Here is a 72,089-nt window from a genome sequence, read left to right as displayed (position 1 = left end):
CCATGTGTAGTTCTGGCTTTCTTGCTATATAGACCAGGCTGGTCTTGAATTCACAGAGAACTTCCTGTATCTGCTTCCTGAGTGCCAATATTAAAGATCTGTGTCACCAGCCTTCAACTTGCAGTTAAGTCTTTTATAATTTCCATTTTACAGTAGGAAACACTTTTATTTGAGTAAAGTTATAAATATGAAGTAAAATGTTGTGGAATTCAGAGTTTGCTCTTGGCTAAGCACACTGGCTGCACTTGCAGAGGACCTGCCTGAGTCTGATTCCCAGCAACCACTGGTTATTCACAGAAGTCTGATTTTACAGTTCTTCAGACTCAATGCTTTCTTCTGGTCCTCATGGGCACCAGGCATTCACATGGTGCATGTATGTACAGAGGGCAACATTCATATGAACTAAATAAAAATAATAAATTTTCAAAAGAGTATTAGATATGAAAACTAGGTACGTTGAATTCAGTCTTTTACTGTTAGTAATCACATTATTAATGAACAGTCACAATGTGGTTCAAACCATACACAAGTCAGGGAAATACAGAAGGGCATCATTTCAACTTTTCTATGGTTAATACATAGAAAGGTGATTTGTTGGTGATGTTGATCACAAAGTCTGTAAAACTGAATAATCGTCACATTAAATTTACCAATCTGACCTCCAGTTGTAAAGTCATTAAATGTTTTAAATTCTTCTAAATGAATCATTGTTCTTTAAAGTAATTTGAAATATTAATTTTACCATCGTATAAAATATAAATATTTAGCATATTACTAGTAATAACTTATTTAGATATATCAACTCCTTACCCAGTGTCACAGTGTTTTCTAAGTGGAGTGTGTCAGAATGAATTCATATTATTTTCAGCAGAGGACACTACTCAATACTAAGCCTCAGAAATTGAGAGGTTTACACAGCAATGAGCAGATTGACTGTCATCCCTCACATTTTATACTTACATCTTCATTTGTCTACATTGATACCTGTAAGGCTGGCTCATTCAGTCCATGCACAAAGCAGGTCTTGTTAGCCTTTGGATGAATGCTATGCATTTACAGCTTTGAAGGTCATGTTGGTTTGTGGTCTTACCAATGGATATATAATTTAAAATCTATGAAAACTTATTTTTATGCCTTATCAATCTGAATAATTTACTAATAAAATACAAGGTGATTTTTTGAAAGTTTGTTTCCCCTGTCTTGCATGATTCCATCTGACTTGTTTCTCCACCATGTTTATAAATACAGTACATTTCAAAAAATAGAGTATCTCCATTTACCAACAAAGTCAAACTCTTACCTCTTGAAATAAGAACTCATTTCAAAGTAAGAAGTTCAATCTTACTACGATTTTATAGCTGCAAAGCTGTTTCTTACTGTCATTGTTTGTCACTGAGGATAAGTCCCTGCAGAGGCTCCAGATTCCAGTGTGAATTCAAATTATCAGCAATCATTACCAATATCCCAGTGAGTACTGAGCCGATCATTTAACACAAACACGATTAATTTTCAAAAACTCTGTTTATTTCAAGCAATTGCTTGTTTTCCTCTTTGTATGAGTACTGATACACTTTCATTAGGTAGTTATGGGATGTACATAATAACAAATTTTATTAGGTGAATATTTGTGCAAGTTGATACTTGTTTCAGGTTAGTTCAAGTTAGTAGATAGTGAACCAATCATTAAAATGGACTATTTTGTCTTCTTTCAATATGCATCAGTTTTCTTTCATTGTTTTAATGAAATGATTAATGTAACATGCTGTATTAGGTACTTTGTTGAGTATAGGCAAGGATGTGATGTGAAGTTGAATAACATTTATTTAAAGTGTTCACATTTTTATAGTCAAGAATTTAAAACATTATGGTTAAATGAAAAGTAGTGAGTAGAAAGAAGTATAGATAATTTCCAGGTAAAAGTAAACATTTCATAATTCATACCTCAAACTGACAGTTGGTGTCAGCTTATATGATATAGTGTAGAACAGAAAGCATAATTGACTTAAAGAGTCCCCTTAGTTCTCTTGCTAGCCTTAATTCCATTATGTTAAGAACAACAGTTGATAAATGGAACCTCATGAAACTGAAAAGCATCTGTAAGGCAAAGGACACTGACGATAGTTCAGAATGGCAACCCACAAATTGGGGAAAGATCTTCACTGCCTTTGGGAAGATCCTGAGTTCTAATCCCAGCAACCGCATGGTGGCTCACAACCATCTGTAATGAGATCTGACACCCTCTTCTGGAGTATTTGAAGAGAGCTACAGTGTACTTACATATAATAAATTAAAAAAATAAAAAATATATAAATAAATAAAGATTTATTTGTTAATATAAGTAAGTACACTATAGCTGTCTTCAGACACACCAGAAGAGGGTGTCAGAGCTCATTAGGGATGGTTGTGAGCCACCATGTGGTTGCTGGGATTTGAACTCAGGACCTTCATAAGAGCAGTCAGTGCTCTTAACTGCTGAGCCATCTCTCCTGTCTAAATAAATCTTAAAAACAGAAGAAGAAGAAGAAGAAGAAGAAGAAGAAGAAGAAGAAGAAGAAGAAGAAGAAGAAGAAGAAGAAGAAGAAGAAGAAGAAGAAGAAGAAGAAGAAGAAGAAGAAGAAGAAAAAGAAGAAAAAGAAGAAAAAGAAGAAAAAGAAAAGGAAAAAGAAAGAGAAAGAAAAAGTAAAGAAAAGGAAAAAAAAGATGTTCAATATTGATAGTCATCAGGAGAATGCAAATCAAGACAACCCTGATGTTCCACTTTTCACCCATCAGAATGACCAAAATCCAAAACTCAGATGACACACAGACTGAAGGAAAATCCATCCAATTATCTGCCCAACTTGGGATCCATCTCATAGGCAGACAACAAACTCTGACACTATTATTAATGTTATTTTATGCTTGAAGACAGGAGCCTAGCATGACTATCCTATGAGAGGACCTATCAGCAGCTGATACAGATGCAGTCAACCATTGCAATGAGATTGGGGACTCCTATGGAAGAGTTAGGGGAAGGATTGGATGAGCTGAAGGGAATGGTAGCACCATACGAAGACCAACAGTGTCAACTAACCTTGGCTTCTTGGGGCTCGCAGAGAGTAGGCCACCAACCAACAAGCATACATGTGTTGGTATGTGGCCCAGGTACATATGTAGCAGAGAACTGCCTTTTCTGGTCTCAGTGGGGGAAGATGTGCCTAATTCTGTATAGACTTGATGTCCCAGGAAAGGGGGCTACAGGGGTTGTGAGCTGGAAGTGGGTTTGTGGGTGTAGGGGGCAGGAGGTGTAGGGTGAGGAGCACCATCTCAGAGGCAAAAGGAAAGGAGGATAGAGTGAAGAACTCTTGGTGCGGGGATCAGGGAGAGTGGCAACATTTGGAATATAAATAAATGAAAGAGTAAAAAAGTGACATCATGAAATTTGCAGACAAATAAATGTATCTAGAAAAAGAGTTATGTGGGTGAAATAACTCAGACCTAGAAAGATAAAATAGTATGTATCCACTCATAAGTGTATATATACTGTTAAACAAATGATATCTAAGCTACAGTCTAGACCTAGAGATTAATAAAGAGGTATTCTTTAAGCTCACACATGAATCTCCCTGAAAAGAGAAACATAATAGGTGTTATGAATGGACTATGGTATTTGGTTTGAATGGGATCTGAAAGATCATATGGAGAGGGTAGAGGGACAATACAGTAGCAGGGGAGATTTCATTGAGACACAGCTGGAAGTGAAGGGCATTTGAGGGATGATATACAAACCTAGTGGAGTGGAAACTTCCTAAAATATATGAAGGTGATCCTAATGAAGTCTCCTAATAATGGAAGATACAGAATCTCAACCAGCCATCTCCTGTTCCCAAATAAAGCTTCCAAGTGTGTCTGGGTTGTATTTAATTGAGTTGTTGGCTAAGAAGTTTCCATGGAAATTCCCAAACAATGAAAAGTGTTGCTAAGACAAAGAGTTGTTCTCCACAAACAGACAGTAGGACACTATTGCCAATGACAGCATGCACACAACACATTGAAGATGAAGAAGTTAATCTGGAGCCTACATGGAGTCTTCATCCCTGTGTTCTAACTTATTCAGTGTAGGAAGGAACTTGCCAGGCAAAAACAAACAAACAAACAAACAAACAAACATAAACACTAACTCAGTCACCAAACCTTTGACTTACCATCTTTCCTGCCTAGAAAATATGCTAGGGCAATGATGGAACAGCCAACCAATCTCTGATTAGACATAAGACCCACTCCATGAAAAAAAAAAAAACTTATATCTGACAGTTCTTGGGTAACCATGAACTAACTAGAGGGTAGATATCTCAGAGACCTCTGGTAAAACCAAATAAACTTATCTACAAAAAATCAACAAAATAACTTCTAAAATATTCTGCTATATTCATAGATCAGTGCCATATTCAGTCCTCATCAGAGAATCTTTCTCTGGTAGCAGAAGGGAAGAGATGCAGAGAACCACAAGAACACTCACAGAGTGAGTAAATTAGAGGGCTCCCCCAAATCTCTTTACTCAGAGCTCAGAAAAACCATAGAAGAGGCAGAAAGACTGTAAGAGCCAGAGGGAATGGAAGGCACCAAGAGAACAAAACCCTCTGAATCAACTAAGCAAGGTAATATGAACTCAGGCATCTAAGACAGATCTAGCTCTCCCTCATCCAAAGAGACTGACTCAATATGCACAGAGACAATATAGGTCCACACCAGTTCCCCTGCATATATCACAGCTTTTAGCTTAGTATTTTTTGGGAATCCTGACTAGTAGAACAAGCAGAATTCTTGTGGCTGATCTTGGGACTCTTCCTTCTGTTGGTTTTCTGTGTCTAACTTTGATATGATCCTTTCAACTTTATCTTATTATATTTTATTTTGTCAAGTTGGGTGGTTATCTCTTAGAACATTGTTCTTTTCCAGTGAGTGGAAGAAAGAGTGTAACTGGAGGAGAGGGGAGGTAAGGAGAAACTGGGAAGTGTTATGCAAGGGTTAACTATTATAAGGTTAAACTATTATAATGTACTATAAATGATTTTATTTTTAATAGAAAGAAATAATTTTTTCAAAATAAAAACTAATACATACCAAAAGTAACTAATGGGTGTGTTTTACTTAGGGTTTTACTGCTGTGAGCAGACACCATGGCCAAGGCAACTCTTATAAGCACAACAATTAATTGGGGTTGACTTATAAGTTTAGTGGTTCAGTCCATTATCATCAAAGCAGGAGCATGACAACATCCAGGCAAGCATGACGTAGGAGGAGATGAGAGCTCTATATCTTTATCTGAAGGTCTCTAGGAGAATGCCGCAGACCCTCTTGTTCCCTTGTCTGAGTGGAACAGGTCTCTAGTCACAGGTGGGCAAGGAGTTGGCGGGAATTGACAGACAGACTCGACACGAGGGAGTATGTATCTGAATGTAATTTGTCAAATCAAGCATCAAACTTTTTATATAGAAGAAAATAGTTGGGTGACACACCGGCAAGGAACAAAGAGGTTACTGGATTCTTACACAAAACAGAGGAATGCAAACAAGGAAGGACTGGCAGGAACCAACTGGGGTAAAATTCAATGTTAACAACTGGGATCAAAAACAGCTCCACCTAAAGTCCACTTAATCTTAGAAGTCAGGGGCAAGGGCTTCGTGCCCTTGCCATAGTTCCTACTCTAGTCTATTGTATAGTCCACCTTTGTAAATACTTGTGTATGGGTGTAACTCAGCTATCTATAGTTCTAAGTAACTTCTCTGGTTCCTCTTTAGGTCACAAACTTCCTTCTTCCTAGATAATGGTAAATTTCTGTGTAGGGCAGTGACTTAGCTATCCATCCCCAGGGTCGGATCAAGGACTGCCTAGAATCTAACTTAGCTATAGGTCAAAATGTCAATCCTTCGGAGCACTTGTAATAAAGCAATATTAAGGAAAAGCACACAGATCCATTTGCCAACTAAAGCAAGGACATTGGAGCATTCTTTATAGAGGATGCCACGATTCCAGGAGACTAAGTTTCCATGAACTTTTTGCCTCAGGACAGCGCCCAGGCTTTTGAGGCCTGTCACGCTTGTCACTACTGGAGTGGATTTAGCAGGAGAAGACTGGCTCCCAGGCAGTTAGGAAGAGGGTCTTAAAGCTCATGCCCACAATGACACATTTCCTCCAACAAGGCCACACCTACTTCAATAATGGCACTTCCTAATACTGCCATTCCCTGGGCCAAGTATATTCAATACACCACAGGAAGCTAGTATGTATCATGGATTTACATATAATTTGTCTGTAATTTTCACCATCCTGATGGATTTTCAGTGAAATTTTAAAAACAAGATAGATACTCAAGATCTCATAATCTCATATCCTATAAGTCACGTTCTTATAAACATAGCCTTACTTTAAGTTGGCAATTTATTGCTATTTGTCCTTATTGTTGAGGCACAGATGATGGCAGATAATGGTTTTCCTTTTCTCTTGATATAGAAATTGTGTGATTTTATATTAGAATTGAGAGTTGACTGGTGTGTTAATAATTAAGTTAACATTCACTTGTTTTATGATGATGATGGTGGTATTATATAGATCATCTTATTCAAAAACAAGACACTAAGAGTTTTTAAAAGTAAAGTAATGGTGGTTTTCTGTCATATGTGTCAGTTGTCTAGAGTTCCATTGATTGTCAGTGACAAAGCAGCGTACTGATCTCAGACATGTGTTGGTCCATTTTCTTGGTAGGCCTGCCTAATACCTTGTATACATGGCATAATAAAGCTGATATTAGCTCTGATAATATACATTACACATATATTTTTAAAAATATTTTTGCTAACTCTGAGAGTTTCATCCAGTTCATTTTGATCATATTCACCACTGCTTCTGTCCATATTTCCTCCCAAATAACTTCATTAATAAAGAACATTTCTCTTTTCTGTGTAAAAACAAATAATGCGTTCAAAATCAGAGCTGTTATAATTTATGTTGATATTGGATTCATGTGTATTTATTGGTATTGTTTTTCATGTGTGACGTTTCAGTGTCTCCCTTGCAAATTAATAGGTGACAAATTTTAAACACACATAACATGAAGATAGAAGTGGCATCATTTTGAAAAAATGAAAGAAACTAGAAAAAGAGAACATAGGAGAGAGTTATAGAGAATATTGTAAATACCATATACACTTCAAAGAAATGTAATTATGAAATCACAGCTTGCCAGTATGAATTGCACTAACAAGTTGTTATTGTTGATGTCTTCAGAGTGACCTTATTGTTTATGGTACACATTTTGATCATGTTTCTTCTCCTCTATTTTCTCCCAGAATGTCTCAATTTCCATACCTAACCAATTTTCTTTCTCTTCTCCCCTTCTACCTCTGCCCTCTTCAGTCATCTCGTTGCATTTTACCTTTTTATTTATTTATTTATTTAACCAAAACTCTGGTCAAAACTTTCCTATTTGGACAATAGTGGCGTGATGGTTATGGGTGCAACGAATTACTTTCTTATTGAATTTCAGGCTCATTCTGCTGGTAGAAACTCACATCTTATACTGTAGCCCAAGAAAAACCCATAGGAGGGGATGCCACAGATCAAATTATGGAAACACATTGTATCGTCTGTTTAAATGGATGAGATATTACAAACTGTTATCTAAACATTTGTATTTACTGATAAATAGTACTACTTCAAAGTTCTTTTATTTTTTCCTGTTGACCAGTATAGTATGGAGAGACACATAACTGGTCAAGCTCCCAACAACAAGTAATTGTGCACTGCTGTGCTGCAGTGGATCATCCATCTATACCACTCCCTTCAAGACTCAGGGAACAATCTGTAAGGAACAGAAAGATAATGTAGAAACTGGTAGGAGGGTGGAATATTGTGTAACTATTTCCCCCTAACTGAAGTATACCATCTAGGAGAAACAAAGGCTCATAAGACTTCTGAAATAACAGAATGTACCAAATATTATGAAGTAAAAAAAAAACTTTTGAAAAATTATCTTTAATCTTTTTTGACAGTCTAGTCATTACCCCCCTGCAGTCTGCCCTCCTATAGTTCCTCATCCCATTCTTCTTCCTCCATGTCCAAGAATATGTCACTACCCCTCAAACCCACAAGGCCTGTCCATTCCCTGGGGCCTCAAGGTTCTGGAGGGTTAGGTGCATCTTCTTTCACTGAGTCCAGACCAGGCAGTCCTCTGCTGTATATGTGTCAGGGGCCTCTTACCAGCTAGTGTATGCTGCCTGGTTGGTGGCTCAGTGTCTGAGAGATCTTGGGAGTCTAGGTTAGTTGAGACTGCAGGTCTTCCTATGGGGTTACCCTCTTACACAACTTCTTCCAGCCTTTCTCTAACTCAACCATGGGTGTCCTCAGCTTCAGTCAATTGGTTGGATATAAGTATCTGCTCTGCATCTGTCTCAGTCAGCTGCTTGTTGAGCATCTCAGAGAACAATGATACTAGGCTCCTGTCTGTAAGCACACCATAGCATCAGTTATAGTGTCAGGCCTTGGAGCCTCCTCTTGAGATGGATTTTAATTTGGGCTAGTCATTGGACTTCCTTTCCCTCAGTCTTGTATCATTTCTGTCCCTGCAGTTCTTTTAGACAGGAACAATTCTGGGTTAGAATTTTTGATTGGAGGATGACAGCTCCATTTTTCCAATTGATGCCCTGTCTTTCTACTAGAAGTGGATTCTTCAAGTTCCCTCTACCCATTGTTGGGAATTTTATTTAAACTCCCTCCCTTTGTGTTCTGAGAGTGTCTCACCTCCAAATGTTTCTGGTGCATTCTAGGGGGTTCCCCTACTCCCTACCTCCTGAGGTTGCCTGGTTCCATTCATTCTGCTGGGCCTCAGGGCTTCACTCCTGTTCCCCCCAATACCTGATCATGTTCCTCTCTTCCCTTCCCTGTCCCCATTCCCATCCATGTCCTTCTCTCGGTCTGCTCCCCATGATTGCTTTCTTCTCCCTCCCAAGTGAGATTGGGGCATTCTTCCTACATCATTCCTACATCATGTGTCGATGAACCCCATTTTCTGTATCCATTCTTCTGTTGTGGAACATCTGAGTTGTTTCCAGCTTCTGGCTATACTGATAAGGCCACTATGAATATAGTGGAACATATGACCCTGTGGCATGGTGGAGCGTCTTTTGGGTATATGGCCAAGACTAGTATAGCTAGGCCTCCTGATAGATCTATTTCCAATTTTCTGAGGAAAATCTAGATTGATTTCCAGGATGGTTGTACCAGTTTGCAATCCCACCATCAATGAAGGAGCATTTTCCTTTCTTCACATTCTCACTAATCAGTGTTGTCATCTGAGTTTTTTACCTTAGCCATTCTGGTTGATGGAGGTGGAATCTCAGGGTAGTTATGATTTGTATTTCCAGAATGTCTAAGGACTTTGAACATTTCTCTCTCTTTCTTTCTTTCTTTCTTTCTTTCTTTCTTTCTTTCTTTCTTTCTTTCTTTCTTTCTTTCTTTCTTTCTTTCTTTTTGTTTTTTTTTTTTGTTGTTGTTGTTGTTGTTTTTTCGAGACAGAGTTTCTCTGTATAGCCCTGGCTGTCCTGGAACTCACTTTGTAGACCAGGCTGGCCTCAAACTCAGAAATCCATGTACCTCTGCCTCCTGAGTGCTGGGATTAAAGGTGTGCGCCACCACGCCCAGCTTGAACATTTCTTTAAGTGTTTCTCGGTCATTTGTGATTACTCTGTTGTGAATTCTCGGTTTAGTTATATACCCGCCCCCCCATTTTTTTTTTTTTTTTGATTGGGTTATTTGGTTTCTTGGTTGTTAGCTTTTTGAGTTTGAGGTTGTCATTTTTTTTCCTATTGACTATGTCCTTTGTCTTACAGAAGCTTTTCAGTTTCATGAGGCCCCATTTATCAATTCTTGATCTTAGAGCCTGAGCCACTGGGCTTCAGTTTGGGAAATTTCTCCCCATGCCAATGAATTCAAGGCTCTTTCCTACTTTCTAGATTCAATGTATCTTTGTTTTTTGTGGTTTTTGTTTATTTGTTTGTTTGTTTGAGACTCTTGATCCACTTGGATTTGAGCTTTGTACAAGGTAAAAAATATGGTTCTATTTTTTTTTTTTTTTTTTTTACATTCCAGTTAGACCAGCACCACTTATTGAATATACTTTCTTTTTTCCACTATATATTTTTGGCTTCTTTGTCAAAATCAAGTGTCCATAAGTGTATGGTTTTATTTCTGGGATTTCAATTCTATAACACTGGCAAAACTGTCTCTGTACCAATACCATGCAGTATTTAGTCACTATTGCTCTGTAGTACAGTTTGAGGTCAGGGATGACGATTCCCCCAGAAGCTCTTTTATTGTTAAGAATTCTTTTTGCTATCCTGATTTTTTTTGTTTCTCCATATGAAATTGAGAATAGCTCTTTCCACGTATTTGAAGAACTGTGTTGGAATTTTGAAGGGGATTACATTGATGTGTAGATTACTTCTGGTAGGATGGCTATTATTCTATCTTAATCCTACTAATCCATGAGCATGGGAGATCTCTCCATTTTCTTCTTTGATTTCTTACTTGAGAACCTTGAAGTTTTTGTCCTTCAGACATTTCACTTATTTGGTTAGAGTTACCCCAAGATATTTTATATTATTTGCACTATTGTAAAAAGCGTTAATTCTCTATTTTCTTTCTCAGCCTGTTTATTATTTATATAAAGGAAGACAATTGATTTTGAGTTAATATTATATTTAGCCACATTGCTGAAGTTGTTTATCAGCTGTAGAAGTTCTATGGTAGCATTTTTTGGTTGCTTATGTATACAATTATATCATCTGCAAACAGTGATACCCTGAGTTCTTCTTTGCTAATTTGTATTCCCTCGATCTCCTTTTGTTGTCTTATTGCTCTAGCTTGAACTTTGAGTACTATATTGAATAGATACAGGGAGCCTGGGCAGCCTTGTCTTGTCCTTGGTTGTAGTGGGCTTGATTCAAGTATCTATTTGATACTGGCTGTTGGTTTGCTACATACTCCTTCTATTATGTTTAGGTATGTGCCTTGAATTCCTGATCTCTGCAATACTTTTAACATGAAGGGGTATTGTATTTTGTCAAATGCCTTCTCAACATCTAATGAGATGATCATGTGATTTTTTTTGAGTTTATTTTTATATAGTGGAATATGTTAATGGATTTTTGTATATTGAAACAACATTGCATCCCTGGGATGAAGTCTAGTTGATCGTGGTGAATGATGGTTTGATGTGTACTTTAATCCAGTTTGCTACAGTTCTATTGAGTATTTTTGCATCGATATTCATAAGTGAAAATGGTAGAAGGTTCTCTTTCTTTGTTGGGTCTCTGTGTGGTTTAGGTATCCGAATAATTATTGCTTCATACACTGAATTAGGTAGTGTTCCTTCTTTTTCTATTTTATGAAATAGTCTAAGGAGTGTTGGTATTAGATTTGCTTTGAATGTCTGGTAAAATTCTGCACTAAAGCCATCTGACCCTGGTTGTTTTTTGGTTGGGAGGTTTTTAATGACTTTTTTTTTTCTCCTTGGGGGATAAGAGCATGTTCAGGTAGTTTACTTGCTCTTGATTTAATTTAGGTACATGTTATCTGTCTATAAAATCATCCATTTCATCAAAATTTTTCTAGTTTTGTTGAGTATAGGATTTTGTAATAGGATCTGATGATTTTTTTTTGTAATTTCTTCAGTTTCTGTTGTTATGTCTCTCTTTTCATTTCTGATTTTGTTAACTAGGATACTGCCTCTCGAAACTTTAGTTAGTTTGGCTAGGGATTTGTTTATCTTGTTGATTTTCTCAAAGAACCAGCTTTTGGCTTAGTTGTATTGTTTTCTTTGTATTTCTTTGTTTCTATTTCATAGATTTTGGCTCTGAATTTGACTGTTTCCTGCCATCTGTTCCTCTTGGGTGTGTTTGCTTCTTTTTGCTCTAGGGCTTTTGGGAGTGCTGTTAAGTTGCTAGTGTATGATCTCTCCAGTTTCTTTACCAAGGCACTTAGCGCAATGAATTTTCCTCTTAGCACTGCTTTCTTTGTGTCCCATAAGTTTGGGTATACAATGTCATCATTTTCATTGAATTCAAGGAAGCCTTTCTTTTTTTATTTCTTTCCTGACAAAATTATTTTTGAATAGATAGTTTTTTTTTAAAGTTTCTATGGGTATGTATATTTTTTGTTGTTTTTGTTGTAATTGAATATAGCCTTAGTCCATTGTGATCTGATAGGCTGCATGGGATTATTTATTTCAACCTTCTTTTATTTGTTGAGATTGTTTTGTGACCAATTATATGGTCAATTTTTGAGACGGTACCATGAGGTACTGAGTCGAAGGCATAGTCTTTTATTTTAGGATGAAATGTTCTGTGTATATCTGTTAAATCAACTTGGTTCATAACCTCTATTAGTTTCACTGTGTCTGTTTAGTTTCTGTTTCAGTGACCTGTCTATTGATGAGATTGGGATGTTGAGGTATCCCATAATTATTATGTGGGGTTCAGGGCATGTTTTGTGCTTTAGCAAAGTTTCTTTTATGAATGTGGGTGCCTTCACATTTGGGGAATAGATGGTCAGACTTAAGACTTTCCTTAGTGGATTTTTTCCTTTGATGAATATGAAGTCTAGCCTTGGATATTAGAATGGCAAGTTCAGCTTGTTTCTTGGGACCTTTGGCTTGGAAGACTTTTTTTCAGCCTTTAACTCTGAGGTAGTGTCTGTCTTTGTTATTGAAATGTGCTTCTTGTATGGAGGAAAATGCTTGGTCTCGTTTGTGTATCCAGTCTGTTATGTTATATCTTTTTATTAAGGAATTGAGTTTGTTGATGTTGAGAGATATTAAAGACAAATGATTGTTAGTTCCTGTTATATTTGTTTGTTGGTGTAGGTGGTATTATGTGTATGTTATTATCGCCTTTTGATTTTGTTGTGAGATGAGTAATATCTTGATTTTTTTTTCTTTTGGTGTTGGTACCCTCCTTGTAGTGGACTTTTCCTTCTAGAATCTTCTGTAGGGCTGGATTGGTAGATGGATATTGTTTACATTTGATTTTGTCCTGTAGTATTTTGGTTTCTCCATCAGTGATGAGTGAGAGTTTTGCCAGGTATAGAAGCCTGAGCTCAAATTTCTGTTCTCTTAAGGTCTGTACGAAATCTTTCTAGGCTCTTCTGGCTTTTGAACCTGAGTTGAGAATTTTGGTGTAATTTTAATAGGCCTGCCTTTATATGTTTCTTCTCCTTTCCTTACAGGTTTTGACAATCTTTCTTTGTTATGTGCATTTAGTGTTTTGATTATCATGTGACGAGGGGATTTGATTTTCTGATCCAATCTATAGGCCTCTTGTATATTTATGACCGTCTCTTTCTTTAGGTCTGGGAAATATTTTTCTTTGATTTTGTTTAAGACTTTTTGAGGTCCTTTTGAGCTGGGAATCTCAGCTCTTTTCTATTTCTATTATTCTTAGAATTGGTGTTTTCATTGTGCCCTAGATTTCCTGGATGTTCTGTGTTTGGAGGTTTTTAATGTTTCGAATTTTCTTTGACTACTGCATCTATATCTTCTTTTTAAATTATAAGATATTTTCTTTATTTACATTTTATCTACATCTTCTAAGATATCCACTATACCTGAGATTATTTCTTCTATCTCACATATTCTGTTCTTGATGCTTGCATCTGTAGTTTCTGACCTCTTTCTTAGGCTTTCCATTTCCAGTGTTACTTTCATTTGTGTTTTCTTTTTTTTCTACTTCCATATTTAGATCTTGGACCTCAATTCCTTCAGCTGTTTGGTTTTGTTTTCCTATATTTCTTTAAGGAGTTTATTTGTTTCTTTCTTAAGGGCTTTTACCCATTTACCTGTGTTTTCCTGTGTTTTTTCAGTGAATTATTTAAATCCTCCTTTAAGGATTCTATTATTTTCATTATATAGGATTTTAGATCAGCATCCTGGTTTTCAGGTGCGTTGGTGTATCCAAGGCTTACTGTGGCAGGCTTACTGGATTCTGATGATGCCATAGTATATTGACTTCTCTTGCTTAAGGTCTCATGCTTGCCTCTTGCCATCTGGTTATCCCTAGTGTTAGCTGGTCTGGGTGTCTCTGTCTGGAGCCAGCCTCCTATGTTCCTGGATTGCTGCAGGCATCCTGAGATGCTTATGACCCTGGCTGTAGCAGACCTTCTGGGGGGTCTTCAGACTGTGTGGTCTTCAGAGGAGCAGTCAAGCTGATGATCTGCCCCAGCAGAAGGCACAGGTCTGAAGGGGTGGTGAAGTTCGGGGAGGGGTGGGTAGTTTCAGAGTCCAGTTGTTCCTTGGGGTTCCCAGCTGCTGAGGCTGTTTGGGAGAGTCTCTTACCTGTTGCCCTGCATGTCTCTGGGAGGGCTTCAGACTATGGGGTCTTCAGAGGAGCAGACAAGCTGATGATCTGTCCTGACAGAAATTGTAAGTTGGAGTAAACAAAACTTTTAAGGCTCAGAAAGCTCAAGAAACAAGATCCATGAGGCCCTTATCCAAGGTTATACAGGCAGTAATATTTGCATGCAATGGGACAGTGGCTTGCCAAATGATGTGCAGGCTGTGTAGGGAGCAACAGGTGTTGAGTTTTCATGAGTCATTATGTATGGTGTGGTGAGATGTTGAGTGATACAGTTTTGGTTCATCCATTCTCTTGTAATCAACTTCTCACACATACTCATGTAAGTAAACACAATAAATTCACTGAGTGACACAGTGATAGAGCTGTTTCTTGGATCTTTGGTCAATACCACATTTAGAATGAATAGATATAAGATTCTCCAGAAAGCCATACGACACTTTTTCTGTGACTGCTATAATATTGCTATATTTCCCACTAATCAATAAGGACGAAGCTTTCCTTCATCAGTGAAGCTACTTTGGGCAAAATATGGAAACTATTACAAAATTATACAACTGGCCAAAATCAGAGAATAACTGACCATCCCTAATTAATATTCATTCCAATTTAATTCAAGTACAAATCAATAACTACAACTAATACTGAAGAAACATACAGAAGAAGGTATAATAAGAATGGAAAAGCCAGAAAATATCAGGATGTCCAGTCCTAGATACTGTCTTCTAGATCTGACTAAGGGAAATTGCCCTGGTGTAATCTCAACAATGTGAGCCTAAACAATAACTGAAAAATGACAACAGTTGACATGCTAGCATAAAAGGGGGAATTTTCAAAACTCCCTAGCCCTAGTTGAAGAACTCTAGGCAATAAATGGGATGTGGAAAAGGAAAATCAGTTCTCTCCAGAGATAAGCTTGTAATAGATCAGAGAGTGGACATGATTGAGCATATGTATACAACAGCAAAAATAAATGTAATCAGGCTACAGAGAAAGAAAGAGTGTGTAAAAATAATAATTAAGTTAGAAATTATAAATTTGAGAAAAAATTAGGAGGAAATGGGAGCTGGGATGATAGTGGGGTGGAACTAGCGCAAATAGTATACTTATGTATGAAGCTATCTAAATTAAATTAAAAATAGTATGTCTAGGGATGGAAAACTGTGAGAGTCTCACTTCCATATTTGCATGACTATTGGTGTGCTCACTGTTTAGGTCTTACCTAGACAGCCATATTTCTGATTTGATATTATGGTTCTAGTTTCCCTGTCATTCCTAGAAGCCATAGTCTCAGAGATGGTTTCTTAGTCCTTTGATTCTTACAGTATTTCAACCTTCTCTTTCAAGATGTTCACTGAGCCTTAGGTGTAGGACTTGTGCTATAGACTTATCTGCTGAGCTGGGCTCCCAAAGACCATTTGATTTCTGTATTATATACAATGTGGGGTTTTTGTAACCGTCTCCTGCTACTAAGAGAAATTTCTTGCAAGTTCAGTAAGAGCTTCACTCATCTGTCAGTGCAAAAATAAGCTTTAGAATGTTGTCATGAATTGTGTTTATCTAGTAGTTGCAGCAGGCTCTCATCTGAGATACAAAACCTCACTAGCCCTTTGAAGTTGGTTACATTTCTAGTATCTGGCATTATTTCCCTCCAATTGAGTAAGGTGCTTGTAGAAGGAAAATGTTCTCTCTCAAGGATTAGCCCCTAATTTGTCATTCAAAACAAAGTGGCCACAATTAAAATCATATACACAAAAGCAACACTAAGTGGACTCCACAGGTTATATTTGCATATTATGTATTTAAATATATCTATAACAAAAATCAAAGAGAAACAGGCTATCATTTTGAAAGAGAGTAAAATGGCATGGAAGAGGTTGGGGTGAGTAAAGAGATGGAAAGAAATGATCTGATTTTACATTAATTAAAATAAAAATATACTTTGAAAATGTGACATAAAACACAAAATTAAGGATAAGTGAGAGAAGTGAGTGCAACTTACACATTCACCTCAACAATAGCTCTCAGGAGAATATGAAACTTGACTTACTTCTCTTGTTAAAATGACCTCAAGTCAAAGGGACTGTGCTTAATGTGAATCGGCATATATAGCCTTGATTTCAATATCACATTGATACCCAGTACTGGTGCTGGAATAACATGGTATCTGGAGCTCCTGAATTAGGTGTTTATGTAATCTGGAGGATGCTTATTCAACACTACTTGCCATATTTTATGTTTGATATATTCATTTTTTTCTCTAGTAACCTCTCCACTGAAGTCTACATTTTCTAAGAGGTCCACTTCCTTTAACCCATATATAGTATTCACTCAGTTTTCTAATATTCAACAATATATTTTTGAGAGAAGTGGATGAATGAATAATTTTCTCATGAAGACTTATTAGTGGCAAATCATTCAAACTATACATCCTAGCATTCAATATAGCCTGAGTCACAATCTTAAATTAATTCTGACCTGACCCATGAATACATTTAGAAAAGTAATTTAAACTCAACCTTTTCTTACTCTCATCTTCAAAAAGAATAATTATGTGTGTGTGCATATATGCATGTGTGCATGTGTGCATTTGTGTCTATGCATGTGTGTCTGTGTGTGTGCATGTGTGTGTGTGTGTTTGTGTGTGTGTGTGTGTGACTATATCATGAAAATATGCTGAGATAATGACCTGTTGACATAGGCCAATTCTTGCATAGCATGCTTAAAGTTCTGTGCTAAGTCTCCAACACTACATAAACTGAGTACTTGATACTTGGAAATTAAATACTTTAGAGATAGAGACAGGAGAATCGAAGTTCAAGGTCTTGCTTAGCTGCTTGGCAAATTCAAAGTCAACCTGGATTACACAATACAATCTTAAAAACAGAAATAATTTACATCAACTATTATATACATAGCTTAGCAAAGGTAGCTTTTACAGCTTTTTATGTATATTTTGTGTGCTGTGTGTTTACTCATGATGTATGCATGTGTTCATGTGAGTACATGTGTGTGCCATGGTATGTACACATAGGTCAGAATACAATGTCACTGTCTTTCCTGATCTTCTACCATTTCCATTTTTGATACAGGGTATTTTTGTCACTCACTGGTCTGTCTTCCAGGTTAGGACCAAGGATCTTCCAGTGGTGATCCTGTCTTTGTTTCTCATCTGCCAGCATGGACCAGAAACACTTTGAATAAAAGTGTATTGATACCCAGTGGTCAACTGCTTTTACCTACGTGATACCAAAGATACAGTGAAGAACTTAATATAATTAAGATGAGAATGACTGTTGAGCTGAGTCTTCAGTTTGGGGATCACTGTGCTTTCTATCTTTCCTTATAAAACATGAGCTGAGACCAATTGTCGCATATTATGTGAAACATGAATTATGAAATATTGTTACCTAGAAATAATCAATACATTTTCTACTCACTATTTTAAAAGTAACAATGACATTTTAGACTCTTGCCTATATAATGGTGTCTATCTTTAGAAATTTTGCATCTTATCCATCTTTATATTCACCAAAGTCACCTAAAAGAGTATGTTAAATCAACAACTAAAATGCTAAAAGTAAATTGGTGTACACGAATAAAAGGAACAAAAAGATTCTGTTTTTTATAACTGTTTAATATTTTCCAACTTGAGCTAGCCTGAATCAAATATTAACTCAAACATTTACCTAAGAATGGAAGAATTTCAGTTGGTATCATGTATCTTGCATAATGATCAAGTGAAATCATACCAATCCCCCATAAAGAGGAAAAATTAATTGTGTTTGTATGAAGTGAACTGCTCAGTACTCACTGAGAATGAGTTAATGATCCCTAATGATTTGAATTCACACTGGAATCCAGAGGCTCTGCAGGGACTTATCCTCAGTGCCATAATGAAAGTGGAGACAGCTTTGTGGGTATAAAATCATAACAACCTTGAACATCTTACATTGAAATCAATTGTTATTTCAAGAGGTAAGATTTTGACTTTGTTGCTAAATAAATATACTTTATTCTTTGAACATATACTATATTTATAAACTATGGTAGAGAATTAAGTCAAGTGGAATCAAGTAATTGTGCCACAGAAGGGAATTAAACATTTATGGACTCAACTTATATTTCCATTGGCAAATTGTTCTGTATAATCAGACAAAAAACTAATCTGTCAAATATTCCTTATTTATCCATTGACTGGTAATACCACAAACCAACACAACTTTCAAAGGTGTACACACATAGTAGTCACCAACACACTAATAAGTGCAGTAGCTTTGAGATGCTTTGGTGGCTTGCTGCTAGGGAAGATCATGTGTAAAGACCTCATTTGCTTATGAACTGAGTGTTTCATGATCACAGTCACCACTGTGGACAAATGAGGATTTAAATATAAAATGTGAGATTGAGTCAGACTCAATCTGCTTCTGCTGAGGAACCTTCATAAACCTGTTAACTTGAGCAGTATCCTCTGTTGAAAATTGTGTGAGTTTTATTCTTATAATCCAGTGAGAAAACACCATAACACTAGGAAATGATCTGGTGTATTTTAATAAAAATAATAATGCACTAAATATTTTTCATAATTTACATTATGAATTTGATATATCAAATTATTTTAGAGAACAGTGGTGCTTTTAGAACCATTTAAAAATATTTAATAAGCTTACAACAGGAAATTCCATATGTAATTTTAGTGTGTACTACTTCTATTTCCTGGGTCTGACAAGAAGAATTACATTCTTTCAAAATTTTGATCAAAATAAAGTAAAATTATTTAATGTTTTCAAATCACATAGTTTATCAATGATTAAATAAAATCAACAAGAAGCCTAATATTCCATGAAAATAACAGTTGATAGCCATAAAATATTTTAAACCCTATATAAGTAACTTGGAATGGATTCAGCAAAGCTCAGCAATTACTAAACACTTCATTATATAGTTTTATAATTGTAAATTTTTGTATTATGATAACTGCTTATTTTTCATGAGTCTCACACTTTGGAAATATACTTTTGAATTCATAGGTATACTTTATTATATACAGAAATGTAGATTAAAGAATATTATTTGAAGAAAATATCCAGCATTTTATTTTGAAATTTATTAAAGAATACATACATATAAATATGCAAACACTGAGAGTCCAATGTAACTCAATTATACATTTCGAATGACATATTTGTTTGTGATAACTTCTATCTATATGTTAATGGAAAGGCAGCCTCATATTCATAAATTCCATTCCTGTACTGTCTTCATCACAGCCTTGATCTGGCAGCAACTACACTGTCCCATGGCTTTCCTGCACAATGGGAACCACACTGCAGTGACAGAGTTCATTTTATTGGGATTAACAGATGACCCAGTCTTTAGAGTCATCCTCTTCACCATCATCCTGTGCATCTACCTGGTGACTGTGTCTGGGAACCTCAGCACCATCCTTCTCATCAGAGTCTCTTCCCAGCTCCATCACCCAATGTACTTTTTTCTTAGCCACTTGGCTTCTGTTGACATAGGCTACTCATCTTCTGTCACACCCAATATGCTTGCCAACTTCCTGGTGGAGAAAAATACCATTTCCTATCTTGGGTGTACCATCCAGCTCAGCTTAGCTGCTTTTTGTGGTACAGTTGAATGCTTCCTTCTGGCTACCATGGCTTATGATCGGTTTATGGCAATCTGTAGCCCACTGCTTTATTCAACTAAAATGTCCACACAAGTCTGTATCCAGTTGATTGTAGGATCTTATATAGGGGGTTTTCTTAATGCCTCCTCCTTCACCTTATTCTTTCTTTCTTTTCTCTTCTGTGGACCAAATAGAATCAATCACTTTTACTGTGATTTTGCTCCTTTGGTGGCGCTCTCCTGTTCTGATGTCAGTGTCTCTGAAGTGGTAACGTCATTTTTTTCTGGCTCAGTTACTATGATCACAATGTTGGTCATAGCCATTTCCTACACCTACATCCTCATCACCATCCTGAAGATGCGCTCCACTGAGGGCCGCCACAAGGCCTTCTCCACCTGCACCTCCCACCTCACTGCAGTCACTCTGTTCTATGGGACCATCACATTCATTTATGTGATGCCCAAGTCGAGCTTCTCCACTGACCAGAACAAGGTGGTGTCTGTGTTCTACATGGTTGTGATCCCCATGTTGAACCCACTCATCTACAGCCTCAGAAATAATGAGATTAAGGATGCTCTGAAGAGACATCTTGGTAAGAAAATATTTTCTTAAGATGTCTGCCAATCCATTACTTTGTCACACATTGTATAGCAGTGGTATACAATATGAATAGTATTGAAAGGCAACTGAAAATTTTTGGTTGAAATACATGTCTTGACATATATTTTAAAAAATACAAGTTTGGTAGCATGAGTATTAGTACAATGTGAAGTAAGTCATATGTCCATAGTAAATTACATTTAATAAATATTGAGTATAACCAAAAATTTTCTACACAAAATTATATGATAAAATCATTTTTAGTTGTATCCATATTTTAAAGTAGTGTATGGTGTGTAGAAACTATTGACTATATGGTCTTTAAAGCCTCAGACTATTTTCAATAACAACTACCCTTAAGTGTATAGTATTATAGCAACTATAGGCAGAAACTAGTACACTAAGTGATCAAGTTACAATAGATCAGACAAAAAAATTGTTGGAGGTTTTTGTGGTAGTGTTATCTATTTGAATGGATCTTTCACACTCATAATGACTAGATCCAATCCCCTGACTAGATTAGCTTCTAGTCCTCTGATGCCAACACTGGCTGCTTGGGGGAAGGGTGTCCCATGTGAGGGCAATGAAATGCTGCAGGCGATGTGATACCCTAGGAAACATTTTTTAAAATTATGATAGTGGGATTAATAGCCTGGTATAATCTATATGCTCAACCTAAAAGCCATATTCAATTTATCCTAAGAGTTCTTATTAATCTCTATGATAATGAATATCATTATTTATTGATATTTTTCTCCTAACTTATTTCCTTATACTTGGAATCCTCATCATTGAATCAGTTCATTGATTTAGGATCATAAACATATTCTCTCTGTCCCAATTCTGTGGTCCTACTCTTTTTTTCAGAAAGTTTATAGAATTCAGAGCAACATCGATCTACTGTTCAGCGCCAGTATCTCTATTTCATGCTAAGATCCTGTATGAGAAATTGTTCCAGTTAGATGGCTAATTTAATGTGTCCACTTGACACAATGCAGTGCTCAGATATTTAATCCAATAGCAATGCAAGTAAGCTTTGAATAGTATGGAGTGGTAATTAGCAACTACTACTCATTGAATATGGCACAATATCTCTCAGTGTGAACATTTTGGGGGGATCAGCTAAAGGCTTTGAGAATAAGAGGCTCTGAAAGGAGAATATTCTACCTCCAGCATGCCTTTGGACCCCAAACTGTAGCATCAACTCCTGCTAGTATATTCACATTGTTCACCTACCCATTAGATTTTAAACTGACTAGTCATGCAATTTTATGAACATAATCCATATGGGACATACATGTGGAATATATATACATATATATATATATATATAGATATATATATATATATGGATTATATATGTGTAATATATGGATATATATGGATTATACACACACACACACACACACACACACACACTCTTGTAGTGTATTATGTAGCCAACTCAAGAGTTCACTCAAGTTCTCCATTATTTATTTATTAACCTTTTTTAGAATTTTATTGAACTTGATGCCTAAGGGAGACATTTATGAACATCCTACTGGCAATAATTATGGTGATCCTACTCCTGTGAAGGAAAAGATGTAGTGAATCAGTTTTCTTTGGTCGTTTCTGCTTTGACATATATTGTGTGCTTCTGCCATATCTTTTGAACAATGTATTACTTTGATGCCACTGAAACTGGAAATTATTAGTGCATTTTGCATAATTCTTTAAGTGTTTAAAGTTGATACATATTTATTGTGCTAATAATAAATAGGAATTTTGTATATATTTTAGTCTATCACAGTTACAAACAAATGATGTAAATAGGAAATAGGATTAATTTTAATAAAGTTGACCATGCAAAGTTTTGTCAGAAAAGATGAGTAGAATGCTTTCCTGTACCATACAACAGTTTAGAAACATAGTCTTGGTAAATTTCTACAACTAATGTATAAATAAGTTTGCTCAAAAAAAAAAAATCTCATAGTGTGATTAAGGTTTTTTTTTGTTTGTTTTTTGTTTTGTTTTTTTAAGTGTGGTCACTACAACTGTGAATTTCAGTTTCTAGAGGTACCCAAAATTAAATGTGTCATGATGTCCACATCCTATACACACCCTCCATAATAATTGCCCTTGGTCTCTTAGGTTTTGAGGTTACAGATTATCAGTTTTGATAGTCCCTTTAATGAAAATATCATGTTTACTACCCAGTCTTCCATCCAACTACTAACTACCAACCTCTCTACCTAATTTATTGTAGTTAAGCTCATAGATCTATTAAGGTATAGATATTAAAGATGAAAATGACCAAACTTTATTTTTCAAAGTAATAACCAAATAGGAGAGATTAAATTTAGATTACAGAATTAAAATATAGATTAACATGCTATAGAATATTTAAAACAGATATTTAGAAGATACTGTAGAGGCACAAGAGAGAAATGAGCGTCTCTCAGATGGCACTATGTTATAGTGGTTGTGGGTAGATTATTTTCCCAGATTTCTCCAGATTACCTTATCTCTGCTCACAAATATTAATCTAAATGCCATCATAAGATTTCAGTTACACTCTAGCCTGAAATGAAGCTGCTTAGTTATCTTTGGGAAAGTTGATCCAACCTAAAAAGTTTAGGTCATAATACAAATGAAAGATTTCACCCATACTTTAGAATGCTGTGTTAAAAAATTATAACTATGCCTCAAATAAATGTATATCCTAAAATTCATAATTTCAGTTACTGAGGTCTCAAAAGGGGAGTGGCTTCCTATACTAAATAGCTCAATCTGTTTGTTCTTCAATAATGCTATTGAAAATTTTTGCTAGTAAGTGGCTTTGGACAATTTCAATTTTCTAATTTTGAATGTTGTAAATAAAATATGATTTTAACTGATTTATAATAAAGGAATAAGTATGACAAGACTCCTCCTATGACATTAGGAAGAAATTGATCTGCCTGCTTCTAGCCTTCTTTCTCAGTTGAAATTCACCAATGTTTTGTAACTTTCTGTTTAGAGTATAACTTACCTTGAATGATCCTTTATCCAGTCTTCAGCTGCCAAGACTGCCAACTATCCTGGACCCATTTCAATAACAGATTTTGTCTGGTGAATATTTGTCTTAACCTTATCTCTAGCCCCAGATCCCGCTTTTCCAGTAACCTAGCATATTGCTGACTAATTGGATATTTGCTCTTCATCATCATGTTGGCTGGTTTAGGTGAATACCTTTACCAGACTCACTTTTTGGTAAGCCTGTGGTATACTTTAATAGCTGATTAATGATTTTGGAGGGCCAAGGTCACTGTGGGTGGTTCCATTCCTTTGCTGGTAGTCCTAGTGTGTATAAAAAAGCAGGCTAAGCAGGCTTTGGTGAGTAAGCCTGTAGGCAGCGCTCCTTAGTGGCATCTGCATCCATTCATGCCTCCAAATTTCTGCCCTGAGTTCATGTCCTAACTTCACTGGATGATAGACTTTAATATGGAAGACAAGAATCCCCAAATTGGATTCAGTCATGGTTCTTATCACAGCATTAAAAAACATAATTAAGACATTCATCTTCATAAACTATTAACTTTATCACCCATCATAATAAATAATATTACCGTGACTTGCAAGTATCCAGATAGACTTTCAACTCAGTTTTCCCTGCCATTTTAATTCCCAGTTGCTTCCTGACAACTCCTTTCCCTGTGAGATCCACTTCTGCCCCATTTACCTTCAGAAAAGAGTAGATCTCCCAGGGATATCAAGCAAACATGAAACATGTGAGGATATAGGTTTAGTCTTATGTCTGTTTGCTTTTTCACTGTGCTTAATTTTACTTTTCATTCAAATAGAGCCATACATTGCACCTTCTTCCTTGTAAAACAGCTTTTAGTTAGGATGTTTGTCAAATTTATCCATAAATTATTCTATGTGAGAAACTGCATGAACTATGTTGCTAAATTGTATTTTTCTGTATGATTATACCAGGATGTATGACCATTTCTCTATGAATGAGAACCTGAGTTGTTTCCATTTTGTTCTTAAAAATAAAGAAGTCAGAATAGAAATTATTTTTAAAAATAATTATAATTTAATAGAGGAAAAACTAATGAAATATTAAGTAATAAGAAATATTGACTATACAGACTAATTGACTAATTGGCTAATGATGTGAATAAGGTTGGATAGCAAGAGTTAGACTTGGGGTAGTCAAGGAAACTTTCACTCTACCGCATGGCAACTAAAAATGCAATATCACGGTTAAATGTCCTTGGTTTGTTTCTTCCTCTTACATAAAAAAACAAAGGGTACAAGTGTCAATCTAGCCATAAAACATACATATTTTGAAAGAATTGTCTCTTGAAAGGACTCAATTTCATTCAAATATTATTAACTTTGTACATTTGAGCTTATTTTTAAGATATAAAGATATAAAGATGTAATGATTAACTTGATTTAAATGATAATATTTATTAAAACAAAGTTTGTAGGATTTACCTATTAATGTCTGATATGATTTAAGGTCCACTCCACAAGATGAAACACCTAGTAAACACTGCTGGCGTGAACAAGGAACAGACTAGACAGCCCAGAGATCTAGAGTAAAACCAAATACTACTGGTCTTAAAAAAACAAAGTAGTGATAAAATGAATCATAATGCCTAATGGCATTCTCTCATACTCATAGAGCAGTGTCTAATTCAGCCATCATCAGAAAAGCTTCCTTCTGCAGCAAATGGGACCCAATAGAGACCCACAACTAGTCACTGTAGAGGGAGATATGTAGAGGGAGTAGATAGATGGATGGATGGATGGATGGATGGATGGATGGATGGATAGATAGATAGATAGATAGATAGATAGATAGATAGATAGATAGATACAGAGACACAGAGGGACAAAACCAGCAAGACATAAAGAGAGAGAGAAAGAGAGAGAGAAACAGAAAGGCAGAGAGATAGACAGGGAGAGACAGAGAAAGAGACAGAAGAAGAGAGCTTGGAAGACACTGCTCTAAATAAGATGTCTCCATCAAATCCTTGCCTCCCATCAGAGCACAGGAAAGCCCCCAGAAAAGGAGATGTAAAGAGTGTAAGAGACAGAGGCAGTGGAGAACAAGAAGAAAAGGGACCTCTAAATCAACTGGGTCAAATTCATATGAATGTACATAGACTGAGGAGTAACCACAGGGCTTGCAGAGGTGTACACCTAATCTGCATGTATTATAGCTTTTGGGTGAGTTTTGTATTTTATGGTACTCCTGAGTGAGTGAATGAGTGTACCTCTGGCTCTTGTGCCTGCTCTTGGATCTTTTTTTCCTTCTTTAAATTGCATTCTACAGGATCAGTGTAGTTGTTTTTGTTTCATCTTACTACATGTTATTTTGTTATGTCTTGTTATCCCTTAGACGCCTCTTCTTTCTAGTGAGAGATCAAAAAAGAATGGATCCAGAAGGGAGGCTTGGGTGTAAAACTGGGAAGAGTAGAAGGAAGGGAAACCATAATCTTGATATGTTTTAGAAGAAAATAATCTATTTTTAACAATAGGGTACATTCATGTAAAAAAAAATCTTCAAAATACTAAACTAAAAGGTAAAATATGTATGAAGAGGACATGTGTCTGTCTGTCTGTGATTCTCTGCCTCTGTTTACATCTGTTGTAGAAGGAAACTTTTCTAACAATGACAGAATAAGTCACAGATCTATGAGTATAGCAGTATATCATTAGGAGTCATTTTATTGGTAATAATTTTTGACCAGTAATATGTGATTTAACGCTATGTCCCTGAGCTATCTAATTTCTGGTTCATGATCACCAAAGCAGTGTCAGATATGGGTTCAGTTTTCTTGAGTGGACCTAAGTCAAATAAGACATTGATTAGCTCTTTCAACAATTTTTTTTGCCACTATTGTCCTGGAATAGTGTACAGGTAGGAAAGATTATAGATCCAAGGTTTGGTGGCAGCATAAGTATTCATATTTCTCTTTTGGCAGCCTTCCTAGTACTTCCCAAAACACCAGAAACCAGAAAGTAGGAGAATAGGCTTCGTTTAGGCACCATCTCTAATTAAATATTTAGTATGGTGTTCTCAGAATAGAGTCCAGCTGTACATTTACAGAGAGCAAACTATTGTCTTAGGAACACCCTGAGTTGTTTGGGCAATTTCATAGGATCCTTTTGGTTGACAACACAACTGAATGCAATCCAGTCAGAATACTGGAAGCCTTCTTTGGTAACAAGAGATGGACAGTTAAGGATCTATATTCTCCGTTATTTGGAGACCTCTTTAGGATCATCTTCATAAATTTCAGGAAGTTTTCACTGCATTTGATTTCCACATCATCCCTCAAATCCACCCTTAATTCTAAACATATCTGCCCATTCTCTCCACCTTCTATCTGCCACAAACCCTAGGTAGTCCTTTCATTACTGACTGTACCTTCCTTTTCATTCCACTTGTAAAATCTATTTCATTTCAACATCCCAGGGAGATTCACGTGTTTCTTCTAGTTCACTCCTTTGTTTCTAACCTCTCTGGGTCTAGATACTGTCATTTGGTTATGGAGAAGGTTCTTGGAAAGAAATAAGAATGAAAACCCAGTGTGGACTTCAGGGAGTTTAATAACAAGAAGTTTATTACCAATGTACTTAAGCCTAGTATAATTAAGAAAAACTTGCTGGTGTAATACAATCCTTGGTGGACAGGAGCACATAATTACAGTGAAACTCAACTCAGGGTATATTTCATTTCTTCCAAGAAGATAGAGTGTAGAGATATGCTACTTGTATTATCTAAAGGATCTAAGAGTCTTGCCTGTTCTCAGTCATACAGGTAGTGTAGAGGTCATTTAGGATATTAGGTGCCTCCAGTCTTAGTTGTGGGAGCTTGATGTAGCCTGGCCCAACAGATAACACATATCATCAAGCAGTTAACCAGTTAATCATTTCCAATTCCCAGCTTTCTGAATGGAAAAACATGTTTCTCATCTTTCCCATTAGAAAGACAATGGGAAATTCTTTGTGTTTAATACTCCTAGTTTCTCTGGAGATCTATAGTCTTAAGTATTTTCATGCTATGCTCCCAACAGGCTAACATTTATTTAATGGCTAATGTCCACATATCAGTGCCATATTGATCTTTCTGAGACTGTACTACCCCATTTATGATGATTTTTTTCCTGGATCCATCAATATGCCTGAAATTTTTATGATATCATTTTTAACAGCTGACTAATAATCTGTTATGTAAATATACCATATTTTCTTTATCTAATTGTTGGTTAATGGATATCTAGGTTGTTTATAGTTTCTGGTTATTATGGATATAATGGTAATTAACATAGTTGAGCAAATGTCCTTCTTGTAAGATGAAGCACCCTTTATGTTATGTTTAAGCTATAAGTTCAAGAGATGTATAATTGAGTCTTGAGTCAATTTTCATCTTTCTGAGGACAGTCATATTAATTTCCATAGTTGCTTTATAAGTTTGCACTTTCACCAGGAGTTCAATTTGGAGGAGTGTTCCCCTTACTCTACATCCTTACCAGAATGAACTTTCATTCGCATTATTAATCTTAGACATTTTTACAGGTTTAAGGTGGAATTTCAAAATAGTTTTGATTTATGTTTCCCTGATGGCTAAGGATGTTGAACATTTCTTTAAGGGTTTCTTGGCCAATTGAGTTTCTTCTATTCAGAACTCTCTGCTAAGATCTATACCACATTTTTAATTGTATTATTTGTTTTTGGTTTGGTTTTGATACATAGATTCTTAAATTCTTTATTTTGGATATTAGTGCTCTATTAGATGTGGATTTGGTTCCAAAAATCTTTTATGATTCTGTAGGCTGCTGTTTTGTCATATTGATGGTGACCTTTGCATTACAGGAGCCTTTCAGTTTTATGAAGTTCTCTTTATTAATTCTTGACTCTAGTGCCTACACTATTTGTGCTCTGTTAAGAAAGTCTTCATTTGTGCCAATGCACTCAACACTATTCCCATTTTCTTTCTTATCAGGTTTAGTGTATATGATTTCATGTTTTTATCTTTGATTCATTTGGAGTTGAATTTTGAGTATATCCATAAAAATATGGACCTATTTGATTTCTTCTACATGTAGATATCTAGTACTCTTTGAACAGTATGATTGGTTTTTGTTGTTGTTGTTTTGGTTTGGTTTGGTTTTGTATTGTTTTTTGTTTTGTTTTGTTTTTTTTCAAGACAGGGTTTCTCTGTAATAGCCCTGGCTGTCCTGGAACTCAATTTGTAGACCAGACTGGCCTCAAAATCAGAAATCTGCCTGCTTCTGCCTCCCAAGTTTTGGGACTAAAGGCATGCACCACTACCGCCAGGCTTTGATTAGTTGAAGGTGTACTTTTTTCCAGTGTGAATTTCTGGCTTCTTTTTCAACTGTCAGGTGTCCATAGGTGTGTGGGTTCATATATGGGTCTTCAGTTGTATTGACCATTCACTCAGCCATTCATTGATCAACATGTCTGTTTTTATACCAGTGTCAGGCAGGTTTTACTGATAAGATCTGTAGTATAACTTAAAATCAGGAATAGTTATACCTTCTAGAGTTGTTTCATTGTTCAGGACTGTTCTCACAATTCTCTCTCTCTCTCTCTCTCTCTCTCTCTCTCTCTCTCTCTCTCTCTCTGTGTGTGTGTGTGTGTGTGTGTGTGTGTGTGTGTGTGTGTGTGTGTGTGTGTGTGTGTGTTGAGGATGGTCCTTTCAAGGTCTGTGAAAAATATGTTAGAATTTTGAAGCTGATTGCACTGAATCTATATATTGCTTTTGGTCAGATGGCCATTTTTACTATGCTAATCCTGCCAATTCGTGAGCATTGGATATCTTTTCATCTACCTCACACTGATAAAGTGGCAATAACTTGAAAGTAGGTAGATCATGGACCCTAAGAGTAAACTATTATATCATGCTAAATAAATATGGAAATAAAATGATGCTTAGTGGCATACTATATCATAATCAGTGCCTCTTTCATTCCACATCAGAGAAGCCTCTTCTTGCAGTAGTTGGGAATTAACATAGAAATGAAAATGGACAATGTGCAGAGGGTGAGATGCTCTGAAGTAATCAATCCTACATAAAGTATTTTCATTAAACCTTTTCCCTCAAGGTTCTAGGATGCATGTAAAAGAAGAGATGGAAAGATTGTAAGAGCTAAAGTTGACAGTTGATTCCAAGTAAACAGTTCCTTCTGGGCAAAATAGCATTGATATTCATATAAATTCACAGAGACTGTGACCATCTATACACTTAGTTTCAATACTGACAGGGTCTGCAAACTGACATGGGGCATTAGCCACAGGCTACTTCCCTTAAACAGTAAGATATCTGTAGTTGATACCAACTGACAAAGGAAAAATCAATGCTATTCCAGTCTCATTGGGGATATCTACTACATTTTGAGGCAGACTCCATGCTCAGGAAGATAACCAACAAAAAATAAATTAAATGGTAATTTTGTACACTTGTGTAAATTTTACTTTTTTTGTATGATTTTACCTAATTCACCTATTATTTGTTTGTATTTTCTTTGTGTATGACCTTGTTTTGTTTTTGTTTCATGGATTTTTGTAAACTTGGGTGGGGATGAAGGGGAGGAAGTTCTTAGAGGAACTGTAAGAGGTAAAAATGTGATAGAAAATTATATTATAAGAAATTTTGGGTATATGCTTAAGAATGATATAGCTGGGTCTTCAGGGAGATAGATCTATTTTCAGTTTTCTGATGAACCTCCAGATTGATTTTCAGAGTGGCTGTAATCAGTTTGCCCTCCCACCAGCAATGTAGGAGTGTTCCTCTTTCTCTGCATTCTCATCAACATGTGCTGTCACCCGAGTGTTTGATCTTAGCCATTCTGATTGGCAGACTTTCAGGGTTATTTTGATTTGCATTTCCCTGACAACTAAGGGCTTTGAATATTTCTCTAAGTGTTTTCAGACATTCAAGAGAGATTCCTCTATTGTGAATTCTGTGTTTAGTTTTTTGTCCTATTGATGATGTCAAAGCTTTTACAAAAGCTTTCCAGTTTCACGAGGTTACATTTATCAATTCTTGGTCTTTAAAGCCTGAGCCATTGGAGTTGTGTTTAGGAAATTTCCCTCTGTGCCAATGAAGTTGAAGTCCTTTCACACTTTCTTTTCTATTAGATTCAATGTATCTAGTTTTATGTTGAGGTCCTTGATCCACTTGGACTTGAGCTTTGTTCAAGATGCCACATATGGATCTATTTTCATTTTTCTACATACTGACTGCCAGCTAGACCAGCACCATTTATTGAAGAGGCTGTCTTTTTCCATTGTATACTTTAGGCTTCTTTGACAAAGATCAAGTGACCATAGATATGTGGGTTTATATCTGTGTCTTCCCTTCTATTCCTTAGATTAAACCTGTCTGTCTGTGTACCAATACAGTTTTATCACTATTGCTCTGTATTACAGCTTGAGGTAAGAGATGGTGATTTTCCCAGATGTTTTTTTATTTTTAAAAATTGTTTTCAGTAGTCTGGGTTGTTTGCTTTTCCAGATGAATTTGAGATTTGCTCTTTCCATGTCTTTGAAGAATTGTGTTTTAGAATTTTGACAGGGATTGTGTTGAATTTGTAGATTGCTTTTGGTAGGATAGCCATTTTAATTATGTTAATTCTACCAATCCATGAGCATGAGAGATCACAACACATTCTGAGATCCTTAATTTCTTTATAGAGAGACTTGATGTTTTTCTCATACAGATCTTTACTTGTTTGGTTAAAGTTACATCAAGATCTTTTATATTATTTGTGACTCCGGAAAAAGGTGTTGTTTCTCTAATTTCTTTCTCAGCCCATTTATCATTTCGATAAAGTAAAGCTACTAAATTATTTGAGTTAATTTTTAACCAGCCGCTTGCTGATGTTGTTTGTCAGTAGTAGAAGTTTTCTGGTAGAATTTTTTGGGTTGCTTATGTGTACTACCATGTTATCTGCAAATAATTATACCTTGACTTATTTTTTGCCAATTTGTATCCCCATGGTCTCCTTTTGTTTTCTTATTGCTCCAGCTAGTACTTTGAGTAATATATTGAATAGATATGAGGAGAGTGGACATCCTTGTCCTGTCCCTGATTTTGGTGGGATTGCTTCAGGTATCTCTCCATTTAATTCGATATTGGCTGTTGGTTTGATGAATATTGCTTTTGTTATGTTTAGTTATGGGCCTTGAATTCCTGAGCAGTCTAATACTTCTAACATGAAGGAGTGTTTTATTTTGAGAAATGCTTTTTCAGAATCTGATTAGATGATCATGTGATTTTTTTTCTTTGAGTTTGTTTATATAGTGGATTATGTTAATGGATTTTCATATATTGAACCAAACTTGCATCCCTGGGATGAAGCTTACTTGATTGTAGTGAATGATGTTTTGATGTGGTTTTGGATTCAGTTTCCAAGAACTTTATTGAGTATTTTTGCATTGATATTAATAAGTAAAATTTGAAGTTCTCTTTTGTTGTTGGGTCCTTGTGTGGTTTAGGATTCAGAGTAATTGTGGATTTATAGATAGTGTTCCTTCTGTTTCTACTTTATGAAATAGTTTGAGGAATATTGGTATTAGATCTTCTTTGGAGAGCTAGTAGAATTTTGCACTAAAGCCATCTAGTCCTGGAGTTTTGTTTTGTTTTTATTTTTTTTTTGTTTTGTTTTTTGGGTTTTTTTTGGGGGGGTGGGTGGTTTTTAATGATTTCCTCTATTTCTTTAGGGGATATGGGCTTGTTTAGGTGGTTTAACTACTCTTGATTTAAGTCTGCTCTGTGGTATCTGTCTAGAACTTTATATATTGCATCTAGATCTTCCACTTTTGTTGAGTATGGGCTTTTGTAGTAGGATCTATGATTTTTTAAATTTTCTCAGTTTCTGTTATTATATTTTCCTTTTCATTTCTGATTTTTTTGGCTTGAATACTGTCTCTGTGCCCTTTAGTTGGTTTTGCTAAGGGTTTTTCTATTTTCTTGATTTTCTCAAAACACACACCGACAAACTCCAACTTTTAATATTGTCAATTCTTTGTATAATTCTCTGTGTTTCTATTTGGGGGATTTTGGCCCTAAGTTTGACTATTTCCTGCCCTCTACTCCTCTTGTGTGTGTTTTCTTCTTTTTTATCTAGAGCTCTCAGGTATGCTGTTTAGTTGCTTGTGTTGGATATCTTCAGTTTCTTTACCAGGGCACTTAGTGCTACAAATTTTCCTTTTAGAACTGCTTTCATTGTGTTCTATAAGTTTGTGTATGCTGTGTCATCATTTTTATTGAATTCCAGGTACTTTTTAATTTCTTTATTTATTTCTTCCATGACAAAGTTATCATTGGGTAGATAGTTGTTCAGTTTCCATGGGTATGTGAGTTTTCTGTTGTTTAATTGTTATTGAAGTCTAGCCTGAGTCTGTGGTGATCTTATCAGATGCATGGGATTATTTCAGTCTTCTTGTATCAGGTGAGGTTTGTTATGTGACAGATTATGTGGTCATTTTTGGAGAAGGTACTATGAGGTGCTGAGAAAAAGTTATATTTTGTTGTTGTTGTTGTTTTAGGGTGAAATGTTCTGTAGATATCTGTTAAATCCATTTGGTTCATTACTTCTATTAGTTTCACTGTGTCTCTGTTTAGTTTCTGTTTCAATGACCTGTCCATTGGTGAGATTGGGGTGTTGAGGTCTCCCACTATTATTGTGTGGGGTTCAATGTGTGTTTTGAGCTTTAGTAAAGTTTGTTTTATGAATGTGGGTGTCCTTGCATTAGGGGCATAGATGGTCAGAATCTAGACTTTATCTTGGTAGATTTTTCCTTTGATAAATAAGAAGTCTCCTTCCTCATCACACTTAATAATTTTGGTTCAAAGACTATTTTATTGGATATTAGGATGTGAACTCTAGCTTGTTTCCTGAGACTACTTTCTTGGAAGACCTTTTTTGATCCTTTTACTCTGAGGTAGTGTCTGTCTTTGTTATTGAAGTGTGTTTCTTTTTTTTTTTTTTTTTCAGCATAATGCTGGATCCTGTTTGCATATCCAGTCTTTTAGATGATGTCTTTTTATCGAGGAATTATGTCCATTGATGTTGAGGGATATTAAAGACAAATGATTTGTTGGTTCCTGTTATGTTTGTTGTTGTAGGCTATGTTATGTGCATGTTATTCTCTCCTGTTGGCTGTGTCATGAGATTATTAACATCTTGTTTTTACTTTGGTGTAGGAAACCTCATTCTGCTAGACTTTTCTTTCTAGAATCCTCTGTAGGTCTAAATTGGTAGTTAGATATTGATTGAATTTGTTTTTTTCCTGGAATATTTTGGTTTCTCCATCGATGTTGACTGATAGTTTTGCTGAATAAAGTATCCTGGGTTGGTATCTGTGTTCTCTTAGGATCTGTATGACATCTGTCCAGGCTCTTATGGCTTTTAATGTCTCTGTGTAGAAGTATGCTGTAATTCTGGTAGGTCTGAATTTATATGTTACTTGGCCTTTTTCCTGTACTGATTTTAATATTATTTCTTTGTTCTCTGCATTTAGTGTTTTGATTATTATGTGTTGAGAGGATTTTCTTTTCTGGTTCAATTTATTTGGTGTTCTATAGGCTTGTTGTACTTTTATGGCCATCTCTTTCTTTAGGTTGGGGACGTTTTCCTCTATGATTTTGTGGAAGACATTTTCTGATCCTTTGAGCTGAGAATCTTTGTTTTCCTCTATACCTGTTATTCTGTTCATTGTGTCCCATATTTTCTGGATATTTTAGTTAGGAATTTTTTATGTTTTGAGTTTTCTTTGACATGTGTGTCAATATCTTCTACACCTAAAATTTTCTCTTCTATCACTTGTATTCAGTTGGCAACGCTTACATCTGTAATTCCTGACCTATTTCCTAAGTTTTCCATTTCAAGAGTTGCCTCCATTTATGTGTTCTTTATTGTTTCTACTTCCACGTTTAGGTCCTGGATCACTTTGTTCAATTCCTTTATCTGTTTGATTGTGTTTTCCTGTATTTCTTTAACGGATTTCTTTCCTCTTTAAGGGCTTCTACCTGTTTACATGTGTTTTCCTGTACTTCTTTGAGTGAGTTATTTATATTGTCCTTAAAGTACTCTATTATATTCATGAGATAGGATTTTATGACAGCTTCCTGGTTTTCAGGTGTATATTGGTATATTCAGGGCTTGTTCTGGTGTGAGAACTAGGTTCTGATAATACCAAATATACTGGTTTCTGTTTCTTATTGTCTTGTACTTGTCTCTTGCCATCTGGTTATCCCTATTGTTTGATAGTCTGGGTGACTTTGTCTAGAGCCAGCCTCTTTTGTCCCTGGATTGCTTCAGGTCTCCTGGTAGGCCTGTGACCCTGAGGGTAGCAGACCTTCTGTGGGACCTTCAGACTATGGGGTCTTCAGAGGGGTATGCATGCCTGTGACCTGTTGCCTGGCTGCAGCAGATCTCCTAGGAGGCCTTCAGACTGCAGGGTCTATTGCTGTGCACGCATGAGAACTCCTGGGAGGCCTTCATACTGTGGTATCTTTAGAGGAGCAGGCAGGCTGGTGATTTGCCCTAGCAGAAGGCACCAGCTGGATGGGGAGTGGAAGTAGGAGTTGGAAGTTGGGGGATAATGGATCCAGCGTCCACTGGGCTGCTTGGAATTCCCAGCAGCTGTGGCTGTTAGGAAAGTTCCCTTACCAGTTATCCTCGGTACAGTGGACTTTCTAGAGGCCTTCACACTGTGGTGTTCTGTCACTGGAGAAAGCACTGGCCAGAAAGAAAACCAATTGTTTAAAACTGAGCTTCTCTGGGACCCTGAGAACATGGTACAATCACAAATCAGTGATGGTTAAGTTTAACCTTCAGCATCTCTACAGTGAGAGACAGCTCTGGAAGGTAGTTATGCAAAGATGTAGGACTAAACTCTGACAAACTGAAAGGAAAGGTTGCAAAAGTCTCACCTCTGACAGAAAAGTGCAGAACTACCCTTGATGGTCTGAATCAAATCTATATTAAGTCAGAAGTCAGCAGATAAATCAACCTCTGGAGCTGTCTGCCACTTGTTGCTCTAAATCACTGAAATGCTCTATGAGGTTAGTACTAAGAGGTTGATTTTGAAAGTATGACAATAGGTCTTCCATTTACACAGATCTCAGTGCTTTATTTGTTACTCACACTGAAGTATGCTATGATGCAGCCTAGATGGTAAATCTGAAACTCTCCAGAGAGGGAAAGTGCCTGTCCAGATAGCAAGTTACAAAGTTAAAATGCTTATTAGTGGCCTCTAGTACAAGAAGTTACTGAACAGAAGATAGCAGTGGTAGAAACCAAAGAATAAAAAATATACTCAACACCTATATGTCCCATGGGAAAGAGTTTACAACTTCCATAGTCACCAAATGGGAAAAAAGCAGTAGCATATTGAATGTTTGCTCATTCCTGCTTTTCTTCTTCCATCCTACCTATTTGCTTTATATTTTCAGGAAAACTGTTTATAGATTGATTGAAAAATATTTAGTAATATTTTCTTTTACTCCTTTGTTTTGATAATTTGATCCTTCTTCATTTCATCTTCTTGCATTTTACTTCATCTAGATTTTTACAGTTTGACTCTTCTTTAGTGATTCTATTTCTTTGCTTCAATCTATGTTCATATCTTTCACTGTGTTTTTTAAAGTTTCATTTAACTCCTTGTGTTTCCTCAGTCATTAGGGCATTTATTCATATATTTAAAGCTTTTAAGTGTATCTATTGATAATTGTTGTTTTTAGATGCTTATCTTGTACTTAATCTAAAGTACTCCTCTCAGCACCTATACCAACAAGTTTGCTGCTTCCTGGAGGAGACATATTGTCTTAGTTGCTTATGTTTATGCTGGGGTCTATGCATCTATAGCTAGGAAAATTGTGTTTATTGGTATAGCTATCCAGTCTCACTTTTGTTCAGTGAATGTTTCCTTCTTTAGATGTTGTTGGCCCAATCTGGGTCCTAGCCAAATGTAGCAATCTATGGGGTTTCCTGATAGACACTCTACTGGTTAATGGTAATTCACAAAGAAGTAGAACTAAGCTAGAAGAAATGGTTGGGACTTAAACATATGTTGTGGCCATGTGCTTTTTAGTACAGATTTTTCTGTGGGTCAGAGTGCATTTACAAAGGAATGGAAGTGGTCTAGAAGGAATGGTTGAAAAGGGTTGTGAGGGGATAAATAAGAGAACCCTGGGTCTGCACCAAGAACTCAAATTTTAAGAAGATAAAAATGAGCTAGGAAGAGGATTTAAACCACCAAGTGCCAACATATCTAAAAGTAGTCTGGAACAAAGATTCAGAAGACCTGGGAAATAATGCAATGCTTCAAAGCTTGGGGAGTATACAAAACTATAAGGCTCAGGAAGCTCAAAAACCAAGAATGATAAGACCGTTTCCCAAAGTTGTACAGCCAGTATTATTTACATGGGAGAGAATACTGGCTTGGCAAACTATGTGCAAGCTATATAAGAAATAACAGGAGTTGAGCTCTCATGAGTCATTCTGTATTCTGGGGTCGGCTTTCAGGAATGCATCTTTGATTTGGCCAAGCTCTTGTAATCAACTTCTCACCAATACTATAAGTAAACCCATAAACTCATTGAGTAATACAGGGATGGAATAATTTCTTTGGTCACTTGTCAGTGCCATGTCATATTTTGGATGACTATATATTCATCTAAACATTGTTGTTATTATCCAGAAGTCATACAACAATATATCTGTGACTTATATGATATTGTTATATTCACCAATAATTAATAAGAGCCTCCCCACTGCATATTAAATGAAGCTTCTTTTGGACAAAAATCCACAACTGGTTAAAATTCAGAGAGTAACTGGCCATGGGGTGTGAATTCTTAATTAATATACCTTCAATTTAACTGCTACACCTAACACTCAATGAACATCATAGAAGAGGGGACAGTAGAATATAAGAGCCAGAAGACCAGGATGCTTGGTACTATATTGTGTCTTCTAGACATAATAGGAAAATGACACTCATGAAATCTCAACAGTTTGACAGAATAAACTAAAACGTAGCAATGTCAATTACAGTTGACATGACAGCATGGGAGGAAGAAATATAATAAAGTCCTAGTCCTAGCTGAAAAACTATAGGCAGTTAATGGAATACTAAAGGGGGAGAATCAGTCTTCTCCAGGGACAAACTCATAATAGGTTATCTAGTCTCAAGTGGTCTTCCTTAATTACATATACATATCAGCAGCACTAAATGAACTCAGTGGTGTGTGTGTGTGTGTGTGTAAAACAATAATTTTAAAAGTTATAAATTTGAGAGGGAATTAGGAGGTAAAATGAAGAGGTGGTGGAAGAATGGGGGTAGAAATAATATGAATAGTTTGTCCATATATGAAGTCATCAACATTTAATTTAAAATAATGGCTATAAATGGGACTCTGTGAGATTTATCTTTTCTACATTTGCATGACTATTGGATTTACCACTGTTAAGGTCTTATTTAAACTGATATTTTTGAGTTGGTATTATGGGTACAGATTCTCCAGCATTTCTAGGAGACACATATATACAGATGACTTCTTAGTTCTTTGATTCTTGTATTTCTATTCCCTCTTTCAAGATGTTCACCTAACCTTCAGTACATGACTTGTGTTATAGACATATCCATTGAGCTAGATGCTCTACTGTAGCCTCCTCTAGCCTTGAGCAGGCTGATTCAGACCAGTGTTGCCACTGTGAATGAGACCACCTGGGGTGGAGCCTTCTGAGCCTAGAAGATTCTATTGTTCTGTCACCTGCTGCTACTCTTCTCCAAGATGCTGCTACCTGCTGAGAGGCTGAACCTGTCTTCCTGAGAATTTCCTGAAACAGCTGTCAACCTGATGATTGCCAATTGCTATTACTGCCAACTTACTGCTGTCAGACTAATTGCTTACCAGCAATTAGACAGGCATCAAGAGTGGGTCAGCTGGGGATGGGCTTTCCCCCTTTATAAGCACAGACTTTTAGTAAACATTGGGCTTTGATCAGACTTTGTCTTGGCCTTTTTTCTTCTCTCGCCCTTACCTCCCTTACACTTCTGGCCTCGCACTCAGACACCCAGTTCATGTGGCTGCGGGCAGCTACACTCTACAATAATTTGATCTCTGTATTTTAATTAGTCGTGGTTTTCTGTGATAGTCTCACGATACAAAGAGAATGTTCATTGATATGGAATGACAGCTTCACCTATTTGATGGCACAGGGATATGCTTTAAAACGCTGTTAGGAATTATGCTGATCTAGTAAAGTGGCAGTAGGAGATTCATAACCTCACATAGTAGGAAATGGTGATCCTCATTCACCCAGGGTACCTGGACAGATTAGTAATATCAGGCATGACTTCCAACATATTGAACAGTCTAACGCTAGAGGCAGAATAAATCACTTCCAAAAATGAACTCTCTAATTTATTATCAAATTCAAAATGGTCAACACTAAAATAGTATACACAGAAGAAACTAAGCAAACTGCAGAGGTTGTATTTACACATTTATGAACTAAAATATGTCTAATAAGAAAAGTCAAAGAGAAAAAGTCATCATCTTGAGAAGTAGGACATGGAGAGAAGAGTAAGGAAATGAAGGGAGGGAAGTGATATAATTATATTTTAATCAAAATAAAAATATCCTGGGATATGTGATATAAAATATGAAATTAATGTTAAATAAGGAAGTAGGTGCAGATTCCATATCAATCTCAAAGGCAACTGTTAAGAGAATGTGGAGCAGAAGACTTGCTTCCATACTTCACACGACATCAAATAAAAGGGTCTGTGCTTAATAAGAATCAACATTTTTTATCTTGATTTTAATAGCATGATAATGAAGCCAGTCTTGGTGCTGGGATGACATGGTATTTGGGGCTCCTGAGTAAAGTGTCAATTCAATCTCAGGAATGTATCTTCTATACCATTTGCCACATTCTGTATTTAATATGTGCATTTATGGTCTAGTGATTTCATTGATGTCTAAATTTCCTAAAAGTTTTAATTTCATTAAGCTACCTTTAGTGTTCATGCAGTTCTTATACCTATAACAAATATTCAACACTTATTGTTGAGAGAAAAGAATGAATGAACAATTCCCCCATATACATCCTATTATCCAACCTGACATGAATCATAAATTTATACTGATTTTAACATGACCTAAGAATACATTTAGAAAGTAGTGTAAATTTAACCTCTTCTAACTCTCATTTGCAAAAGTGATCGTGTGTGTGTGTGTGTGTGTTTGTATATATGTGTGTGTGTGATGTGTAACTTTATGATTTATGTCTGAGTTCATATGAGTTCAGGTGGTTGCATGGCATAGTATGCATATGAAGATCAGAAGACAATGTCACTGTAAGTCCTAACTTCCTACCATTTTTGAAACAATAATTTTTTTTTTTCTTTCACCAGTCCAAACTCCAGGTTAGTGGACCAGGAAGCTTTCAGTGAGGATTATGTCTTTGTCTTTTTTCTGACAGGAGTGAAAGGAGAAACGCTGGTGAAATTTGGCAGATGTTCTGTGTTCAAGCACTTTTATCAGGTAATATCAAAGTACAGTGTAGAGCTTAATGAAAGTAAGGTTCAGGAGAGGTAATCTGACTCTGGTAATCTGCCTTTCATCACATTTATAGTGTGTAAGCTTAGACCAGCTGTCCCAAATTTGAGGTATGAATTATGAATTATTAATTCTTACTGAAAACATCCATGCCTCTTTCTACACACTATATTCTAGGTAGCAATTATTTTTATACACTTGCCTATAAAAATTGTGCATACCTCAAATAATTATTCAACTTTGTATCTCATCATTCCCTATATTCACCAAAGTACCTAATAGTTGTTAATAGATGTATGTTACATCACCAACTAATATAATAAAAGAAAAATTGGTACACATGAACTAAGGAGACAAGTTCATTTTACCTAAGACAATTTGTTATAAAGTACATCCAATAATTAACAAGTAAAAGTACTTACCTAAAGAGGAAAACAAGAGATTACTTGAGATTGACAGACTCATTGAAAATTAGTTGTGGTTGTGTAAAATGAGTTGTTTACTACTCACTAGGAATGAGATAATGATCCCTGGTGCTTTAAATTCACACTGGAATCCAGTGCCTGTGCAGGGACTTATTTTCAGAGACAAACACTGAAAATGGAGACAGGTTTGCAGCTATAAAATTATAATAGCTTTAAGCTTATTACTTTACAATGAAGTCTTGATTGAAAAGGTAAGTTTTGAGATTTGTGAGTTTTGAAATTAAGTTTTGGTATTTATGAATTATGATAGAGAAACAAGTCACACAGAGTCAAGCAATTCTGTAAAAGAACAAAACAATCAGTCTTATAGAATCTCCATGTATTCCATAAGCAAATTATCCAAAATGATCAGGTATAAAAGTAAGTTTTCAAAGACTTTTTGTTTCAAAAGACAACATAATCTTCAAATGTGCACACATGTAGCATTCATCCAAAAGGCTAACAAGTGCACTAGCTTCGAAATACTTTGGTGGCTTATATTTAGGGGATATCATGCGCAAGGTCATACTTTGTTTATAGACAGAATAATCTAGCATAACAAGCATCACTGTGGACAAATGTAGATGGAAATATAGTTTTGGGGATGAGAGATCTGCCCCTTGTTAGGTGAAACTTCTAAACCTATTAATGTCTTAGTTTGGGTATTTATTGAGTAGTGTGTTCTGTTGAAAATTATGTGAATTTATTCTATCATACTACATTTAGAAAACACTGTGATGTTGAGAAAGGAAATGTTTCTTGATGATAGTGAATCATAATGTGCTAAATATTATTCATATTTTATAAATACATTTATTATTTTGTTACTTTAAAAAGTGATGATCTACCTAGAATCATTTAAAATATTTAATGAGCTTACAATAGGAAGTTTCATTTGTTATTTAGTGTGATTGCTTTTCATCTTCTCAGTTCTAACAAGAAAATTTAATAATTTTTTTAAAAAAATTCATCAAGACATGACCTTACTTGCAGAAGTGATAGACTTGTGATCAATGTCACCAACATACAGCCTCTCTATGTATTAATTGTTGGAAAGCTGAACTGCTACCATGTTATATGTCCATAATTTGTATGTATTCTCAACTCCATTGTCACCCTTCATTTATAGTGTGGTAACTATAAGTAATAGACTTCATATAAAATACTCTTTTTAAAGACTTGGTATTTTAATTTGTGTGTATGAGTATTTTCTACATATATATGAAAACATATGCATGAGTAGTGCTTTTGAAGATCAGAATAGGGCATTGGTTCCCCAGAACTGGAACTATGAACTCCTATGAGAAAGTGTATGAGTGCTGAAAATAAAGCCGAGGTGCCCTAAAGTCAAAATGGACTCTTTTTGTTTTGTTTTTAAATTTTTTGTTATTTTATTTATTTACATCTCAAAAGCTATCCCCCTACCAGATTTCCTCTCCTCAAACACCCATCCCATCCTCTCCTCCTGCTTCTATAAGGATGCTCCCACATAAACCCACCCATTCCCACCTCATTGCTCTAGAATTTCCCTATGGTGGGGCATCATTGAAACATTTCTTGATCCCCATAATTATGTTACTTTACTTCTTATGTATGTTCTTTAACTTAAAACTGATTTCTACTTCACAACAAAACAGTAACATACTAATGGATCATAGAAATAAAAAAGAATAAAGACATGTACAAAATGTTAAATCCTGTACTGGTAATATACAATGCCTCCAATAAAACTTATCACAGACATGTCTTCCTTGAATAATTCTATGCGTTTGTATTTTAATTCTTTGTTACACTTATAGTAAATACATGTTATTAAAACTCATATTATTTTATATTTATCTATTCATTTGTGTGAAGAGAATGGTGCAGGAAACATGCCATATGTGTGCATGCCAAAGAACAATACTCAGAAGTTATTTCTCACCTACCACCTCGAACTCTGGCTGCCAGGAGTCAGGATTGATAGAGAGAACCTTTATGTGAATAGCCACATCAGAAGACTAGGTCTCATAATTTTAAATCTACAGCTTTAATGACAATTATGTATGTTTTTATAAATAAATGTAAATAATAGGTAAATGTTATATATCTCATATTCCTAGGATTTCTGCTTAAACAATTTTGAAAGTCTTACTTCACACAAATATATAAACAGTGGAAACACTGAATAAAATAATCATTTTGGTACAATTTTTTTGAATAATATATATTAGCTTCTGATGTTCTTTATGAACGTACTAAATGAAATCAAGTGAACTATTTGTAAATACCTTCCTGTTCTGTCGCCATCACAGCCTTGATCTGGCACCAGCTACACTGCCCCATGGCTTTCCTGGAGGATGGGAACCACACTGCAGTGACAGAGTTCATTTTATTGGGATTAACAGATGACCCAGTCCTCAGAGTCATCCTCTTCACCATCATCCTGTGCATCTACCTGGTGACTGTGTCTGGGAACCTCAGCACAATCCTTCTCATCAGAGTATCGTCCCAGCTCCATCACCCTATGTACTTTTTTCTTAGCCACGTGGGCTCTGTTGACATTGGCTACTCATCTTCTGTCACACCCAATATGCTTGTCAACTTTCTGGTGGAGAAACACACCATTGCCTACCTTGGATGTGGCATCCAGCTCAGCTCAGCTGCTTTCTTTGGGACAGCTGAGTGCTTCCTTCTGGCCACCATGGCTTATGATCGCTTTGTAGCAATCTGTAACCCACTGCTTTATTCCACAAAAATGTCCACACAAACCTGTATCCAGTTGGTTGTAGGATCTTATACAGGGGGGATTCTTAATGCTTCTTTTGCCATAATTTCTTTTTTTTCTTTTCTCTTCTGTGGGCCAAATAGAATCAATCACTTTTACTGTGATTTTGCTCCTTTAGTGGAACTCTCTTGTTCTGATATCAATGTTTCTGTAGTCATTACCACAATTTTTTCTGCCTCAGTTACTATTATTACAGTGTTTGTCATAGCCATCTCCTATACCTACATCCTCATCACCATCCTGAAGATGCGCTCCACTGAGGGTCGACACAAGGCCTTCTCCACCTGTACCTCCTACCTCACTGCAGTCACTCTGTTCTATGGAACTGTCACATTCATTTATGTGGTTCCCAAGTCCAACTACTCCACTGACCAGAACAAGGTGGCATCTGTGTTTTACATAGTTGTGATCCCGATGTTGAACCCCCTCATCTACAGCCTCAGAAATAATGATATTAAGGGTGCTCTCAAGAGACAGCTTGGTAAGAAAACCTTTTCTTAGAATATATATATATATCCCAATGGCCATCACCCAAAATGATGTGACCCTCTTTTCATTTTTTAGTTATTATCCTTTTTATTAATATTTACACCCCTCATTTTGTTTTTCTCATCCTATATATAGATTTTTTTGTTATTTCTATTTTTTTTGTATTTTACATATGCCTTTGTGAATTTTATACATTGTGTTTTGATAATGGTCCACCTTCTCTCCAGCTCCTTTCAGTCGTATAGCTTCTTCTCCCTCACTCCCAATTCCATGTTCTTTTATCTTGTCAAATAATATTTGTGCTGCCTGCATACACTTAGTTGTATAGGAATCACCTGAACCATGACTAGCCTTCCAGGGGATAATTTTTCTTCATCTGACAGATAATCACTTTTCAATAACTCTTCAACTGGGTATGGAATTTGTATACATTTCTCTTACCCTTTCTTATATTTTATCTGGTTTGTATTTATAGATGCTAACAAAGCTAATGTGCATCATACCTACAACATTCAGTTGTCTCCTCAAAACTATGTATTTTGCAGTCAACTACCACCTCTGGTCCTTGCAATCTTTACACACACTCTTTCACAATGATTCTTGAGTTTGGAAAGAAAAGAATATAAATGAGATGTTCCATTTAGAGATGAGCATTCCAGTTTCCAACTCTCTAAGCATTGACAAGTTGTATATTAATCACCATCTACTACAAAAAGAAGCTGTGCTAATGATGGTTGGGAAATGTATGAATCTAAAACTATAATGATAAGCCATTATAAGTAGCATAATACTATGTCCAGCTAGCAGGATAATGGTTGTAATTCTTCCCTAGGATATATGGCTTCTCCAGAAGGTTTGGCCCCTAATATAGTGTTAGATGTGGGTTTCATCTTACTGAGCTAACCTTAATTCCAGTCAGAAACTAGTTGATTACTCCTATGACATTTGTGCCACTATAACAGCAGCAAGGGTATCTTGTCAAATTGGTTAGCTTGTAGAAGTCACATGACAAATTTCCTAGACTACACATATGATATTTAAAATCATGGTCATAATAGGCTTCTCCTAATTTAACATTTTAATTCATTACATCCACTTCAAAATTTCAAAATAGAATCCAGGTGTTCTATCTTCCCAGTTTCTCCTTGAATGACCCTTACTTGCTTTTTTTTTTTTTGGGAGATTATCAGGATCAGTGTTCTTGCTATTATCCATCTGGCAGTGTTTTGCCATTCTGTATATATACAGGACTTTCTTAGTTTTCTGCCCAAATGCCACTTGCCCCATGGTGCTTTCTTTGATATTCTACTCAAGCTAATATCATGAACTTCTACCACATTGCCACAACTACCTTTACCACCTCACATCAGTTCTATTTTGTCTTCTCCACCATATTTCTTAGTTTTAAAAGTTTGATTCTTTTCTAGACTACTATCTATTGCAGTATCAACTTCATCAGAATTATTTTATGTAGTAACATCTTTAGTATCTACTTGGTCCTACAATACAATAAATACTCAGCATCTAGAAAAATGCTTCAATGCTTATCCTGTATCTACCAATAAATCAATTCCAAACTCTGCCACAATATTTCCAAAAGAATTTGAATTAATGAAGGCAGATAATACTGGGTTTTGATATCTTTTTCCTTTCTTCTTCCTAAACTATCCTCGAACATGTGAAGAGGGAACAAGAAATTTTCAGATATATAAATTTTGTTTTTATATTAGTCATTAACTTATTTCTCAATTGTCTAAGTTTAGATAATCTTAATGTAAAATGCAGAAAATAGTTGAACATTCCATTGAATCTCAGACATGCAGATTCAATGTTAATTGAGAAGCTAATCTTTATGTTCCAGAATTTGGAGTTCACATTATTAAAGTTCTAAAGTCTCATGTAGTTAAAAGCATCTTAAAAATGTATCAAATATTTTGAAGTGTTCGTCAAGAGATAAAGACTAAGAACAAGCTTTCAGAATAGATAAGTATACATCTCCCAACACAAGTGTTGTTAAGATGGAGAAGTCTTAGTGGGAAAAGTCAATGCCACCTTGCCTGATAATCTGACTTTGACCCTATTACTTATATGATCAAAGAAAAAACCCAAGTCACACAAGTGCTCTCTGTCTCTCTGTCTCTCTGTCTCTGTCTCTGTCTGTCTGTCTGTCTCTCTCTCTCTTTCTCTCTCTCTCTCTCACACACACACACACACACACACACACACACATACACACACACTGAGAAAGAAAAGTAAATAATGAAGTGACTAAACAGACCAAAATACACAAGGGGATAGAATTAAGAGTAGACTGGGAAATTGGGTGGACTGGAGATACAGCTCAGTGAATAAGAAAGAGCATATTCTACTCTTGTGGAAGACCTGGGTTTAGTTCCCAGAACCTACATTGTGGCTCACAACCATCTATAATTCCAAGTCATGGGGATTCAGCATACTCTTCTGCCTTCTTCATGTAACAAGCAGTCACATAAAAAGTAAAAATAATTTTTAAAAATGAAAGGAGCAGGCATTGACGAGAACAGGTCTATGGGAATTTAAGGAATCATTCTTCTTTTTACCCTAGTCTTGAATCTCACAGTGTCTGTTCCTATGAAAACAATGGCCACGGTATTAGTAACAAATTTTACTGACACATAATTAGCCTCTGATATTTTACTTTATATGGGAATCTCAACAGTAGAATATTATGTATTATAGCACCCATTCACTACATCTGGACCTTGAAAGTTTGATGCCCCTTCTCTTTGATCTCATCTAACAGTCAAAATTTTCTATCACCTAATATTTTTTATCTGTAATTTCCTTATGTTATAACTTCTCTACATTATTTTCATGGTCAGAGTTACATAATCTCTGACTTCTGGTCAGAGTTTGCTTCCTAGTCAATCTCCTGGAATTATAGGTGTTAACATTTTCTATATACAACTAATCATTTTGTAGCCTTGCATGAATCATTTCAGTACTTTCATAAGGATATGTCTTCACATGGAATTTATAGCTTCTGAAAGCCTATAATCAGTGGATAGCATCTGTCACTACTTCCCATCTTCAAAGCAATTCTCATATTATGTCTTTTTCACTAGTCAGTAGATATTCACAGAATGACTCCAGCTTTTACAATCACAGGAATGATTGTAATACCTTGAGAAAATGGCCACCCCTTTTACCCACTATCTCCCCATAGTTAATGATTCATAAATATTTTTCTCTACATGTCTCTCTTTTTCTAACCTGCTATTTTTAATGTTGTTGCTCATACCTCCACTTTTCTAATCTTGCTTTTATCTAGTCCTATTTTAATATTTGGTTTGTGTGCACTATTTTCTGAAAAGTGTTCTTTTATAAATCTGGTGGAGAAAAATGTACCCCCTTGGGTTTACCACTTTCATTTAAATACATGCTACATTTAAGTTCCAAAATACCTCTAGAAAAGGAAACACATGGGTTTATACTGTAGTGAAATACTTTGGAGTCAGATGAAAACTTGGGCATTTTATTATTCACATAAAACCTGTTGCTTAATAAATGCTCAGCCAAGCTGAATTGAACATCTCAAACAGCACTGTAAGAATCTTGTTGCTCTGTGATGTGCAAGATGCTTGCCTGGAGGGAGGGAGAGAGAGAGAGAGAGAGAGAGAGAGAGAGAGAGAGAGAGAGAGAGAGAGAGAGCCTATCTTTCCCAGCTCACATACGTCTATTTAACTATTGCTCTCCTCTTCTTGTCCATGAAGTGAAATTTTATGCCATTTTTCAAAGCAGAGATTCAAACATTTATACTCTGCCTTTTGAGGCTGATGTGGAATTTGCACCCCAATGTGTGTCAGTTCTTTCCCTATATTTTTCTGTTTTCTTATGTTTTACAATTTTATAGTGTGTGTGTGTGTGTGTGTGTGTGTGTGTGTGTGTGTTTGTGCATGAATTTAAGTTATCAAGTTTGGTGATCATTTTACTCAATGAGTCATCTTGATGGCCTAATTTTATTTTCAGTTCTTATATATTTTAAATGAGACATTAAACTGAGAGAGTAAAACCATATCATGCCTATTCAGCACCTCATAGTTCTCTGAATTTAATATACCTTGCTTCTTTCAGTCTTGCTTAGCATCTTTCTCTAAAAAATACTGCATATTTCACTCAATAGTAAATTATGAATAATTTTCATTTCGATGTATCATAACTTCAAAACCCAATTACCTAAAAATAAAAATAAATTTAATAATGGTAATAAATCAAGTTTTCCAAGATTTATACTTCTCTGAGTGTTGGTATAACATAGATGATTTTTGCACATAGTCCATCCAAAATATTGACACAGTGTAATATTGAGCAAGTTCTTAACAGTAATTCAAGTCACTAATCCAAGAAACTCTTGGATCTATGTAAGACCATTCTCTTACTGATATTTCTCATCTGTGAATTGGAGGAAAGTTTTAATGCCAGGTCAAGAGACATATTGTGGGAATTAATTATAGAAGTGGAGTTTGTTAAAGCACTTTCTCTGTGGTAACTATTTATCTTATAAATAATTTTGGACATGAGTGTGATAATGTAACTTCATCATTGTACAAGAAATTTGTAAAACAAAACTAATATTACTTTATCAAGTTGTTGTGTTTGTATATAGAATAAATTTATTACAAATCTGGCACACAGCAAGGGTACATTATTGTTTAGTACATGATTTTTTAAAAGAGAATAATTTCTTGATACCTGCAGAATTTCCAAATTTAATATAAAATCCATTTAAAGATTTCAAGATAGCATCCAGATAAACACAAGATTGAAAGTAAGATTTAGAATAGAGAAATAGGATGTTACCTTAAGCATCATGTGATAGACACTGAGAGAGACATAGATAAATAAAATACTCATAAGTTTCTTCAAAGATCAGTCTATGAATATATTCTAAGAGTTGCCTTCCTCAGCGCTTCCTTAACATCTCTGTTCCTCAAACTATAGATGAGGGGATTCAACATGGGGATCACCACTGTGTAGAACAGAGACACCACCCTGTTCTGCTTAGTTGAGTAGCTGGACTTGGGCATCACATAAATGAAAGTAATAGTTCCATAGTAGAGAGTGACTGCAGTGAGGTGGGAGGTGCAGGTGGAGAAGGCCTTGTGGCGACCCTCAGTGGAGCGCATCTTCAGGATGGTGATAAGGATGTAGATGTAGGAGACAGATATGACAAACACTGTCACTACAATAATGGAGCCAGCAGAGATAGAGGGGATGATTCCAATAATGGAGACATCTGAGCATGAAAGTTTCAACAAAGGGGAGAAATCACAGAAGAAGTGATCTATCTTATTTGGTCCACAAAAGGACAGACTTAACAAACAGCCAGTAAATGTCCATGCATTCACACAGCCACCCACATAGGATGCCCCAACTAAGAGGAGACAGATTTGGGAAGACATATGTGTGGAGTAGAGCAAGGGAGAGCAAATAGCAACATATCTGTCATAGGCCATGGCAGCCAGCAGGAAGCATTCAGCTGTCCCAAAAGTCACAACAGAACAGAGTTGTGCTTCACAGGCATGCACAGGGAGGCCTGTTTCATGTACAATGAATCCTATTAACATTATAGGTGTAACTGATGTTGAATAGCCAATGTCCACAAAAGCCAGATGGCTAAGAAACATGTACATGGGGGTTTGGAGCTGAGGACAGCTTCTTACTAAATTTATTATGCTGATATTTCCTACTAAGGTGACAATGTATATTCCAAGAAAAAACACAAAGAAGATGACACAGAGTGTAGGATCATCTGTTAACCCCAAAAGGATGAACTTTGTCACTGCAGTGTGGTTTCCAGGTTCCATCTCTTGTACGACTCGTGTCTGTGGAGGAAAATGATGAAATTATTTATTTAGTATTTGCATTCTATATAATCCTTTCTGTATATAGCTATTTAGCAACTCGATTAAGTATTCTTTATACCAAAATGTACTTACCAGAGTTCTTCAGTATTGTGGATTTTAACTCTGTGCGTAACATGAGAATAATTAAGCCTCAATCTTTGACATGCCATGTAATTTCTGTTGAAGGTACTTCTCTAGCCTTCTATTACAGGTAGATTTGTTTCCTAAAATTCAGATCCAGTTTCATTGTGTTATTGGGATTATCATTTTGCTCAGTGATAGACTGAAATACAAAACATACCTCGCAGCCAGTCTTCTCATAAATCCTTCTCTTCAACCACTCCTCCTCTAATTTATATTTACAGAATAGCACCCCATCCATCCAGTCTGCTCTATCTGCTTTTTCAGAGACTTCCTGGCTTATATCAAAGTTAAAAATTTGATATGTTTCTCTCCAAGTTCTGTTCCTTGGAAACATTTAAATGGTATTAGGACACTTTAAGAAAACAATTTGATAGTAGCATTTTAACTTTACATTTTCATATAAAAATTGTGTTACATCATAATTTATTGTAAACAAGTATTGAGAATAGTCTGATGGAACACTAGATTGGCAGTAATCTCTTGATATAATTTATTTACTGATCGTTTATTTAGAGTAATGTTAATTACTTCCTTTTGGATAATCACCTTTTGAATATTCATTTTGGATAATCACCTCTACTTTTAGAACTAGTAACTTTGTTATATAAAGCAAGCCTTAGGAGAAAGCAAATTAAAGACAGATCAATTTAAATAATAATATTGTTTTCACTTCCTTTTTTTAAGGCAATAATTCAAAAGAAGTATGTCTTTGTTCCAAGATCATTATATCCTGGTGACATGGAGTAATAAAAAAATACTAAACCAATTTGTTCCCTATTGCTTGTTAATTATTTTTTTGTGTGTACTTTGATGCATTTTAATTTAGGGGTTTGTGCCTTCTGTGTTTATCCACTTCACTGTGATAAACACAAAGTTCTTGTGCTTTGAAGCAGTCCTAAAATAGCAGAAATAACTTTAAATTACAGTTATCACCACTTATACAATTTAAAAGTATTACAGCAGGCATACTGTAAGTTCAGTGAAAATTAAGAAATGTCATAATATTGATATGAACATTTACAGAATGAAAAATTATTCTAAAGGATTTCTTTCAAATATATTACTGAGCAGCTAAGAATAATTTATTACTTTTTCAGAGGACCTGGTTTACATTCCCAGCAACCACGTGGTTTAAAACCATCCATAGTTCCAATTCTAGAGCTCCAAGTACTTCCTCTTACCTCATGTGGTATTCATACACTCATGCACTTAAACTAATATAAATTTTTAAACTTTTAAATTATTTTATGATTTTTTTCAGTGTCAGAATTTTTATTTATTCAAATCTTATGCCAATTACTCCAACCTCATAATAAAACCTTTGAAAAAGATCTGTTGATCACAAATTCTGTGAGCTTGCATTTTCATTAAGCCAAAGAAAAATCTATTCTATGGGGAGGGTCAGGCAGACTTGCCAGGCTAGAACCTGGAGAAGAATGTGCAGGATTAGGATGGGTGAAGTTGGAAGTAGTGCTAAGTCCTTAATTTTCAGTACACCTCACAATCTATTGCATTGTTTTAATTTGAGGGCAAACATAATAGTGTTTCTATTTAGAATATTATATTCAAGTTAATATTATTAGTGAAATGCTTCCCATCTCCCTGAGTCAGCTTCACAGAAGAAATAACACTTCAAACACACGACACCAAAATCTTCATCCTCAGGTACATTTTGAAATGCATATTAATGCTATATATGCTTCCTCACAATTTCAATCCCTTAAAGAATCGAGATATCTGCTCTCTGTTTTGAAGCAGAATACAGAAGGAGCTGATGGAGGGAAGGGGTGAAGCTGACTGGGAGGACCAGAGGGAGGAGTAACTGAAGTAGGAATGTAATGTATGAGAGAAGAAAATATAAAACAGAATTTTGTTTCAATGATGCTAGTTTCTACCCAAGACCCTATTTACCACACTCATAAATACATAACTTCCTCTCAGCAGAATTGTGGTAGTTCTTAAGGTTTTCAAAACATTTACCAGAAATAGTAAAAAAATAGTATTTTCCTCTTCTGCCTTACTATTTCTAAACTTAAGCATCTACAACCCCTGTTGTCCTTTATCCTGTGGTATGCTTTCCAGATTTTGAAATTCTCTTTGTCAAATATTGAACACAGATACTGGTCTGAAGGAATAGAGCTATTCCCACTCTACCTTTTGCCTCAGCAGAGCTCAGTAGAGGGAATCATACTCCCCTTCTGATTGTCCAAGTGCCTACCCATGTTGCCTTCAGACTCTGTGGGTTGGAATCAGACAAGGCAAATGCTAGACATGCCACATTATTTTAATTTGGCTCTGAGTTCCTTTACTTGTTCTGTGGGATTGTTAGCCACACAATGTAATTTTGTTGTGAAATTAAAAGAAAGGTTTTATAAAATTAGAAAAATACTGTCTAAAATTTCTAGAGATACTTGATCACATGCAATGATTAAACAACATTTACTTTTTAATAGGTATAACATTTTCACAGGCTCTTAATTATTCAATGTTATGATGAGATGTATTATTTTTTTCATTCAACATTTCAGAGAATTTTTACCACAAGTCTAAGGGAATTAGAAGGCACAGACTCTGCTATTTCCTCTATTAGTGATTAAGCCATTTATATGCACTAACAGCCATGCTCTAGTGCTCTCTTTTCCTCCTCATTGAATACTGAAAGTCTAGATCTCTGAGTGCCCCACTGGCTGGTTGACTTAAATCAGTAACTGTGACCCTTTATTCTTTCTCTGGATTGAACATCCATCTGTGTCGATTAACAATGACTATAGAAGTGTGAGCCTAATCCAACCAAATATCTGTTTGCTTGTTTGTTTGTTTGTTCCTTTCTCTGAATTCCTTTTCATAGTCTCTTCTGCTCAAACTTAGGCAAAGGCCTTGCTTGCCAAAGACCTTTCACATTTCCCGGATGACCAGGGAAGAATGGTCCAAGTGTGCCGGGCTGCACAGTGACTCTTGTGTAAATAAGCTTTTTCACAGGAGTCAAGAGCTCACACCAGTAAAGCAGTTCTGTTCTTTTCAACTTCTTCTTGAACTAATAAATATTCATCTTAAGATCAATGAATCTGACACTTACGCTTAAAGACAAACTTGTTGATGCTGAATTTCAAAGAAGACTATAAAGTTGATCCTATTTGTTCTTATAGTTGAAAACTCCACACTAGGAAGCACCAAGTGCTGCACCTCGTAAAGGTCCATAGTTGTGTGTACATGTGGTGTGGATGATAGCAGGAGTCTGTGTAAGGGTAGGAGAGAAGAGGTGGTAATGGTCAACATAACAAATCCTCTGGGGCTACTGCTGCTTGTCCCTTTGAGATAAAAGTTCATGGGCTTGTTATACATAAATGACTTATGGAAACAAGTGACTCATTAGGGCATCTGTCAAGGTTTGTTTAATATGTACTACAGCAAAATGTAACAAATTTCTAACAAAAGAATTCCAAGTATACACTGAATCTGGATTCAACATGTCAATATGAATTTACAGATAAATATTTTACATTGTTTTCTGTAACATATACCATTATGTGTCTTGGGAAACATGAAGGTAAACTGCATTCAAAGTTGAGTTATAAATAACAAAACTTTTTTTGAAGACATTCTCATTACCATATCAGAAGGAAGAATATGGATGCTTTGAATTTAAAATAAAAAAAAATAAAATTACAAGAGTTTAGATATCTTCTAGAATGGCAATAGTGTCAGATGTCACATCTTAAACAGTGGCCTTGGTGTAGGTCAATTACAGAAAAACATCACCTCTACAACTCAAAGGTTCAGTCTTACTCTATTTCTTTTGCTAATCATAATATCAGAAGCCCTTTTAGTATCACATCCATTCAAAGAAGTGTGTTTTAACTACTACATAAATTATAAGTAATATTCTTTCATTCTTCCCTATATGCTGATAATTATGCAAAGCATTTTATACACATTGAACCTTCAGCACAACTTTAAGATGTAGGCCCTTTCATTATTCTCATTTTTTCACATGAGAGAACAGTGAATTTTCCATTTAAATTCCAGTGTTTCCCACTAAAATCTCCACGTTAATACTGAAGAGACCACTTCCAATAGGGAGACAGGACCACTGGTATAGTGATGAAGTTACCAACCTACCTTCAAAAATTCCTTCAAAAGGAATGCAGGGACAAAAATGGAGCAGAGATTGAAGGAAACACCATCCAGTTAACAGCCCAACTTGGGATTTATCTCATGGGCAGGCACCAAACCCTGACACTATTACTGATGCTATGTTGTGCTTGCAGACAGGAGCCTCACATATCTGTCCTCTGAGATACTCTACCAGCAGTTGACTGAAACAGATACAGATACTCATAATCAACCTCTGAAATAAGGTTAAGGACCCCTATGGAAGAATTAGGGGAAGGATTGAAGGAGCTGAAGGGATGGCACCCCTACCAACAGTATCAACTAACATGGACCCCTTGAGCTCCCAGAACCTAATCCATCAACCAAAGTGCACATATGGGCTGGTCTGTGGACCTTGGCACATGTGTAGCAGAGGACTACCTTGTCTGTCCTCAGTGGGAGAGGTTAAGATTAATTCTGTAAAGACCTTATGCACCAGGGGAGAAGATGTGGGGTGATGGTGGTGATGAAGTGGGAAGTGACCGGAGTGGATGGTAAGTGATCAGGGTAGGTGGGATGGATGGGGGGCTTGTATGGGTTAGGTGGGGAAGCATCCTCTCAGAGTCAAAGTGGGGGGTGGAAGGGATGAAGAACTCTTGGAGGGAGGACCAGGGAGGTGGTCAACATTTGAAGTATAAATCAATAAATAAACTTAGTTTGGGAACTCTCTTTTTCTGATGTTACACTGTTGTATTTGAAAAAAAAAACTAGAAAAGGTTACAAGTTTACGTGCTTGTCAAATGTGTACTTTGTTTGAAACTCTTCATTTAGAAAACTAAATAAACAAAGAACTTTTTGCAAAAAAAAATTGTAACAAAACCACATACTACTGAAGTCATTCTATTCTCTATAACTAAAATGCTTCTTCATATCATGATTATTTCCATAAAATCAGTCATTTACTCCCATGCTAAAATCCCCCTCTTATGTTGAAAGACATGTTTGATGTCATTATGTTATTTTGTACTGACTGATATGTTACACAGAGAAAATGAACAGTTTGGATTAATTTGTTTAGCCAAAACTTTTTACACCTAGGAGCATGCTGAACATATACAGAGATGGAAATTTTATGTGGTCTAATTTATCAACACATTTTGAGCTATGAAAATGCAAATGTCAAAATATTGACTTACTTTGTTTAAGTGGTATTCCAGGGGTAGGGATCAATAACTATGTAGTCTACGACTGCTGAATTCCCAGATTCAAACCATATGGCATGAACAATTCTCAAACATGAGTCACTGCACAGAAAATTTATAACTTATGTTATGATAGAGTCTATATAGAAAATTTCTAACAATCTTTTGTCCTAGTCTCAAGACAGCCTTTGAATATATGACTCTTAAGTCAAAAGTTTTGTAAATTTCACCTAATTTTGCATCATGTATTGTTTATATTCTATTGTTTGGTTCTAAATTGTGTTTTGCCAGGAGCCATGGCCTTGTGGAAAATTTCTAGCTTACATAAACATCTGTGAGAGAACATTCATGGTCATAACAGAATATTTGTGGATAGAGAGGGCACTGTGACCATTGGTTCCAAGAACTGAAGGTTGCCACTTGACCTTCAAAGAACCCCCGGGCTTTTCCACCCTCCCTTGAAGCCTCCTCTTTCATATATTGCCATCCCAGAATAAAGTTTTTCAGAGCTTGATAAGACAAACTGTCTTGCTCTCATTCTTTGTGTTTCTTGTCCCTCTCACTCTCCCTCCCCTGCCCTAGGTCCCTGCTGATTATCCCTGCAGGTCCGGGCAGTGTTTTCTTTCCTTTTTTTTTTTTTTTTTTTTTTTTTTTAACTTTCTTTTTTACTTGCTTTTTGAGAAGAATTTCTGTGTATCTCTTTCTGTCTGTCTGTCTCTGTCTTTTGGTTTCCTGAGACAGGATTTCTCTGTGTAGCTCTGGCTGGCCTACAGTTCACACATCTACTTGTCTCTTCCTCCCAAGTACTGTGCTACTTGGATATGCTACCAGGCTGACAAATCATATTATTTCTATTGTTTATATTCTCTTCTGTGAAATAAATGAAAATTTTGTTAAATTGTTCCTATCTAAAGGAAATATAGAGACAAAACATGGAGCAGAGACTAAAGGAAAGGCAGTCCAGAGGCCACCCCACCTAGGGATCCATTCCACCTGCAGACACAAAATCCCAGCATTATTGCTGATGCCAAGAAGTACTTGCTGACAGGAGCCTTGTATAACTGTCCCCTGAGAGGCTCTGTAAGCAACTGACCAATACAAATGCAGATACTCACAGCCAACCATCAGATTGAGCACTGGGACCCCAAGGGAAGAGTTAGGGGAAGAACTGAAGGAGATGAAAGGGATTACAACCCCATCAGAAGAACACCAATATCAACTAACCTGACCACTCAGAGCTCCCAGGGACTAAACCACCAACCAAAGAGTACACATGAAGGGACCTGTGGCTCCAGCTATATACAAAACAGAAAATGGCCTTATCTGGCATCAATAGAAAGGGGCCCTTGGTCCTGTGGAGGCTTGATGTCCCAGAGTAAGGAGATGCTAGAGTAGTTAGGTAGGAATGGGAGTGAGGTGGGAGAGTACCCTCATAGAGGCAAAGGAGAGGGGTGATTGGATGAAGGGGTTGTGGAGGGGAAACTGGGAAGGGGAACATCATTTGAAATATAAATAAATAAAATAACCAATATAAAATAATAAAATAAAATAATTTTAAAAATTCATTCCACACAATCTGTAATACCTTTTGTATAGTTAAGAGCGAATAAAATACTCTGACATAATTTCACTATGGATAAAACACATATCTTCCTCAATATTTATAAGTAGAAATGTCATCTGTTATGTTTAATATTCCTTTATAATGAAAATAATTTCTACAACATTTAATATTTATTATCCCAGGGAGGTATCACTGTAGAGAGGTAGAATTCCAAGGACCACTGGGGAAGTTATCACTTTTTTTCTACTACATGTATCACAGGCATTGAACTCAAATTACCAGGCTTGGTTAAAAGTTCCTTTATCTATTTTGCTGTTTCTCTAACCCAAATAAGATTATTTTTCATAATAGATTGTACCAGGAATAGGAGGAACAGACATGTAAGACCATGCTTTATGCCTTGTACTTCACTAGCACAATGATTTCTAGAACTAAACAATCCTTGAAGCGACCTAGAAAACACATATGGTGTATTTTAAGACATATTGCATTTATGGGGACACAGGATTTCAAAGTAAGCTTATCTTACCCTCAACCACAGAGGTGTCTGCTGTATCCACTGCATAGTGAAGTATGCAGTTGGTTCTTTTATATACTATTTGCCCTCGTCCTCGTCCTCGTCCTCGTCCTCGTCCTCCTCCTCCTCCTCCTCCTCCTCCTCCTCCTCCTCCTCCTCCTGTCTTCTTTAATAATGGAAGAATGTATTTTGGCTTACAATTCCACACAGAAAGCACATCAGGGCACTATAAAGAATAGCCATGGGACAGAAGCATAAAGCCAACTGGTCACATTTCATATCTAATCTGAAAGCATAGCATGATCAGGAATTGTGGCTGAACAGCAATATGTCAAATACTGCTCCAAAGAGCATACATACATCTGACTGCCAGTCTCTACCTTTTGAAGAACCATAACCTCCTTAAACAGCTTCAATATCTGGGGAACAAAGAGTTTGCTTGCCATGACTTGCTTAGCCTGCTTTCCTAAATAACCAAGATCCACCTGCTCAGGAGTGACACTACCAACAGTGTGCTGGACCTTCCATATCAATCATTGGCAAGATAATCCACCCTATACTTACTACAGGCCACCCCTATGGAGGCATTTTCTTATTTAAAATCCCCTCTTCCCAGATCTATCTAGGTTTAGGTCAAGTTAACAAAACCCAACAAGTACAGTGGCTCAATGACTTTATTAGATATATTTTTCTTCTGTATTTGCCAGGCACTGGCAGATCCTCACAGGAGACAGCTATATCAAGTTCCTATCAGCAGGCTCTTGTTGGCATCTGCCTAGTGACTGGGTTGGGTGGTTGGTTGTGGCTCTAGCTATATATGTAGCAGAGGATGGCCTAGTTGGTCATCAATGGGAGGAGAGGCCCTTGGTCCTGTGAAGGCTCTATAGGCCCCAGTATAGGGGAATGCAAGGACCAGGAATGGGAGTGGATGAGTTGGGGAGCAGGGAGAGGGGGAAGGGGATAAGGGATTTTCAGAGGGGAAACTAGGAAAGGGGATGACATTTGAAATGTAAATAAATAAAATATCTAATTTTAAAAAGTCACTGTACGAAGTTTTTCAGAGTAGTAGACGCGCTCATCTGATGCCACAGTGTTGACACCAAAAACTGAAAGCAGCTGTGACCTAATGACCAAGTCAACAAGTGGAAATGATGACAGCATCTTCTTAGACCTAGAGTGGGAAGATGAAGGAATGAATAGGATGCTGCCCATGAGAGAGCACTCCAAGGCAGAGGAAGATATTCTGAGGGTAGCACTGAAGTACAGCAGCAAGAAGGGCAGCAACCCCGTGTCTGCCATTGACAATTCCAATGGACTGGAGTGGGAGAATGACTTTGTCAGTGCCGAGATGGATGACAATGGCCACTCTGAGTACTCCAGGTTTGTGAATCCTGTGTTAGAACTCTTGGATTCTGCCATCAAGCAGTCTGATACAGATCAGCAGATCCAACAGGATGAAACTGTGTGACCTTACTTATCAAATGTTTAAAAATCAACTAGAATGTACAGGTGGCATGCCAAGACTTTTTGTTAAGGTGGGAAAAAAAACACACATGACAAAAGCTTGTTTTCCTAAAAGGATCAGGAATGGAGGGACAGCTGAGTGCTTCAGTCAGGTATGATCTTAACATCTGCCTTCTGAGTCCCAGGAGTGATCAATGATTCTGACATCACTCATGCCTTTCTGTTCACCTGGTCAAGTTCTGCATCTTAAATCTCTATTAGTTTTACTCTGACTGCTTATTCTAAGCCTATCTTATTATAGAACTAAACCCAAAAGAATTATTTGTTAATTCTCAGCATATGTATAGGCAGCATGAAGTGAGATGGGAGGGTTCCCCGGGAAGGCAGACCCCTTCCCAGCAGCATTTCCTTTAGTTACTCTTAATTTTCTTGTTTGGTAGTGCTATACCCACTCCAGTGAAGTCTGCTTGACAAGCTGAAAGGCCTGGAAGCAGTCACGAGGCAAAGAGTTTCAAGGAAATAGCCTTCTGGAACCTTGACATTCCAATAGCCCGTATACTCAAACCCTGTCCCCAGGTTAGTCTGGTATATGGATCCATGTGATCTCTTTCAGTATTGTTTTATTATAAGTGCCTTTAAGGATTGATTTTTGACATATAGCTAAGCCTCCACCAGTGTTCCAATGGTTCCTAGAAAATCCTTGAAGCTGACCCTAAGCTTGGAATTCAGTAAGAATGTTGCCTATTCAGTAACATTCACATTCACTTCTAGTAGAGACAGTGAAACTAGGCATTACTATTTACTTGAACAGAGCTAGAAAAGCTCAGGGCTAGTCTGCATAGTAATTACTTAGGAAAATAGCTGAGTCACACTCAAACACAGCAATACACAATGGCCTAGGAAATAGGTAAGTTTGGTACAGATTTCTTCACTAGGCCCAGAGGAGTAGCATAATCAGGTATTTACTAAAGATCCCCTGATGGTGGGTTTAACAATAGACTAGCATTGCATTAGAACATTCACCTGCCTCCAGTGTTTAGCTGATATTTTTAATTAAGTGGTAAACATGGCCTGGTCCCGCCATCTTTTTATGTATGCATTCTTTTTGTTTTGTGTCACTGTAACTTGGCGGATGTGTTCGCCTAGATTTCTTGTTTTTCTTCTGTATTAAAAGTCTGGTGTTCGTTTGAAAAAATACATTCAGATACAACACACTCTCTCAAGTTGTGTCTGTTTGTCACCTCATTCTCGCTGACTCCATATCCACTTGCCAGAACCCCTGATTCCCACAGATTGATGAGAGCCCAACTAGGCCTGGTCCGTGGCATAGTAGGCAGCAGTAATTGCAGATGGCCCAAGCATGCTGATGTGTGGACTTCCTTATACACACACACACACACACACACACACACACACACACACCACACACACACACACACACACACCACACACACTCACACACACACACATAACACACACATCACACACCACACACACCACACACACACTCACACACACACACCACACACACACATAACAAACACACACACACCATACATACATACATACACACCACACACACTCACACACACAAGTATCCTAAGTCCTGCTTCACTCAATCTGAGTAAGAGATGACAGGATTAAAGACACTTCAAAAATTGGGACACTTTGAGTTAGTAATAATTAAAACTAATATATAAAAATAGATATTTAAATTTTTTACTTCATTTACATGCCATTATATTGGCTTTAAATTGAGATTTTAAGTTTTCACTTTCATTTTTTTAAAAATTTCAATGAATGAGCTTTGAAAGATTTTTTACAGAGAACATATTCTGTGAACAAATAAATTGCTACGCACACTCCAGTGAAGTCTGCTTGGAAGCACTCATGAGGCAGGGAGTTTCAAGGAAACTCAACCTCCTGGAACCAGGCATTCTCATAACCTGTATACTTCATACCCTATCCCTGCGTTAGTCTGGTGTATGGATGGATCCACATGCTCTCTTTCAGTATTGTTTTATTATAAGTGCCTTTAAAAATTGAATTCTGACATAGGCAAACCTCCAGCAGTGTTCCAAAGTCCTAGGAAATCCTTGAAGCCAGCGAACTTGAAATTCAGTAGAAATTCAGTGAGGTTGCCTATTCAGTAACATTCAATTTTACTTCTAGTAGAGACAGTGAAACTAATTAGGCATTACAAAGAATGGAGCTAGAATAGCTCAGGGCCAGCCTGCATAGTGATTACTTAGGACATTAGCCAGTCTCACCCAAACAAGGGAATACACAATGGCCTAGCTAATAGGTGGGTTTACCATGAGAGAGTTAGGGAATCCCCCTGAGACAGGGATCTTCTCTACAGCCAGGTATAGCAGGCTACATGGCATATTAGAAACAAGTTGGTGAATTCTTCTGACAAATGGAGATTCTCCACAGATACTTAAAAGAACAGCCAAGTTACACTCATGCAAGAACTTATCAAGGCCTAGGAAATAGGGGGTTTGTGGTGTTACATTATTCATGAGAAGGTCTGCTAGAGAAGAACCTCCTGGTGCAAGCTTTCACAAGGCTCAAAGGAGTAGCACAAATTGTGACTAGGGTGTGAAATCCTTATCTGTCAGCTGACCTGAGGCAGGGCTGTTTTATCTTTACTGTAAATATTACCTGGTTCCTGTAAGTCCTTTTGAAGTCATTCCTTTGTTTTGTGTCAGATAATTTCAATGTGCTTTGCCTGCTGTGACATCCTACCTCCTTGTTTTCTGTATTATATAAGACTGGTGTTCACTTTGTGACAATACCCTCAGATTCTACACAATCTCTCGTGTAGTGTCACTTCTGTTTGTCATTTACCAACTCCTTGTCCACCTGCAACTAGAGACCCATTCTTCGCAGACAGGGACCAAAAAGGGTCTGCGGCAATTAATAAAACATTAAAATATGGGTATTTCAAAGGACAAATAATCCTTTCTGATGTGAAAGGTCCCATTGATTGCATTGCCCTTTCCTTTGCCTTGTTGTACAAGGTACACTGTGGGATGGAACTAATACGTCAAGTATTGACAACCCGTGTCTGAGTCTTAGAGAAGGTCAGGGCTGGGAAATGTGCCCTAACTGCATTTCTTGGTTGGGCTGAGGACTGACTGTCACTTTGGCAAGCACACTGTATTCTGTCTCCTTTGCTGTTCTCTCTTCAGCAGCAATGGTGCATGCTTTCAATAGTCCAGGACACTCCAGGTAGAAATACTAAAGGTATTACTGTATGGGAAAGTTTATGTAGCTCTTTCAATATCTGAACTGCTATACAATGACATCTGTAATTTTGTTATTTTTAAATACCATACAAATAAATATATTTTGATATGTAAGTATGCATTAGGTTATGCTATTATTTATATCTATCTTAAAATTTAAATTGTAAGTGTGTCATGGAAATAATTTAAAGGTACTCTATACTCACATTGCCTGTGTTAATGCTTTTTAAGGTTTGTATTATATCAGATGAATATTTTTGGTTTGGCATAAGCTACTGTTGTAATTTTCTTGATTTTTTTGTTCATAAAGAATTTTCTGAAGAAATGGTAACCTCTCAAGAATTGTGAATACATATTTTAACTTTGAAACATATATATTTATTATCTATAGATGAGAAACAAGTTATAGATAATCAAAAAGAAAATTTTAACTAAATCAACTCACATTTTAAGTCAAATACCTATGAATAATTACTCATTGAACAGTTTTCAAAACTTTCTCATTATTCAAACACTTAGAACAGTGGAAACCCACTCATGTTATCTATTGGTATGTAAGCTTAGCACTCAAGGGAAAATGCTGATAAATTTACCAGCTTCAACATAGTTTGGAGATTTCCTGACAAATCTCATGGAAAGTCAGATGACATTTACTGACTAAATGCTATAGCATTACAGGCTCCAGGCACCATGGGCTTACGTAAAAATATCAGCTGGAACTTTCAAGACATGAGAGTCCTCCTGCTTCAAGTGGGGTGAACCTGAGTAAACTTACAATTCCAGGTTGAATATTTGCTCATATGTTCTGTTGACAATCACATTACTTCATTCCATTGTACTGTAGTCAGAAAACATCATTATTTTTAAAAAAGGATCTTGTTGGTGTACAAATAAGCAAACCGTATACTAATATAATTTGAAATCATATGTACATATTTGCAAGTCATTACACTAATAGTGAAATGACTTGATGAATCATTGGTTTAGTTGGTAAGTGTTTAAGTATTTGATAAATTTATAGTAGGTCATTCTATTCTAATTTTAGTGTGAAGTTTCCCCTAGTTCACCTAGTTCCTTTCTTCTCAGCTCCAAACTTTGTGACTTAGCACAGGCACTAAGGTCAACAATTAAATGGGACCTCATGAAACTGAAAAGCTTCTGTAAGTCAAAGGACATCATCAACAGGATCACATCAACCTACAGAATGAGAAAAGGTTTTCATCAGTTCCTCATCTGATAGAGGGCTAATATCTAAAATACATAAAGAACTCAAGAAAATAGACATCATAAAACCAAATAATCCAATTATAAATAGGGTATAGATCTAAACAGAGAATTTTCAATAGAAGAATCACAAATGGCTGAGAAATCCTTAAAGAAATGTTCAACATTCTTAGCCATCAGGGAACTACAAGTCAAAACTACTTTTAGATTCCATCTTTTAAAAATAATTATCACATGCATTTTAATAATTAAATGAAGGAGTAACATGTTATAAACACCTAGAACCATTCTCTAGGTTTGTAAACTTCTTATTCTTTGAATATTCAGCCCAGGGTCCCCTTTTATGGAATTTTTCCATTGTTGTATTTTCCCCCATTGTTTTTATCTGTCTTTATTTTCTTAGGAGAAACATAAGTTAGCAGAATATTGAGATTCAGCTGACTTGTTCCTGTCTTTGCTTCCTTACAAATTCTCAAACCATTTACAATGGTCTTTTCTCTCTCTCTCTCTCTTTTTAATTAGGTATTTATTTAATTTACATTTCCAATGGTATCCCAAAAGTCCCCCACACGATCTCCCACCCACTCCCCTAACCATCCACTCCCACTTCTTGGCCCTGGCGTTCCCCTGTACTGAGGCACATAAAGTTTGCACGACCAATTGGCCTCTCTTTCCACTGATGGCTGGCTAGGCCATCTTCTGATACATATGCAGCTAGAGACACGAGCTCAAGGGGTACTGGTTAGTTCATATTGTTGTTCCACCTATAGGGTTGCAGATCCCTTTAACTCCTTGGTTACTTTCTCTAGCTCCTACATTGAGGGACCTGTGATCCATCCAATAGATGAATGTGAGCATCCACTTCTGTATTTGCTAGGCCCCCGCATAGTCTCACAAGGGACAGCTATATCTGGGTACATTCAGCAAAATCTTGCTAGTGTATGCAATGGTGTCAGCATTTGGAAGCTGATTATGGGATGTATCCCAGGATATGGAAGTCTCTAGATGGTCCATCCTTTCTTCTCAGCTCCAAACTTTGTCTCTGTAACTCCTTCCATCGGTGTTTTGTCCCCAATTCTAAGAAGGGGCAAAGTGTCCACACATTGGTCTTCCTTCTTCTTGAGTTTCATGTGTTTAGTGAATTGTGTCTTATATCTTGGGTATTCTAAATTTCTGGGCTAATATCCACTTATCAGTGAGTACATATTGTGTGAGTTCTTTTGTGATTGGGTTACCTCACTCAGGATGATGCCCTCCAGGTCCATCCATTTGCCTAGGAATTTTATAAGATCATTCTTTTTAATAGCTGAGTAGTACTCCATTGTGTAAACGTACCACATTTTCTGTATCCATTCCTCTGTTGAGGGGCATCTGGGTTCTTTCCAGCTTCTGGCTATTATAAATAAGGCTGCTATGAACATAGTGAAGCATGTTTCCTTCTTACCGGTTGGAACATCTTCTGGATATATGCCCAGGAGAGGTATTGCAGGATTCTCTGGTAGTACTATGTCCAATTTTCTGAGGAAATTTTTTTTCAGGTGCTTCTCAGGCATTCAGTATTCCTCAAATGAGAATTCTTTGTTTAGCTCCAAGCCCAAATTTTAAATGGGGTTATTTGATTTTCTGGAGTCCACCTTCTTGAGTTCTTTATATATATTGGATATTAGTCCCCTATCTGATTTAGGATAGGTAAAGATCCTTTCCCAATCTCTTGGTGGCCTTTTTGTCTTATTGACGGTGTCTTTTGCCTTGCAGAAGCTTTGCAATTTTATGAGGTCCCATTTGTCGATTCTTGATCTTACAGCACATGCCATTGCTGTTCTATTCACGAACTTTTTTCCCTGTACCCATATCTTTGATGCTTTTCCCTACTTTCTCCTCTATAAGTTTCAGCGTCTCTGGTTTTATGTGGAGTTCCTTAATCCACTTAGATTTTACTTTAGTACAAGGAGATAGGAATGGATCAATTCACATTCTTCTCCATGATAACTGCCATTTGTGCCAGCACCATTTGTTGAAAGTGCTGGCTTTTTTTCCACTGGACAGTTTTTGTTCCATTGTCAAAGATCAAGTGACCATAGGTGTATGGGTTCATTTCTGAGTCTTCAATTCTATTCCATTGGTCTACTTGTCTGTCGATATACCAGTACCATGCCGCTTTTATCACAATTGCTCTGTAGTACAGCTTTAGGTCAGGCATAGTGATTCCACTGGAGGTTTTTTTTTATCATTGAGTAGAGTTTTTGCTATACTAGGTTTTTTGTTATTCCAGATGAATTTGCAGATTGCCCTTTCTAATTCGTTGAAGAATTGAGTTGGAATTTTGATGGGGATTGCATTGAATCTGTAGATTACTTTTGGCAAGATAGCTATTTTTAGTATATTGATGCTGCCAATCCATGAGCATGGGAGATCTTTCCATCTTCTGAGATCTTCTTTAATTTCTATCTTCAGAGACTTGAAGTTCTTATCATAGAGAACTTTCACTTCCTTAGTTAGAGTCACGCCAAAGTATTTTAAATTATTTGTGACTATTGAGAAGGGTGTTGTTTCCCTAATTTCTTTCTAAGCTTGTTTATCTTTTGTGTACACAAAGGCCATTGACTTGTTTGAGTTAATTTTATATCCAGCTACTTCATTGAAGCTGTTTATCAAATTTAGGAGTTCTCTGATAGAATTTTTAAGGTCACTTATATATACTATCATATCATCTGCAGAAGTAATATTTCGACTTCTTCCTTTCCAATTTGTATCCCCTTGATCTATTTTTGTTGTCTAATTGCTCTGTCTAGGACATCAAGTACAATGTTGAATAGGTAGGGAGAAAGTGGGCTGCCTTGTCTAGTCCCTGATTTTAGTGGGATTGATTCCAGCTTCTCTTTACTTCTCTTTTACTTCTTCTTTACTATGATGTTGGCTACTTGTTTGCTGTAGATGGTTTTATCATGTTTAGGTATGGGCCTTGAATTCCTGATCTTTCCAAGTCTTGTATCATGAATGGGTATTAGATTTTTCTCAAATGGTTCTCCCCATCTAAGAGATTATCATGTGGATTTTGTCTTTGAGTTTGTTTATATAGTGGATTATGTTGATGGATTTCCATATATTTAACCATCTCTGCATCCCTGGGATGAAACCTACTTGGTCAGGATGGATGATTGTTTTGATGTGTTCTTGGATTCGGTTAGCGAGAACTTTATTGAGTATTTTTGCATCGATATTCATGAGGGAAATTGGTCTTAAGTACTCTATCTTTGTTGGGTCTTTTTGTGGTTTAGGTGTCAGAGTAATTGTGGCTTCATTGAATGAGTTGGGTAGAGTACCTTCTACTTCTATTTTGTGGAATAGTTTGTGAAGAACTGGGATTAGATCTTCTTTGAAGGTCTGGTAGAACTCTGCACTAAACCCATCTGGTCCTGGCCTTTTTTTGGATGGCAGACTATTAATGACCTCTTCTATTTCTTTAGGGGTTATAGGACTGTTTATATAATTAACCTGATCTTGATTTAACTTTGGTACCTGGTATCTGTCTAGAAACTTGTCCATTTCATCTAGGTTCTCCAGTTTTGTTGAGTATAGCCTTTTGTAGAAGGATCTGATGGTGTTTTGGATTTCTTCAGGATCTGTTGTTATATCTCCCTTTTCATTTCTGATTTTGTTAATTAGTATGCTTTCTCTGTTCCCTCTAGTGATTCTGGTTACTGGTTTATCTATCCTGTTGATTTTCTCAAAGAACAACTCCTCATTTGATTGATTTTTTTGAATAGTTCTTCTTGTTTCTGCTTGGTTGATTTTACCCCAGAGTTTGATTATTTCCTGCCATCTACTCCTCTTGGGTGAATTTGCTTCCTTTTGTTCTAGAGCTTTTAGGTGTGTTGTCAAGCTTCTAGTGTTTGCTCTCTCTAGTTTCTTTTTGGAGGCACTCAGAGATATGAGTTTTCCTCTTAGAAATGCTTTCATTGTGTCCCATAAGTTTGGGTATGTTGTGGCTTCATTTTCATTAAACTCTAAAAAGTCTTTAATTTCTTTCTTTATTCCTTCCTTGACCAAGGTATCATTGAGAAGAGTGTTGTTCAGTTTCCACGTGAATGTTGGCTTTCTATTATTTATTTTGTTATTGAAGATCAGCCTTAGTCCATGGTGATCTCATAGGATGCATGGGACAATTTTAATATTTTTGTCTCTGTTGAGGCTTGTTTTGTGGCCAATTATGTGGTTAGTTTTGGAGTAGGTCCATGAGGTGCCGAGAAGAAGGTATATCCTTTTGTTTTAGGATAAAATGTTCTGTAGATATCTGTTAGATCCATTTGTGTCATAACTTCTGTTAGTTTCACTGTGTCTCTACTTAATTTCTGTTTCCATGATCTGTCCATTGGTGAAAGTGGTGTGTTGAAGTTTCCCACTATTATTGTGTGAGTTGCGATGTGTGCTTGGAGCTTTACTAAAGTTTCTTTAATGAATGTGTGTGCCCTTGGAGCATAGATATCCAGAATTGAGATTTCCTCTTGGAAGATTTTACCTTTGATGAGTATGAAGTGCCCCTCCTTGTCTTTTTTGATGACTTTGGGTTGGAAGTCGATTTTATTAGATATTAGAATGGCTTGTTTCTTCAGACCATTTGCTTGGAAAATTGTTTTCCAGCCTTTCGTTCTGAGGTAGTGTCTGTCTTTTTCCCTGAGATGGGTTTCCTGTAAGCAGCAAAAGGTTGGGTCCTGTTTGTGTAGCCAGTCTGTCAGTCTATGTCTTTTTATTGGGGAGTTGAGTCCACTGACATTAAGAGATATCAAGGAAAAGTAATTGTTACTTCCTATTATTTTTGTTGTTAAAGTTGGCATTCTGTTCTTGTGGCTGTCTTCTTTTAGGTTTGTTAAAGGATTACTTTCTTGCTTTTTCTAGGACATGGATTCCATCCTTGTATTGGTTTTTTTTCTGTTATTATCCTTTGAAGGGCTGGATTCATGGAAAGATAACATGTGAATTTGGTTCTGTTATGGAATACTTTGGTTTCTCCATCTACGGTCATTGAAAGTTTGGCTGCGTATAGTAGCCTGGGCTGGCATTTGTGTTCTCTTAGTGTCTGTATAACATCTGTTCAGGATCTTTTGGCTTTCATAGTCTCTGGTGAAAAATCTGGTGTAATTCTGATAGGCTTGCCTTTGTATGTTACTTGACCTTTTTCCCTTACTGCTTTTAATAGTCTATCTTTATTTAGTGCATTTGTTGTTCTGATTATCATGTGTTGGGAGGAATTTTTTTTTCGGTCCAGTCTATTTGGAGTTCTGTAAGCTTCTTTTATGTTCATGGGCATCTCTTTCTTTAGATTTGGGAAGTTTTCTTCTATAATTTTGTTGAAGATATTTGCTGGCCATTTGAGTTGAAAATCTTCATTCTTATCCACTCCTCTTATCCGTAGGTTTGGTCTTCTTATTGTGTCCTGGATTTCCTGGATATTTTGAGTCAGGATCTTTTTGCATTTTCCATTTTCTTTGATTGTTGTGCCGATGTTCTCTATGGAATCTTCTGCACCTGAGATTCTCTCTTCCATCTCTTGTATTCTGTTGCTGATGCTGGCATCTATGGTTCCAGATTTCTTTGTCAGTTGTTATAATTTTCTCTGGTTAGAGCTTGTTCCTCTCGTGATTCTGTTTTTTTATACCAGCAGACCGGGGAGACTAGCTCTCTCTGAGTTTCAGTGGTCAGAGCACTCTCTGCAGGCAGGCTCTCCTCTTTCAGGGAAGGTGCACAGATATCTGGCATTCAGACTTGCCTCCTGGCAGAAGATGAAGTCCAGAAATAGGACCTGTCCCAGAAGCTGTTAGCTTCTGTAGTTCACACTCTCACCTGTGCAGACTTGTTTGGTGGAGTCTGGGAACCAAGATGTCTCCTGCAGATGCTCAGGCAAAGCTTTTTTGGGCTGGGCAGACACCTATCCTCTGGCAGGGAAAGTGCCCAGATGTCTGAAGCCCGAAAAGGGGGCTGCCTCAGAAGTTCTGTGGCTCCTGCCTGTCCCAGAAGCTGTTATCTTCTGTAGTTCACACTCTCACCTGTGCAGACTAGTCTTGGTGGAGTCTAGGAACCAAGATGTCTCCTGTAGATGCTCTGGCAATTCCCTCCCAGGCCTGACTGGACACCTCTCCTTTGGCAGGGAAGGTGCCTGGATGTCTGTGCAGACTGGTCTCTGTGGAGTCCGGGAACCAAGATGTCTCCTGCAGATGCTCTGGCAAAGCCCTCCCAGGCTGGGCAGACATCTATCCTCTGGCAGGGAAGGTACCCGGATGTATAGAGCCCGAAAAGGGGGCTGCCTCAGAAGCTCTGTGGCTCCTGCCTGTCCCAGAAGCTGTTAGCAGTCTAGTCTCACCTGTGCAGACTAGTCTCAGTGGAGTCCGGGAACCAAGATGTCTCCAGCAGATTCTCTCTCTTTTTTTTTTAAGGTTTTTTTTTTTAGCTTTTTATTAGATATTTTCTTTATTTAAAATTCAAATGTTATCCACTTTCCTAGTTTCCAATCCGAAAACCCCCTATCCTATCCCCCTCCCCCTACTTCTATGAAGGTGTTCCCCCACCCACCTACTCTCCTTTCCCCATTCCTGGCATTCTCATACACCAGGTCATCAAGCCTTCATGGGACCAAGGGCCTCTCCTCCCACTGATGTCTGACAAGGCCTTCCTCTGCTACGTATGCAGCTGGAGCCATGGGTTCCTCCATGTGTACTCTTTGGTTGGTGGTTTAGTCCCTGGGCACTCTGGGGAGGGGATCTGGATGGTTGATATTATGGTTCCTTCTATGGGGTTGCAAAACTCTTCATCTCCTTCACTCCTTTCTATACCTGCTCCATTGGGGACCCTGTACTCAGTCCAATGGTTGACTTCAAGATCTGTGTCTATATTTGTCAGGCTATGGCAGAGCCTCTCAGGAGGCAGTTATATCAGGCTCCTGTCAGCAAGAACTTATTGGCATCCACAATAGCGTCTGATTTTGGTAACTGTATATGTGATGGACCAGTAGCCTTTCTCTACTCAAAGGATAAACAGGCTGAGAAAGAAATTAGGGAAACCACACCCTTCACAATTGTCACAAATAATATAAAATACCTTGGTGTCACTTTAACCAAGCAAGTGAAAAATCTGTATGACAAGAACTTCCTGTCTCTGAAGAAAAAAAAAATGAAGATCTCAGAAGATGGAACAATCTCCCATGCTCGTAGATTGGCAGGATTAACATAGTAAAAATAGCCATGTTGTCAAAAGCAATCTACAGATCCAATGCAATCCCCATCAAAATTCCAACCCAATTTTTCATAGAGTTAGAAAGAGCAATTTGCAAATTCATCTGGAATAACAAAAAACCCAGGATATTGAAAATTATTCTCAACAATAAAAGGAAGTGTGAGGAAAACACCATTCCTGACCTCAAGTGGTATTACAGAAATTCCATCTTATAACTCTCAGATGTCTAAGATCAATAGCACAAGTGACTATTCTTTCTGGCAGGAACATAAAGCAAGGAAACCGTCCTCTCATGGTGGTGAGAATGCAAACTTGTACAATCACTGTGAAAATCAATATGTCAGTTCCTAAGAAAAGTGGTAATATATGCACCTCAAGATACAGCTCTAGTGGTTTTTGACTTAATGCTGCTTGTATCCTAATGTTAATTCAGATCCCCCAAATCTCCAAAATTGCTTGCATGAGAGAGTCTGCAGGTAGGACTCTGAGAGACCCTGTCCCCAGTTGGTTCTGATTGGTAAATAGATGCCAGCAGTTAATTGCTGTAAAGAGCAGACAGAGGTATGACTTTTAGGATTCCGAGTCTAGGGACCAATAGGAGGTGTGGGAGGGGGATCCATCATGAAGGAGCTAAGTGAGGTCCAGAACAGCCAAGATAGACAAAGAATTTAGCAAGTAATAACTCATATTTTCGGCAGGAGTTGGATCAACTACATGGAGGTTAGACTCTAGTCTAGCTATTTTGCTGATTAAGGCATTTCAAAATATAAAGGTGTGTGTGTGTGTGTGTGTGTGTGTGTGTGTGTGTGTGTGTGTGTGTGTGTTTCGTTTGGGAACATACACCATTGAGGCAGGTAGCGAACCTGCATCTGGGATTTATTAGTTAAAAAGTATTGTTACACCCAGCTATACCACTCTTTACAGATGTGAATGGACTATGCTTCCTTAACATATGGTTAACAGAGTATTTGCCAGAAAGCTGTAGCCCATGCATTAAACCCCCTATTAAATCAGTTCTCAATATATACCATTACATGAATGACCTATTAATGTAGCAAGACAAAAGACATGATCAAAAACTCATCTTAGAAAATCTTAAATAACAGACAATAAAAGCCCTAACAAAAAGGCTTTACTATAGCAAAAGATAGTATCCAACTCCTTCCTTCCTTCCATCACATTCCTAGGGACAGAAGTCACTGTAACCTCAGTCTATCCAGATGAACTTGTCATTGAGTTCCACACCCCATTAACCCTAAACTACCTTCAACACTTTTTAGGTAATATTAATTGGCTTAGACTTTGGCTTCCCATATTGACCAGTCAATTGCAAGCCTCTACTTGATTCATTTAAGGGAGACAAAGACACCTCCTCTCCTTTCTCCCTGATGCCAATAGCCAAGGAGGTCCTTTGCTCTATTAACTGTCACATTAATAATACCTCCCTTGCTCTCTATGAGCCATAACAGCCAATCCATGTCCTTATATTCAATTCCTGCCCCATGAGAGCTGGATCCTTATATTAACCTCAGGGGATCTCAGAATACCTCATACATCAATAGCAGGAACACGTCAACTACTAATCAAGGTGGCTGCTT

The 72,089-nt window shown here is 36.7% G+C and overlaps 3 protein-coding genes across 3 annotated transcripts; 2 read left to right on the top strand and 1 right to left on the bottom strand.

Moving 5' to 3' along the window:
• Positions 1 to 19,683: 19,683 nt before the first annotated feature.
• On the top strand, positions 19,684 to 20,628 carry Olfr493 (olfactory receptor 493). The gene has a single exon (NM_146310.1). The coding sequence runs from the start codon at positions 19,684 to 19,686 to the stop codon at positions 20,626 to 20,628; it is 945 nt and encodes a 314-aa protein (NP_666422.1).
• Positions 20,629 to 42,988: 22,360 nt separating this feature from the next.
• Olfr492 (olfactory receptor 492) lies at positions 42,989 to 43,933 on the top strand. The gene has a single exon (NM_146497.1). The coding sequence runs from the start codon at positions 42,989 to 42,991 to the stop codon at positions 43,931 to 43,933; it is 945 nt and encodes a 314-aa protein (NP_666708.1).
• Positions 43,934 to 48,834: 4,901 nt separating this feature from the next.
• Olfr491 (olfactory receptor 491) lies at positions 48,835 to 49,767 on the bottom strand. Its single transcript, NM_146736.1, has one exon. It carries the CDS (start codon positions 49,765 to 49,767, stop codon positions 48,835 to 48,837), a length of 933 nt encoding a protein of 310 aa, NP_666947.1.
• Positions 49,768 to 72,089: the final 22,322 nt, after the last annotated feature.

This window comes from Mus musculus, chromosome 7, assembly GCF_000001635.26.
Source record: "Mus musculus strain C57BL/6J chromosome 7, GRCm38.p6 C57BL/6J".
NCBI lineage: Eukaryota > Metazoa > Chordata > Mammalia > Rodentia > Muridae > Mus > Mus musculus.
This window is presented reverse-complemented; position numbering and strand designations above follow the sequence as displayed.

Excerpts from the sequence above, each read along its gene's own strand:
- Olfr493 (NM_146310.1), top strand. The coding sequence starts at position 19,684 with ATGGCTTTCCTGCACAATGGGAACCACACTGCAGTGACAGAGTTCATT.
- Olfr492 (NM_146497.1), top strand. The coding sequence starts at position 42,989 with ATGGCTTTCCTGGAGGATGGGAACCACACTGCAGTGACAGAGTTCATT.
- Olfr491 (NM_146736.1), bottom strand. The coding sequence starts at position 49,767 with ATGGAACCTGGAAACCACACTGCAGTGACAAAGTTCATCCTTTTGGGG.